Raw genomic sequence first — 72,089 nt, 5'->3', positions numbered from 1 at the left:
AATAGAGCATCGCAAAGATATATGCACATACCGAACAGGAGTGGAGGGAAATGGATACAGCATAGTAACACCATAGTTTGAGTGGCGTTATTGTATCGATACACCGACGCCAAGTATTGATCATACATAATTAATTTTGCAAATATACATTTTAATGCAGCTTTTGGTACTAGAATAATATAATCGATTCCTTTTTCGTCCACTAAATGGTGGTGAGGTTGTTTTTTTTCCTGGTGAGGTCAGCAGAGGTCTCAGTCAGCGGCATTAGGACGGAAGTTCATCAAAACAAAGATGGAGACACCTGAGAAAGTAATCAGACACACGCTGTCTGCGTTTAAATCAAACGTCTGGATTTTTTAACACGGAAGGAAAGGAGAACTTGGATATGACACATGCGATTTGCAAGCAGTGTCATGTGAATATAAAATACTCTGGGAATATTTTGACCATGAGGGCTCACCTCACACTCAACCATCCAGAGATAGCATTAGCTGCTAAGCTAACGCTAGACCTGCTCTGTTAAAGAATCAACCAACACTGGACACACTTATCTTGACAAAACTACCATCCAACTCTGACAGTCCATCACCAACTTCATGTGCAAAGATCTGCGTCCATACAGCGTTGTTGTCCAACCCAACAGTTTTTCACTGACACAGCCATACACAAGCTCTACAGTGAAGTGAAGCATAAAGCTGAGGAATCTTTGAGTACAACAGATAGCATTAACTTGTGGCGCCGGGACTTCAAGGTCAGTGGATTCATATGTGAAATGGCACGTTATCTCATAGAGAGCTGGCGACTTCTGTCTCATGTTCTCCACACTAGATCAGTGGTTCCCAACTGGTTCAGCCACAGGGTCCAGATTTCTTCTTAGTCATTAGTTCGAGGTCCACATAGTTTAATGTATTCAGCGTCATACTTGTGTTTGGCCACATCGTTGACCTAGTTTGCTGTCTCTGTCAAGTAGCTGTCCATTAGTCAATTATTCTACAGCAGGAAACAGCACTTCAAAGTAAAAGCTATGTGCCAGAAATTCTCTGTACTTCAAAATAAAGTGTGTTTTTTCCAAACTTAACATTTCGCAAGTCACTTGTGGTCCATTCAGAGTGGAGCCACGACCCACTTTTGGAACCACTGCTCCAGAGGCTTCCATCTTGACCAGCTGGCAACCAGGACGCCTCGACAAGGAGAACATTTGGTGGTGGTAAAGGTATCATGAGAAATTCTTCCCCATTTAGGTCATTTGATCACTGAGATTTTGGACAGACCAACTAACTAACCATCATAAATACCAATATATTTTAACATGTATTGACACTAAATGTGTACTGATTGAATCATCTCTTACTCTGGTATCAATATATGCATCATGAGCTCGCAGGTGAGTATCACGTGCGGAGAAATGACAGGCTGTGTGATGAATCACCAGACATCTTAATACACAAGCTGCCCCCTCCTCTGTATCTGCGTTGCCATGAAGCGTGCTCGGCCGTGTGTCAGCGGCTCTGAGCCCCATGACGCCCGGCCGAGTCCACACTCTCACTCCCTGACATGTGCCACCACTCACTAATCCTCCACTGACGCTCCTCTGCAGCATCATACTCGACAACAAAACAATAAATGACCACTGCGCTGACCTCAGAGGGCAACCGGCTCTCGCTGCTTCAGACAGGATCTAAATATTCTCCCTGTGTGGAAGGCCATATTGGTTCTCTAAACAAGTTAATACAGAGGAGCGGCTGCATGTTAGCTGATTATCTTACACAGTATACCAGGGGACACAGGGGAGGTTTCTTTTCAATATATAAATGCTGCTCCACAGAAATTAATTGTTTTCTTGAGGATTAAAACAGTTGGAGATTTGAATATCTGAAGATAATATGAAAAGAGAGGATGTGGATATCATTTTAATTATGGCTGAGCCGATTAGATAACAATATGATGCATTAGTAAAAGGCGGGAAAAAGTGTGCCAGGCGAGGCATCTGTTTGAATTAGCAACTGTAAGCTCTGCATGTTATTTGCATGACTCATATGGAGCAGCATCTGTGTTCTTTAAAGATAAATCTGACCATTATTGGTCCTGTTGGTCAGCTTAGGGGCTACTGTGTGTGACGAAACCAAGGTTTCATGTGGGCCGGTCTGAGTTCTTCATACAGTCAATTACAGTCCGGAAAGAGCTGGATTATCTGTCTGGGATCTGCAGCCTCTGAAAAGTTACAGTATCAGTATAACCTCATTTAAAGGAACTCTCAAACAAGAATTTATAGATGGGAGAAATACTTTCTTCTTTCCACTTGTTTGGGCTGAAAGCAGAACACAGACCTCACTGCTCACAGCAACAAAACCACCAACTATCCCACCAAAATTATTTGGAAGATGCTAAAATCTGATAAAATTCTTTGGCTCATAGTCATAAGTAAACATTAGGGCTACATCTTAAATACACTGCACACTTGCACAGCTGTTTTCAGTTTTCCAGCCCTGACAGGTTAACCAACTCAAGTCAAACACAATCAGTCCCTCTAATTTGTCCGTACCAAAGGTGTGTTGAGACAAGTAGTTGTCAGTGTATGGGTCTTCAGTTTTATGTTTCAATAATACCTTAGCATGTGGTTAGGTTTAGGCACAAAAACCATTTGGTTGTGGTTAGAAAGAGATCATGTTTGGGCTTATAATACCCAGTTTTGGGGGCAAAATCCCCACTGCACACACAGTGATGTCTTTTTAAAAAACAACTGCTTTTCATGCCTGGAAGAAGCCAGAAACACAACAATGGTTTGCTATCAATCACCCAAGTTAGTTTGACTAAAAAGCTGCCAAAACACAGCAACGACTCAATAAACCACAACAGGATTTGTTGCTTGTTGGTCTCAAACAGTGGTCTGCAGCTTGACAGACGTCTTGCGTTTGTGTCAAGTCATCCGCCATCACTGCCACCTCCAATCAGCTCACATACTATGTTACTTTAGAAGCAGACGTGTGACACGTCACTGCCTTTTCTTGCCTATGATATAAACAATAAATAACACAATCATCACTATATATGTATATATATATATATATATATATATATATATATATACACATATATATAAAATTATCGACGCATTCATGTGATAAATGATCGCTGGGTAGCTTGTGATTTTCCCAGCCAAGACATATTGATTTAATTATCTAGGCCTAAGTCTCTGTTGATTGTATTTATATTATCAATCTGAATCTACAAAGTATCTAAAGCTATCAAATTAATGTATCAAATAAATGTAGAGTAAAAAGTACAGTCCCTCTGAAATGGAGTAGAAGTATGAAGTAACAGAAAATGGAAATGAAATAATGGAGAATAATGTACAAATATCTCAGAACAGTACTACAGTACTTCAGTAAATGTACGTAACTCCTTTCCACCAATGCAAACACCAGAGACATACAGGGATACAGAGGTAAGTTACTGATTATATTTGGCACATATGGTATAGAATAACCCAAAGATAGTATAGTACTGAGAACATGGAGACCATTGAAGACTCACAATTAGTCTCAAAATTAGCCTGTATTAAAAGTACTGTTTTAAATACCTGTGATATTTACTCAGGCAATTGATTTCCTCACTGATTATTATCTGGATGGCAGATGGTGGGATGGTGGTAATCCCAGCTGCCCACTGGCCTGACCCTTTGCACTCCACCCACCGCCTCCCAAACCAACACGCGACACCCCCTCACCCACCCCACCCGAAACCTTAACAAACCCGCTGAGCCGTACGGCCAAAGAGCTGCTTTAAACTGGTGAGTAATGGCTGTGTCAGCAGTCAGTAGATGAGCCAGAGGGTGAGGGGGGTGGACGGGTGAGGGGATGAGGGGATGACTGGGGTATTAGAGCCCCATTAAAGCTAAGGCTCTATTGTTAAACTAAAAATATATTATATAAACTGTTACTATACATCCCCAAGATTCACAAATAAAGGCTTACCAATGTATATATTGGTCTTTTTTATGATATAACCAAAACTGTGAAGAAAAACAAACATTTTTTTATTGAAAACTAGTATTATTATTTGTTTCGATGTATGTATGAAGGAGTTGGAACCTTTAATGGTGTAAAATATAAACTTAGAACAAAAACTATTTATGTTTGTGTATGATTTTCCAGTAAAAATTAAGCAAAAATAAATAAATAGAATAAAATAAAATAAAATAAGATAAAATAAAATAAACTTCTTTTACTGGTGTTTTTCTCTATTGTAAAATTGTTTGATCATGTTAAAAAACACACACAAACAACCAAAAAACGACAAAAATTTATTAAATATTATTTATTATTTTTAAACAAAACTAAATGCTGAAATGCTTAAACTCAAATAACAAAAGTAGTATCAATGATTTATTGGACTGTTTTTTTTTTTTTTTGGATCAGTTGATAGATTTTTAAAAATTTAAAAAATAATGACGTATGCAAATCACATGCCACCAACACCTAAACTGAGGCCCTAACATTGGTTATTTTGTAAAAATAAATAAATAAATGGTTCAGTTCACATTTGAGAATTGCACTTTTCTTTGAATTTTGTAAAGTCCACTGCCCATTTGTGACATCATATGATGGCAGAGATACTGTAAGAGCCAATTACTCTTGTCTCCAGACAACAGACAACAAAAATCAATTGCATCATTTCTCAAATTTCCAAAAAATATCCCTGATAGTCCACAAGAACATGAAACACGGCCTCTCATAGTTTCTTCTCATTTTAGGTTAATTTAGATTTTTCACAAAGTTATGAAATGTCCAATAAAAAGTAGGGCGCTCATTAAAGTACAGTTCAACTGTCCATCTGTTAAAACAAAGCAGGGACACTGTATTGTTGCTCACAGAAATGTAACAATGGTTGTTTCAGTTACCTCATTTGCTTTAATCTTCTTGCTTCCTCTGCGTTTCCACACGGGCCCTAATCTAATCTAAAGTCATCTGAACTAATCCACTGCAGCAGCAGCAGCAGCAGCAGCAGTGGTCGAGGTAAATTAGGTCTTTGACTGATAGCCATCTGCCAGACGTGTGTCTAATTAGTTTGTTTTACTCAACTAATGCAAAAAAGGTGTTTAAAGACACCATTTTTATTGACTTTCTGCTGCCCTCCAAGAATTGTGAAACTAGGAAAAAGCATTTATTGAGTTATTATTAAGTTCATTAAACAAATTATCTGTAGTTCACAACTATATGTTTTACAGTAGGAGCAGTTTCAGTAGTTTTGTGCCTAACAAAAACCTGACAAATTAATGAAGTTAATGCAGATAATGAAGTAACACTTTCCAAAATTTTTTATTTTCTTAATTTTATTTCCTTAATGGATTAAATAAAACATTTTTAAAAAGTCTATGTCACATTACCTGGTTACAGTACCTGGTAAATAACAGAATACCTGGAACATTTAATCCTACTCTTTGACTACAGTTGACATTCAGAAGGATTATTCAAATCCTCTTAAGCTGATTCACCGCTGAACTGAACTGTGGACTTAAACATCCACATTGTCATAATCATAAATTGGACCTCATGATAAACCCTCATATTAAACAACAGTATAATGTTATATGTTTATCTGGAAGCCACAGATCTGAAGTTGCACAAATGAGAGTTTGTATTCTTCTTCTGGTTGTTGAGGTTGGAGTCAGTTTTCAATAAAGTGACTTTTAAAAAAAGATTTAAATTTCAGATTATTTAATTAATGTTCAGTTTGATTTCTCCAGAATCCAAAACAGTACATTTATGAGTGCTGATGTAAACATGAAGGCATGGAAGTCTAATTGAGATAATTTTGCGACTTATTTCTTAGTAGTTTTATAGAGCAACAAAGTGCATGTAAGGAGGAGGTTGGGTGGATGAATGGGTCAACAAAACATCAGACTTTTAACATGGGAAACCTGTACGTTGTATACTATTGAGAGAACTGGACCCAAAGCATGACTCAGCTGTTCAGTTTAAGTGGGTTTATTTTCAAAGTTGTCTTGAGTTGATCCAGGGCACTCAGAGAAACAGGGCAGGCAGGCTGAGCAGGGCTGGAGTGGCAGGCAAACAGGTGACAGGTGAGTGAAGATCTGAGACACAGAGAAACAAAGTTTAGACAACAAGCAGGCTGTAGTTAGTACCGCAAGGAGGACCGAACAATCCGGTGGAGACTGGACTACAGAGCCGGGGTATTTGTACTGCTGGAGTTGTTTAATGGATGGCATTCAGGTGAGCAGGCAGATTGGCAGCAGGACTGATGAGAGCCATGCCATGACACACAGACACAGACAACGACAAACAAGGACCCACAAGAAACAGCTGACACATGAGGAAGGAAGGAAAGGGGCAGACTAGTGTTTATTATTGTAACCATGACCAAGAGCGTAGGTTTCATTTCATCACTAGGGTGGATACATATCAGACGGCGGGTTTAGAGGTCCTCCACCACAACATTTCAAGCATCAAAGACCTCATTTCCTGCATTCTGGTGAATTTTCATGCACACATTTGTTTCTTTGCTGCATCAATTTATGGTGTAAATGTTTTTAATTTTGTCAAAATAAAAGTCTTCTTCTACTTTTTTGTTTTTCTTGGGGAAGACAAATGCACATGTTCTAAATATTGTAAGGTGACATGTCCCCTGTGTCCCTCCTGAAATCTCCCCCTTTTGGACTCTTATCGGACAGAAGTTACATTTTGGTTGGTATGAAAATCAGGCTGACAATATCTTAAATGCCTAATGATGTTAGAATTTCATGTTGGGTGGACGTTAACATTATGATGTTTTGCAGACGTTGGCTTTTGTTCTCTATATCTTACAACTAAATGTCATTATATACGTCAAGATGACGCTGGTATGAGACCACAGGAAGATGTTGGATTTTAGTTACTTAATCATTTAAAACCAGCAAAATATCAAGGTCATCTGTTGTCAGTATTCTGTGTCAAACTGATGTTGGCATTAGGCGTTGTTCTGACATTAAATTTCTATCCTAAATTCAACTAAATATCAATGTCTAACAACATTGGTGGCCAGCTCGGTGACAACAAAGGTCCCCTAACTTAAAAAAGTACCAAAATATGATCTTTCCCTGAACTTAAAGTGTAACCACAGTATTGTCACATCATAAAACCTATTTCTCACAGCAATTTGCAGCAGTTTTAGAGGAACTGCGAAATGATGTCGTCCTGCCAAGAGAAGTGTCAGATCAGAAAACAGTTATTGTTATTTCTTTAACCACAATTCAAGGGGAAACGGTTCATTTTTATAGAAGTTCTTTGGATGTGCCCACTTAAGCTTAACGTTAGATATCTGTGTAAATCGCACATACATGTTTAAACTTTTGTCAGTATACACATGCTAAACATCATTAGCTCGCAAGTTTAATTTGGAGGACTTGTCCGATCTGTTTCCTCCATAATTAAGGAATTACTGGAATTAACAAACGTGGTGGTTAGCACTGTCGCCTCACAGTAAGAGGGTTGTTGGTTCTGTGCAGAGTTTGCATGTTCTCCCCGTGTCAGCGTGGGTTTCCTGTGGGTACTCCAGCTTCCTCCCACAGTCCAAAGACATGCAGGTTAATTGGTGACTCTAAATTGTCCGTAGGTGTGAATGTGAGTGTGAATGGTTGTTTGTCTCTATGTGTCAGCCCTGTGATAGTCTGGCGACCTGTCCAGGGTGAACCCTGCCTATCACCCAGTGTCAGCTGGGATAGGCTCCAGCCCCCCTGTGACCCTCAAGAGGATAAGCGGTTACAGAAATGGATGGAATTAACAACCAAAAATTACACAGGAATTTTCTTTGACTACCACTGTACTGTGTATGAAAAAACAAACAAACAAAAACAGGAAATCTGTTATATTTGATATTGCACAATGTTGAAAAATGTTCTTGTATATGATTTTACCTCATTAAATATTTTCGTCCCCTGTATACCATCCTAACGAGGATTTCAAAGACATAGATTTTACCTTCAGTATTTGCACAGCGGAGGAGATTTTTTTCTCTTCTCTCTTCTCTGTTCATGTGTCAGATACTGTACGTTTGATGCTCACAGAAGAGGACACAAGGCTGCCGCTTCAGGCAGCAGGAAGGATTTTTTTGTCTATTGTATGCCTTGAACGCAAACAGTGTTAATTAAAACCAAACAAAAAACCAAAACAATGCCAGCAGCAGCAGCGGCAGCAGCAGTTGGCTGCTAAGTGTCTGTGGATCTCCTAAACAAACTGCAGGGCCCTGAGCTGCATCAAGAGGCTCAGCCAAGGTTCAATCTGACATTTATCTCTCCCAGCCATTCTGCTGATGGCAGCACGATGTCGCTTTAGGAAGCAGCTGTTTACTGTCAGAGATCTAGGTCAGGACAGAGAGAGCTGGACACACGGCCGGCCATGCTCCTGCCAACAGTTTACACACAGTCTGCACGGCCTCCAGTACATCTGGAAGGGCCCCTGAATGATCCAGGGGGCCTGGGATTGTAGATTTTTATTTTAGATATTTAGGATTCAGTGCTGTATTGCTATTTCAACATGGTTGAAATTAGCATAGGACAAGAAACCTCAGAGCAGAACTGGAGTCAAAAACCAGATGGTAGAAACATAAATGACCAAAGTCAAACAGTAAAAAGTTTATGCATAAACTTAAAATAAATAAATTGATAACTAAGATCAGCATAATCAAGGATGTCCCTTTCATAGCTGTTCTGGAGCTTTTGGTAACATCACATGATCTTAATCAGCACATCTGCTGTTTGTCAAAACAAGAACTTTAACCATCAACATCACTGGTGTTTGTCCAATACTTTGGTTTATGACCAAATACTGTAGAATGTATAAAATAATGGGCCTAGCACCACAAATTGGCTATCGTGTGTTGAAGCTTTGTGTGGAGCTGAGGAGGAGCGATGGGTAGAGCTGAAGCTCCCCTGTCACTCAAAGCAGCCATCACCCTTAATTATATGTAACTTTAAGCCTTAATAAAATGTAAATGGGTCATTTAGACTGTATAAAAAAAATCACCCCCCGTACAGTTGTCATGAAGGGTCAAATTAGCTTTAGACATCAAAACTGTCATTTGAGAAAATGCAGTTTTTGGCACTTCTGTGTTGGCTTCATTTTTCAGCAATGGAAGTTGCAGCTTGGTTCTTCTGTGCCCCAACCCGGTCTTAATCCGAAGCTGGGGAAATCTGATGCTTGGGCAGTGTCTTGCAGCGTCAGACACTGACCTAAAAAGCCGTGCTTTAATGTCAGTATGCTATGCAGCCAGTCATTGTACTTTAACAGCGAACAGCATCAGGGGAAAACACGATCATGGTGAAAGTCTCACTAGGGTGGGTGGGAGAGGTGGTGAATGGGTCTAACAAACCCCAGCTTTCACCTGGGAGAGCGGTGTTCGTGTCATGTAAGATTACGAAGCCAAACCCTGTTCTCAAACCTAACCACGTCTTTGTTGCCTCGACCTCACCATGTGCGTTAGTTGTTGGAGGAAAAAAAAAAGCATTTAATTGTACCAATGTCGTACCCTGGAAATCCAGAGTTCTCACAAGAGCACAATTTGAATTTGCTCAGCGAGTCACTCTGGCAATCAGTAATGATGCTCATTATCCATGCCCTTGGAGCCGAGCTGCACCAATCACATCGGTGTATCTGATATAGGCGGGCCAGAGGCGAGCTAAACAGATGACGACAGTGCTGCGACGACAAAGTCTGGAATCAGTCAGTAAACATTGCAAAATGGCTACGGATGAACACCAGTTGTTTGAAACGGCTTTGGCCGCTACAGTGAACGAGTTAGACTTGGCTTTTTCTCTAAAAGAGGAACAGAAGACGGTGCTCGAGCCTTTCCTTTGCAAGAAGGACGTTTTTGCTGTTTTGCCGACCAGATACGGCAAGAGTCTAATCTACCAATTAGCTCCGCTGGTAGCTAAGCGTATACGTCACCCCGTGTATTGTTCTGATTGGTCGTCGTGTTATCAAATTGCGTGCAGTGATATTTACAAATGCATGCTTGGTGCCGCCCCTCGAGTTGGGCCATTTTCATTACTCATGGCCAGACCCTAAATCTTTCTAGACTTGGGTCTGGATTTCCAGGCTACCAATGTCATGTGTTTATTCTGAAAGAGACTGTATGTAAACAGTAAATTTCCTGTGAAAACAGAAGTGTATTTTGAAAGAAGACAATGCATGTAACAGGCAGAACTTGACACAGTGTCCTAAAACGTCAACAAGGATGCACTTTACGGTTTGTGACTGAAATACAAAAGCAACATTCAGGCTGCCACATGAAAACAGCTGGAGTTAGAGCTGTTTGGTGAAGGGTGGGTTGAAGACAGTTTCAGAGTTAGCGGGGTCTGCACTGAAAATAGCTCACACTAATGTAACGTGCCAGCAGGCCTAAAGAGAAAATAGAAAAAATAACAGAAGTAGGGACCCTGTTCAGCAGATTTAACATCATATGAGAGGAAAGGTCAGGGGGTCACAGGGAGCGAATTCAGCAGGGTCCTTGAGTGCAAACAGTAGGTTTTTGGAAATCTGGCCACTAGTTTTCAAAATAATAGAGAAAATGACATCAACAAGTAATAAAAAAATGTATGTTTAGTTTATTTATCAAAACAGAAAAGTTAATAACACACCTCAGTACAGGAAACATCGACTATCCTTAAAAAACCTTTCTATGTTGACGGAGCGCCGTGAGTTCATCTGCACAGAGATGTGTGATGTGGAAGATGAAGCTCTGCTTCCAGAGCTTTCCACCTGACACACCTGACACACAGGTAAGAGGCTCAGCGGCCACAATCAGATCCCAAAGGCAGCTTTATCAAACTGTTATATAACACACACACACACACACACACACACACACACACACACACACTGATGCAGGGCTGATGGGAAGACGCAGCCACACTGCCGTCGTCAGCACTGGCCAGATCAGATTTAACAGTCCCCCCCTCCATCTCCATCTCCATCCTCCTCCTTGAGTTTCCTTCATGGTAACAGTCTCCTGCTGTGTGTGTGTTTGTGTGTGTGTGTGTGTGTGTGTGTGTGTGTGTGTATGTGTGTGTTCTTCTATCCTCTTCCATATGTGTGGCCTGCTCAGGCTGCAGAGGTTACTGAGTGTGACGGCGGTGATGTAATCGGCTGTGTTGTAAGGTGTGAGCCACAGATGTGATTAAAAAAAAACATGACCAACATGTTTAAGTAAAATCACTTTTTTAGTTGTTGTTCGGTCATCTGATTATAGAAACAAAGATTTATTATTACACCCAAAAAAATATATCAGAGTTATTGTTCAGTTAAACAAGTGCTAATACTTACAATACTTATCAATACTTCTTATTTCTGTAATGAAAGTCATGTATCTCCAGTGTTCATGATTTTGGTTTTTCAGATCAACTTGCAGATACATTTTTCTTTACAAGCTGAAAAAGTTTCCTACATAAGAAGCTACATACAAACAGTGATGTTATAGTATTAACCATAAGGAAGAAGAGAAAATGATGATCAATCATTAAATATGCAGTTTTTATAACAGAACAGACAAAACAATAGTTAATGAAACAATTTGATTAAGAATATGAAAATTGTTTCCAATTTCAGTCTAAAAAATTCTCAATTGTTTTTCCACCAAATGCCTGAAAATTTGAGTTTTTACACACAAATCCCAAAGTGATAATTCCATAACTAAAATAAAAATAAAAAGCATATATGAGTTTTTTTTTAGAAGCTGAAATCAGGAAATATTTTACTTTAACTAACAATTAATTAATTTATGAAGACTGAAGTCAGTCAGTCAGTTAGCACAACACACAAACATGTTTGTTGGTCTGATATATTTAAAAAACTTAAAAAAAACTTTGAGATTCAAAGAACATTGTATTAGATTTTGGTGTGACTGGCATCTATAATCAGTAGTTTTATAATATGCTGTATACTCTACAATGTAGTGAAGGAAGGACGTACTAATACCAAACTGTAAAAATATTGAAAGTTAGGAACATGTAGGCCTAACTGATGAATTAAAAGTACTCAATGCAGGAAAATGTCCCCTGTGACTGTTAAAATATTCTATATGATATCATTAGATTATTATTATTCATGCAGTAAAGGAACAGTGTAGATGAATTTAGTGGCATCTAGCAGTGAGGACTGCAGATTGCAACGAGCTGAAACTTCTCCCATGCGCAAAGAAACTCCCAATTAGGATTCCTTGTTCAGGAGGCTTTTAACCAGGAGCTGAATTATCCTCAGAGGTCTCTTCCTTTATTAAACAAATGGACTTGGTAAGTAAACTAATAAAATCACTGAATAGAGCAGTTTAATGTTTCCCAACACTGTTTGGCTTGCAGAGGAGTAGCTCACTACAATCAACATGAAGACACAAATGGCCCCGTCTAAAATCGGTGTTTGGTTCGTCCCTTCTAGGCTACATGATGGTGCAAAATGACAGCCTTGATAGACAAAGACCTGTTCCTATGTCCTGATTTTGACCTATTAACTAATGATTATTTTTCTGTCACAACTACCAACACCTTTACTATGTTTGTTTTATCCAACCAACAGTCCAAATCAATTACTTTCAAGGAAAAGCAACAAATATACAGAAGCTGGAACCACAAAATATTTTTAAATGAAAAAGGACTTGATCAAATTATTATAATTTTTTTTCTTGTTTTTTTTATGCGAAAGACTCTTGTCACCAAAGCTGTCACATAAATCTAGTGAAGTAAAAAGTAAAATATTAAATTGTAGTAATTGGCATGAGGTTAAAATGCTCAAGTCCAGTACAAGTACCTTAAACTTAGTACTTGAGTGAATGTACGTAGTTGCATTCCACCTGGACACATCTGTAAAATGTAAAAATTTAAATCAAAAAAATCTGGAGTCAGAAAATCAAACCTTTGACAAACATAACAAACAAAGAGAAGCTGCAGCTTTATAAGACGTAGGAGGTGGATGAGATGGAGGTTCGTGTCATCATAGACTTGTATGAAGCCCAGCACAGACTCATTTACATTATTACATAACACAGCTCCTCTAATCATTCTTTGAATCCTAATATAAGGCTGCTCCCATGCTAATCTATTTGTCTTGGCATAATCTATGGCCTGCTCATGTAAGCAAGTCTTCACCTAAAACTTGATGGTGTCACAGTGTACTGCGGCTTATTATTATTATGTAAACCGTCATAATGCCGCGATTGGCCCGGCCAGCCGGCTGCAGCCGGTCATCTCAGTGGCAGAGTCATCTTCTAAACATAGAGAGCAGATCTGATCTGCAGCTCAGCGCCAACACACACCCTGCAGCAGGTGTCACGTTTATACAACACAGGTCGCATTAATGCAGTAAACGAATGCTTGTTTGTCTGTTGTCTTGACAGATATAGTGCTCAGAGTATGCCTTTCACTTTTTATGTCTTTTATTCTTCTCCCTTGAAGGACATATCTGCTTCCTAATAACCTACAAATGTAACATGTCTGTGATTTGCAGAAATGTACAGTGCCAACATTTTTCTTGGTCTGTAAGGTCGCTGAGCCAGCTGAAGACTGATCAACACTAGAGGATGCAAACTACTCACCTGTGAAGATTTAAAAGCTGCAGAATGACAAATGTTCACAAATGTTTCATTATTCAATCATTATTATTATGTAATCATTATTATTATTTTTGTAATTTTGACTGTGGTTAATATTTGAGTTTGCAAACTTTAACCCTGACCCCTTTTTGCATATCTCACATTATTTGAGTGGATAATACATGTGATTTCAATAAATAATAAAGCAATAATGCCATCACTCATGAGGTCCTTTTGCTCATAAGATATTTAAAGGCACCACCAGCACATTATAAGTAAATTAAAGCTGCATAATGCATGAAGAAGAGATGAGTCGGACACCGGTCGATTAAGTGGTTCTGGTCTAAATGTTGTTTAACTCTTGACAAGAAGACAATATTGGTCAGAGACAGTCTGGTGGCACTGCAGTCCATTTTTATTCCACTGTGATATATTATCATCATAAGCATAGAGTTAAAACACAACCACAGGTCACTCTGGTACTTTTTTTTTTTTTTTTTACATTACAGTAAAATAAATCCTTTGAGGCCCAGACACTCCAGACAGACTTTAAAGAACTAGTGGCGACAAAGGCGTCTCGACCAAAAAGTTGCACTTAAACACACTGCAAAAACTACAGTCAACAGCTGATTAGCATTTATGTTCTGCACCCACCTGAGATGAAATAACTCTACATACCAGCGGGCGGTGGTAGTCTGTATGTCAAACATAAAGCAAAACCGGAAGATGGACAGGACTGATTCAGGACGCTAGTTAGCTAGTTAGCACGTTAACAACCCAAGCTGATGTTGAAGGAAGAAAACATACCATATGCTAACAATTAGAACAGTTACAAACCATTTCAGCTCAAGAACTCAGTGCCTAAAAAACAATCTTACCTTATTTAGCTACTTTGTTTGTATCTCACATCCTCTTGACTTCAGCCATTTGTTTACTTTCCTCACTTCATTCACTGAGGGACCGCACCATCCCTGACGCCAATTCAGTGCTCATGCTGAATGAGCTGAAAAAAAAAACTGTCAAGGGCCGACTAGGGCCAGGGGTGCAGGACACACCGCAAAAACTATGGCAACAGATGCCCATCGATGGCCCAACATTGACCAACATTTTTGATCACTGGCTTGGTGTGTCAGGGCACTTAGAAGTCCAGTTTAGTTTTCATACGACAAATAAGGTTGAAACTGAATATGGTTACTCCAGGACCTTGATAATATACATACACAAATAATATAAAAACAATATAAAAACATTGTTGTCTTGGTGCATTAAAAGATCTGTATATGGTATATACTGTACAAACTGATGCATGTTGTTAAATGTTGTGCAAGTTTTAAGCAATGTTTTGCAGCATGTTTTCATCAGTTACCTTTATGTAAATATATTCAAGAGGACACAATTACAATATCAGTGGGGCACAGGTGACTCTAATACATTGTAGTATTTCCTCAGTTTCCCAGAAACAGGAAAAAGACAGAACTCTGGAGGTAAAAAAAAAAAAAGCAGAAGAATCTCCTCGTGTTGATGTTTACAGTCAAAGAGCTGAGCAGGTATCACAGTGGACACATTATGTAGCCAATCAACAGCAAGCAATTCCACTTGTACAACACCTGTGTGTATGTTTCAGTGCAGGTGTAGCAAATCCATCTCCTCTTATGATATTATGGCATCATGTTCATGCTGCTTCCTATCTACAATGGCATTTGTGTTTCTGAAATTAATTCATCTGTCTTCTAATCTCTTAAGACAAATTCTGCAATTTACATTGTAGAATCTGTTGGCAGCCCTGTGTGAAAGACGACTGGGGGGGGGGGGGGGGGGTTGAGTTTGAACTGCTGCGCTTTAGCCAATCACAATGGAGGGGGCGTGGCTGAGACATGCAGGTGTCCCCAGGAAATGTGTACCTACAGAAACAGCAAGCTCCGCGTCCATAGCGACTGCTCCACCCAAAACACCGTCTCGTCAACGTGAAATTTCTTTTTTTTTTTTCCAGCGGATGTCTTAGTTACAACATGATTGAGCTAACTGGAGTAGTTTCATGTTGTATCCGTAAGAGATGACGTCCTGATGTTAGCTTTGCTGCTGCTGTTAGCTGTCCCTGTCAGCTGCAGCCACTGATGCTTTCTAGACATCGTGATTTCCCATAACTGAATATATACCACATATAGCAACACAAAACTGCTTTGTTAGCTCAATCATGTTGTAACTAAGATATCCGCTGGAAAAAATATTTTATTCACGGACCGTTTATTGAGTTATTACCTTATTTTTATACAGTCTATGGTTATTACAGACACCGCTAACGGCTAACGCTAACGGCTAACGTTAACAGCTAACGGTTAGCCCAGTTAATCGACGATAACCATGTTGTTAATTACAAAACGTGCACACAGAAATAGTAACGTTTGTTCAATCATTGTGTTTATAGATTTAACAAACATCAGATTAGTCTACACGGTGATATAGTGACGTGAAAACTGTGATATATAGCTAAACTCTGCTGGTTTTCTACCCTAAGTAGCCTACTTGTAAACAACACGTGATTCTCTGGGGGCACCGCCGGAAGTGAAGGGGGTGAGCGATCGTCAAGGCCCCTGCACTTCCGTTAGTCGAAAAACTCCGGGCTGTGCCTCCAGAGGTAAAGGAAGAAAAGAAAAAGTTTTTTTGTCTTTTTTTACCGATGGATTTCCAGATTGTCTGTCTTCTGATTGCCATGTTGTTGTCAGTTGCTATGGTGACAGAAAGGAGGGTGAGCTTTAAAAAGGACTCATTCTAGACTCAAACTTGGGACACTGAGATAACATACACTGCCGACCCCTCCACTCTTTTTTTATTCTTTAGTTTGTATATTGTAATAACTTTTAAAATGAAACTTTTTTTTTTAAATGTGCGTACCTTATGTATTTCCTGACTGTTTATAGAAACATGACTGACTCATATCCACATCAGTAATCAATGTGTAATTGGGTGAATCCAAGAAACACTCTGATCTCAGAGGACTAATTAATTGTTAAATCTTACAAAGGTCAACAGTGTGTTGGCCAAGGATGAAGAGAGTAGCCACCATATGGCTAAAGATGCCCACAAGAAGTGTGTCTTTGCTGCTCTTTTAATCTTTTGAGCTAATTGTGTGTCTTCCCCCCGCCTGTCTTCTGGTGCCCAGGCAGACAAAATGTGGTCAAACTCTAATCTACTTAACTGCTTTCCACTTTGTTTTTCCAATTACGGTCCAGCCTTGTTATTGCGGAGCTGGAAGTCGCTGACATCGGCATTATATTTTGCCCTCCGTGCAAATTTTCTACTCAGAGTTAAGCAGCTATGAAATGGTTCAAGACAGTTGTTTTAATTTTTTCTAATACACAGATACAAAATAGTCATTTAAGTTAATCAACATTGTGTTGTATCAGCTGCACAAATGAACATTTTTTTAAAGATAAAGGATCAGATGACTGTGCAATATGTCGCTCGCAGTCAGGATTTAACCAGGATTAAAAAAATACTGAGGTCATGAGTTCAAATCCCCCTCTGCACCACCCCACCCCTCAAAAGAAACTTTGAATAGTCAGTGAGGAAAAGTCATGAGATTTTTTAATTTTTTTTTTTTTTTTTTCAAAAATAATTTTCTTGTCAAATTGTGTTTTATATGAATGCAAATGTTTCATTTTTCTCAGTCGTGGTGGAGACGAAAATATGACTCCAAGTGAACATGAACCCTCATCAACTATTATATTCAGCACACAAGCACGACCAAATAAAGTGCCTCGGGACCCACAAATAAACCACTGTAAGAAACAACCAAAATGTTAATTTATCTATTTACAAAACTATTTGAGTTATGTAATAAATGTCATCTGAGAAATAAATAAACAGATTATTATTTTAGGATACAGTTAGTTATTTTTAAACATCATCTTACCTTAGTAGGAAGAGCAGTATTGTAGGTTGTAGTGTGTGATACTTTAATCAGGACCCATGGCAAACATGAACTCAATAATCCATCTATTGACACTAGATGTGGTGGAGGTGGGTGGATGTGGATGCTTTGGACTGGGGGCCATCGGGACCCCAATACATTGGTACAGAAGTACTTCTAAAAAGCACTAATCAGTCCCTGTGGTTCAAACCTAGAGTTTGCTTGTTCTCCCCGTGTCAGCGTGGGTTTTCTCCAGGTACTCCAACTTCCTCCCACAGTCCAAAGACATGCAGGTTAACTGGTGACTCTAAATTGTCCGTAGGTGTGAATGTGAGTGTGAATGGTTGTCTGTCTCTATGCGTCAGCCCTGTGATAGTCTGGTGACCTGTCCAGAGTGTACCCCGCCTCTCGCCCAATGTCAGCTGCAGGCTCCAGCCCCTCCATGACCGCTAACAGGATAAGCCGTTACAGAAAAAAATTAAAATTGATTCTTTCAGCATGTGTACCTGATGTGGATGCAACCGTTTCTGTCATGGTGATTTGTCTTGTCTGTTGTCAACACATTTCAGTCATTCTTTGTGTGTGTTTATGAAGGAAAAAAGTTTCTACCACAATGTTGCATTGTCCCCGCTTGTATGCAGAACAACAGGGAACTGCCTTGCTCAGTCTTTAGCTGTAAATTTTATCAATAAATGTGAGATGTTTGTGTCACACATGTCTGCATCTTTACAACCAGAAACAAGGAAGACAGTTTGGTGGCGTTATGTGGGGGGACTGCTATGATTGGTGAAACTCACAGGAAACTACGATGACTGGTCAAATTTGCGTAAAAGTTGCAGTGATTGGACAAAATTTCAAGGTCGTGTAAAATTCACGGACACTGGTTGAGTTTGCGTTAACTGTTGCATTTGGAGCATTGCAACATCCTGAGGAGGCTGACAAATTAAAACTGAGACAGAAAACAATGACATGAAGTCACTAGGGAGCAGGGCCGGCTTAAGGCATATGCGATATAGGCGGTCGCCTAGGGCGCCACATTGTCTGGTGGGTGCTGGGAAAAAAATTAAATAAAAAATAATAATAATAAAAATTCGCCAGTGGGCGCCCATCTTATTTTTTTCTGCAGGTAACAAATGAACAAATACAGAAAAAAAAATTGAAAGAGAAAGCAAGCAAGCAAGAAAGAAAGAAATACACTTTGCACCCCTGCTCCTCAAAATTTTTCATCTGCCCTGCCCCTGCACCTGTACTGTGCGCACTGAGAGTGGGGTCTGTGTCAAAATCTGGTCAAGATAGGCAGATATTTACGTTTTACCTGCATTTCATAATAAGAAAAGGTCCAAGCCTTCAGGTGCGGGAGGAGGAGGAAAAGAAAGTCTGATATAGAGGTATGTCGTCTGTCTTAGATTATCTTTAAAATGCCGATCTGTGTGTAACGTCGTTAGATGTTTCATTTGTTGCAGCTAGCTAGCTAAGTAGCAAAAAAGCTAATGCTACATAATAATGCTATGATAGCTGTTGGACTCAGAAAATGTTACAGATTGAAGCATATGAGACTGAATGGCAAGCCAATAGCTAGCTATCTGGATAACTGCTCCTTCTTGGGCTGAAATTTCGCTGACAAATATCAGTGATAATGGCTAACACGAACTTATCCACAAAAACAGATTTCTGCACTGGCTTGCACCAGAGATGTGAGTGCCACTTGGCATCATAGCACATTGTAGTAAGCTCAATTGATACTGAAATATATCAATGAATTAGGTCTACACTGGATTACTGGGTTGCAAATTGGCTAATAGCCTATTAGCAATTAGGCTAAATAAAAATGCTGTTTTACTACTATTAGTGAGTTCTGTGACATTTTATGATTTACACCTACCCTGGCAGCACTTTTTGTCTTGAAACCATTGTGGTCCCTGATGTTTGTGTCCCCAGTACTGGTGGGGTAATGTGGTTTGGGGGGGGGGGGGGGGGGGTACCAAATCTCAATCTCGCATGGGGCACCAAAATGGCTAGGGCTGGCCCTGCTAGGGAGAAACTGATAGACAAAATTACAGAAATTGGAAAGATTGAATAAAGCCCCTGTATGATATGAAGAAAGTTTACCTCTGGTGTCTGTGTGTACCCAGTCTGTAGGATGAGTGCTGTGTGTCTGCTGGATGCAGCTTTCTAAGGCGATGATTTGTCAGATGTTTCAGCTTGTTCCTCTGTGAAAACTAATGAGTGCTCATTTGTCCAATCTAAGATCAGTCATGAACACAGTTATTAGCAGGCACAAACAGTAAACAGAAAAACAAACAAACAACAGTCCAGATGCCAGCGCACAGATGTCAGAAACATGGCAGCTTGTGCCCTCGACAGATTAAGATCATTCACTTGAACCACTCAACTGTGGCAAGAAACAAATGATTAACATGTTCAGAAAGTTAAAAGATGTGAAACTGTCATTAACAAGAGAAACATTCCTGCTTTCACAGCGATCCCACAAGACTTGATTTTTTACAGTCAAGTATTTTTAATGGCTTGTTTGTCTTTGTTTTGAGGCCTTTCTTGTCCTAATCACAGCAAGTGCTTTTCATTTTGCCCCAAATTGTCTGGCACTTTCGTAAACAACAAGTCAATTACATTTATATATGATTACAAGGCTGCTTGTTTCAAACTCTCTGGTCCTTGGCAGCTCTGGTCCTCCAGTCTCCTGTTAGCTGCAGCTAAACACTGATTCTGGCTCCTTAATAATAAATGGGAGACCCTCATGAATGAGCTAAATTAGTGTCGCCTAAAACATCAGCCATTCAAAACTCTATTATTCCCTCTGTGACCTTTTTCTTCTGGCAGCCAGAGGGAAGCGGATGATCTCTAGTTTGTCAAAAAAGAGTGAAATGGGAGTTAATAGGCAGCTCCTCAGCAAACACTGGGGTCATTATGAATGGGAGGCAATCGCACAGATCAAATATACAGCAGGGGGAAATGGAGCTGGAATTCAGAGGCAAAACAAGGAGGGGAAATACAAATTGAAGAGGCTGGTAAATATAATAATGTGCACCTCATGTAATCAAATGCAGATACCGAAGAAGAGCGTTGACTGATGGATGCCCTCGTGGACAGAGGAGACACGAGGAGACGGAGCTGCATGGGAACTGGTCTAAAGTTACAGCTCTTCTCCCATCAGAGAGTTTTAGGAGTCGTCACTGTTGCTGTTTTTCGTCTGTTTTTGTTTGCAGACATGATGAAGATCTAAGCAGCACCAATGTTCGGGCAATGTGACTGATTGATCCAGTACATGAACAGTAAAGATTAAGAGGATGACAAATAAGCATGCTGCTTACACAGCGCGTGGGGCTAATCCTCCCTCTCCACCCCCCTCCTGGGCTCCTTTTTGAGGAGCTGCCACCGAGGAGCACTCACAGACAGTGACGGACCCTGACGTCCAGAGGGAGGACACGCAACCTGTTGACGTGCAACAAGTGTGAGCTCGAGCTCATGGCAGGACCCCAGCCCATCTGCAGCTCCACACAGTAGAGGCTCAAACCACCATCTGCCCACTTGGGACCACAGGAGGCCTGACAGATACATATCTCATATTCTAATTGTTTTTGGTGACAAGGAACCCAAAAGGAACTTTTTGTGTTTGGATCCTGGAAATTGTATCTTGAGATTTGACAAACTCCAGCGAAGAGGACTAAAGTTTCTTATCTCCATTCACAACACTTGGAGAAGACATTTTGTAATGGAGGATCACTTGTTGAAGATCCCCATGATGTCGTCTGCTTCCCCCAGTGAGTCCTCGGGGAGTGGCGGGACGGACGACAGTAGAGGAGGTAAGAGTTACACATGACCACCAGGAGCAACAGGTGTCCATGGAGCCTGAAAGAGGCAAACTTGACCTTTGATTAAATAAAAAAGTAGACTTATGGAGGTTTTTAAAATACAACATTTTAAGTTTTTAATTTTTCTTTTTGAGCTTTGCACATTTGATGACAAAACAGATTTTGTGCCTTTTGTCTCTTTGAATATTCAATCATCTCTTTAATTTAACTTTCTTTAACACCACACAAGCATGAAGTAAAACTGAAAGATTATGAAAATGCACAGAAATCCATTTTTAGTGTGCATTTCTTACATATAGATATACTTAATTAAAGTAGAATGAGGCCAAAATAAGCATGTATTATGCAACTATCTGAGTTTATGTATAATTAATGGGTTTATTTGGATTAATATCAGTATCCCTGCATCGTTTATGTTAGTTGTTAATCTGCCTCCAGCCATTTTATTGTTTTAATTTCAGAATCATCCACTAAATGAGATTTTCAGGCCTAAACAGCTGTTGCAGTAGACTGAGCTGACAGTACAGATGGCAGGCACATGTATGAAACAATACTAGAGCACATGAATGGCACTAACCGACGGGCCCTGTGTGACTGTGTTTTGACTCACAGCCAAGAGTCCACCCCCGGGCAAAGCTCTGAGCCCGGCTCTGGTCTGCAAAGTGTGCGGAGACACCAGCAGCGGGAAGCACTACGGCATCTACGCCTGCAACGGCTGCAGCGGGTTCTTCAAACGCAGCGTGAGGAGGAGGCTCATTTACAGGCAAGAGAAAGCTTCAACTTTGGATAAAAACTGGGGTTGAGCATCTGATTTTGTCCTTTAATTTAACTTCAGATACCATGATTACATATGTCCCCTACCCTATTAAAGTTTTTACACGAGGTGCATTATGGGAGGTTAGCATCCTTGTCAGCACTTTATCTAAAACATTCTCATGGCCATGTTTTTTAAGAGCAAAACGTACAAATGTGTATTTTTTGTCACAGAAACAGAATATACTGAAACTGAAAATATACAGTTATTTCACTATAATATCACTGAGCATATAGTATTAATGTAAATACACTTTTTAAAGTGGAGTTGAACATGAATAACTTTAATGAAAGCTTTGTTTAATGTCTTTGTATTTCAAAACCTGTGATTTATTTTGAGGTAAAAAATGAGCTACACTACCTTAGACCACAACAAGTTTTTTAAATTTAGGTTAGAATAAAAGTGTTGGTCATGGCAAACAGGTGGCTTTTATTTTCATAAGAATATGTATGAATTTCAGAAAAATTCCACCATAAATTTGTGTTTTTTTAATTGTCGCATGCAGTTAGTTTTGAGTAGACTCTCCCTTTAACATCTTGGCTGTGGGTTAACAGGTGCCAGGCTGGTACAGGCATGTGTCCAGTGGACAAAGCTCATCGCAACCAGTGCCAGGCGTGTCGGCTGAAGAAGTGTTTGCAGGCAGGCATGAATAAGGACGGTAAGTTCCGTAGTTCTTTTATTCGTTCACCTTATAAAACAAGACAAAAAACAAACACAATAACAGAAGTAAATGCGCAGGTGGGATTAAAAAAAAAGGAGGAACCCAGAGAAAATTGTCATTTAAGGCAACTGTATTTGCTAATCACCAATTTATGAACAGACAAAATATTTTTTATTTTATTTTATTATTTTATTTATTCTAATTATCTTATATATTTTATTAGTTTTAATTTAATTTAATTTAAATTATTTTATTTATTTTATTATTTTTAATATAATTTATTTTTGATTTTTATCTAAAAAAACAAAACAAAAACAATTTCCAAACAAGAAATATTACAGATTAAAAACAAAAACACACACAAAAAAACAAAGATTGCATCAGATTTTTTTTAAAAATCAAAAATGAGAAGTGACTGCAGATTCAATGTCACTGCACCTCTATGTCTAAATTGATAACTGGTTAACGCTATATTTGTGGAACTGCTTATATTAAAGGTCAACGATGATGTGATAAAAATGGATCTGGGGCCTATTAACAAAAAACAAATCCAAGAAAATGGAAGGAAATTGTTTAGAAATTGAAATACAAAAGTATCTACTGAGGTTTATTGATGTGAAATATGATAAATAACTCCACAGTTTGAAATAATGGGACAGTGTTTGCATTCCAGAGTTGGTGACCATTAAAACAATTTGGTCTTTTATTTTTAATAAAAGGGTGGAATAGAGACTAGTTTTATTTGTGCTTTTTCATACTATATCATGTTAAGTGAACTTAAAATGTAAAAAAATACATCATATAATGTTAGAAACATTCACTGTTAGAGATTCAAATGTGACACTGTGAGGTCAAAATGAAAACTACAGATGTACCTCATCATTATTTCCCTCCTCTTCCTCCCTGCAGCAGTGCAGAATGAGCGACAGCCCCGCAGTACAGCTCAGGTCCGCCTGGACTCCATCGACGTGGACCCTGAGAAGGAGCACCTGGCCACCACACGGGAGCCCACCTCCTCTTCCTCCTCCTCCTCCTCCTCCTCCTCTTCTTCCTCTTCCTCCTCCTCTGTCATCACGTGGCCCCACATCACCTCCTCCATGGCCATCACCTCCTCTGTCGCCCCCCAGCGCTGCATCAGTCCCCAGAACAACCACCGCTTCATGGCCAGCCTCATGACGGCCGAGACCTGCGCCAAGCTGGAGCCTGAGGACGGTGAGGAGGAGGAGGGTTTGAGATTTAAGATCAGATTAGACAAAGGGGTTGCTTTAATTTGATTATACCTGTGATTCAGAAAACAGAAACAGTTTTTATATTGAATATCATTTCATATAAGAAGGCTAAAATTCATCAGTGTTAGCATGAAGCACAAAGTTGGAATTTCAACATGCCTACCATAAAAATATAAACAAATTAAAAGCCTAGGACATACTTGGACATAATGTGGCCTGTGGTCCGATGGCAGCCCTCAGAAACAATTCTTGTGGCCCCTGAACATGACATGAAATGCATTCATTTGGTCCATTTCAATACTTTCACTTTCAATACCTTACATTTAATACACTACTCGACCATAACTTCAAACTGCGCCCCCTTAACAAGCATCCGCCAGGTTAGAGATGACAACCTCTAGGAAGCTACTGGTTACATGGCACATTGAGACATATCAATGCTAACACTGTCAGCTAATGTTAGCCATTGTGGTGGAGGACTCAGTCATCAAAATTTTGAGAGCCCCTGCTTTAGGATGTTTCACTGTGGGTCTTAATCACTGAATTAATGCAGGTAATAGTTGTCATTGTGTTTTAGAGTGTCTGAAGAATCCCATAAATTCATTCCAATCAATCATACAATACAATGATAAAACAATAAATACAACCAAAATATGAAATAATATGCTGGTGACGACTTATGTAGCAAGCCAATATTAGCATGTTAACAAGCTAACAGGCTAAAGCCAAAATGCTAACATAGATACATAAACCAGGTCGAGTTCTGCACAAGCCTAACCTCATCTTTTTTGTTTTCAGTTGACGAGAACATTGATGTCACGAGCAACGAGCCAGAGCGAGTGTCCTCAGAATACCACATGGCTCTATACCCGTCCAGCTCCGAAAACGTGTACGAGACCTCAGCGAGGCTGCTCTTCATGTCAGTGAAGTGGGCCAAGAACCTGCCCGTGTTTTCCAACCTGCCCTTCAGAGACCAGGTGAGATTCAACTTTGACACAGGCTACATTTTTTTACTGTCAGATTATTTATTTATTCATATTTTGTATTTTCTATGAAGTTACACAAAGCTATACAAAAAGAAACTTGAGAGAAGTTTTAATTTGGCACCTGTTTAGTTTCATTGTTCTTTGTTGTCTTTTGATGAAAACTATATTAGTTTGGATTTGATTGTGACTGATATTCAGCTGGAGACTGTAAACTGAATTGCCCTACTTTGAGACAAATAAAGTTGTTTGAATTGAATTGAACTGAGTTTTGGTCAAACTGTAGTCATTTAATTTTTCTTAATTTTACTCTAGTTCTACTCAACAAAAAATTAAAACAATTTGATAATTTATTTTAGAAATTACATATCATCATTTATCAACCAGTTATGTGTTGGCAGGAATGGTCCTCCATATACCACATTTGTAACTACTTTGACTAAACAGTGACGTTAAAGATGAATCTATTTCCTTCACAGTTTTAACTTTACGACTCTTGTCCGTGTCCCCCCAGGTGATCCTGCTGGAGGAGGCGTGGAGCGAGCTCTTCCTGCTCTGTGCCATCCAGTGGTCTCTACCTCTGGACAGCTGCCCGCTGCTCTCTCTGCCAGACCTCTGCCCCGGCATGCAGGGAAAGACCAGCTACACCAGTCTGGACCTGCGCCTCCTGCAGGAGGTCTTCAGCCGCTTCAAGGCCCTCGCCGTCGATCCCACTGAGTTCGCCTGCCTCAAGGCCATCGTGCTCTTCAAGCCAGGTGAGGCTGACTGAACTCTGACAGGCTGGCAGATTGGCTTTAGGCTCCTCAGTATTTCAGTTTCCTCCTGGCCTTTCCTCCAGCACCATTGTTTATCAGAATTTCTGTTACATTTTTTATGTTCTATGAGCTTCTTTCTAGAAGACAATTTTGCTCTCAGGCTAATTAACCATTTTGACTTCTTTAGACATAAATAATTCAGCTGTAAATATGAATGAGTGTAATTATGCACGGAGAGTGGCACCAGCTCATATTACCCAGCTACTTATTCAGTAATTTCTAAAAGTATTTGTCTGAATTTGTGTGACTCATGTTGGTGTTTCCTCTCCTCCACAGAGACTCGTGGGTTAAAAGATCCAGAACAAGTGGAGAACCTGCAGGATCAGTCTCAGGTGATGCTGGGACAACACATCCGATCACACTACCCCAGTCAACCAGCAAGGTGTGTTATCTGTCTTACAACATCAGCGCCTCATACCATATAAAAAAAATCACCTTTAAATACTTTTACACTGTTAAATCTTATTTATTTGTGGTCTTTTCTATGTTACAAGCCAAGAGTTTATTTGTTGTTGGAAATTAACTTTTAGGTTAAAGGTATACTATGCAGGATTGTTGGTTACTGTTCATGCTCACAAGTGAAAGTAAAAGCCAATCCCAGATTCACTCTCATTTGATGTTTTGCCTGGAGATATTTGTGTTTTCGATTGCCGTGTGTCTCCTGGATGCCTGCTGCTTATAGTCTGGCACCTGGTCGCTTCCTATTTTAAAAGCCTCCATCTCACCTGAGTGCTGTGGGGGCGCACACCCATAAAAGTCTCAAACACAGACGATAAGCAGAAAATGTATAGTAGGTCATAAGTGATGATTAAGAGGGATTACTTCATATGAGTCTATACTTTTTAAAAAAATCATGCATAGTATAACTTTAATGATACTCATTTATTAGCAACCTTTAAAGAGGAGCCTCTTTTGTTAGATTCATTGTCTATTTTCTTTAACTGTTAAAGTGAAACTGTATTTTGTGTTTCCTCTTCTACAAGAAATTTCTCACTTTATTATTTTTTTTTTGAAGGTCTCACTTTTTAATATGTGAGTTATTTAGTGGATTAATAAGAAAGCTCCACTGAGCAACATTTAGAATCAGACATCAGAACTGTGGGCTTGAATCAGATTTATGTCACAGATATCAGGATTTGACCTCACTAACTAGAGTGGAGACTCGAAATTAAGTGGACCAATAGTAATTACTCAACTTTGTGGAAGGCAAGCCTCACGTTGCCTCACTGTAGCTTTGATAAAGAATAGACTTGTTTGTTTGAATTTATTAGTCTCAAGTATTCTGAAAACAGCATTAAAAAATGTTTAAATTTTAAATGTTCAAATGTCATTTTAAAGGTCAGCATTAAGACCTGACGTTGACTTGTAACTTGCTTATTAAGATTTGTGTCTGAGGTTACTCTCGGATGCAGAAGTTGATTACATTTTCATTTCTTGTCTATATTCAGGTTTGGAAAGCTGCTTCTTCTTCTCCCCTCTCTGCGTTTTGTGAACTCGGAGCGGATAGAGCTGCTGTTCTTCCACAGGACCATCGGAAACACTCCCATGGAGAAACTGTTGTGTGACATGTTCAAAAACTAAAACCATTACCCATAAACCTGTGCAGTCACCTATGACCTCCAGGTGTGGAGGGGTGATGTTCGACAGATACTTGCTTTGTATTTCTGTATACATATCAGAGATTCTGCGTGCTGTTATTTTTTTAAAGGCCACTTTATTGTTTGTTTGTTGTTTCCACATCAGGTCATTCTGAGAATTAAAATGCAATCCAGTTCTTATCATCATGCTCGCTGTCTGTATCATACTTAGACTTTGATTTATGTCTGAAGTGACTCATTATCACATCTCATCCTCTAGTGTTTCATTATTTCTGTGTTTTTTGTGACATTTACCATCAGACCTTTATTTGTTTGGTGATAGATGGGCTGTATATCCATGCTGTCATACCGTGACTGTTACATTCATGTTGTCATGCCTCCATAAAGTTAAAAAACAAAAACTTGACAGTGGTTTTTGATTCTGTTTTTACCATTTCACACACTTCACTTCACTTCTTAGCCTTTAGATTTTCACTTATAAAAAGAAAAATTCCCTTGTGTGTGACGTAAAGATACAACGTTAGAAAAAAGAAAATATCTATATATTATTATATTGTATCAGCTGCAGGATGGAGATGTTTATTGAAACCTGAACCCTCCGTGACACAGAATCAATCAAGCAGCGCCCTCTTCTGTCTAGTTTAACACACACACACACACACACACACACACACACACACACACTAAACATAACCCTTAAGTATAAAATGTAGATGGGAGTTGAGTTACAGAAGATGCACTGTGAGAGCAATTTCTCCTCATGCTCATATATTCAATTACTGTGAGGGACAGACATGTTGAGTTTAAGGGCCTGTTAAGGGTTTTTCTTGGATACAAACAAGAGTCCTTTCTTTGGTAATAAACCTGCGTGGGGAGGCTCTGAGGTCATCTTGTTAAGAGATAGAGGGTTTAAGTAAGTAACGGCACTGATGTTGTTTTGTTTCCACAGACATGCTGTCATTTTAAATTCATGAATAATTTATATAAATAATAGTTGCTGGTCTGAAAATTTGGAAACAAGTGTCAGGCAGAAAACAGCATCGTTATTGAATGTAACCAAGAATGTTGAGATTGACGTCTTTGGAAACAACGTTTACCAGCTGTGACAACATACTACGACTGGTGTTACGGTCACCTTATGAGTCTGTGTGTGTTTGTAACATCATGGTACATGTGGTCCTGGTGACACCTATTGAAGCTGGAACAACCACAGAAGCTGTTTTGAGAACTTTGGCGCGTGTTTATTCGTCTGTCTGTGGATAGATTTTGTCAACATAATAGCGTTGCAAATGTGCAGGATGCAATCATGAAACATTACAGGTGTGTGGCTGAGATTACAATAAATGCAGAGGTTGAAGATGGTGTGGCCGAGCAAGAAGGGGTTGGATCCCCAGGATCCCAGTAGGTGCACTTGGCTTTGAAGCAATTTTTTGCAGAGGCCAAACGGAGTAATTAAATCCATCACATGATGCCATGTGGCACAAAATGACTTTTTGTCTCAAACCAAGCAAAATAACTTGTTTCACTGTCAGGATTTGATCAATTTGAGTCCAGAAGCGCTGCATAATTAAATCATTTTATCCCCATTCAAGTTAGTGGAGCGTTAACTGGAGGTAGCTGGCTTGGTTGGCAGAAGTCTCTTGTGCGCCCACTCTAGGGGCCCCACAGTGCAAAAGCAGTGCCAGTCATCTGGGGGCTTAGTGTTTGCTTTAAGTCTCTGATCGCTGTACCATTCCTGGAGTGATCACATCGCAAGATGGTCTCTGTTTGTTGTCTGTTAGGAGCAAAGGCAGATGTTGTTGTTGCATTACTGTTCCAGCCAACATTTGTATGTGGGGCCCATGTGGGTCATAAATGGACGTGAAAATGGGCCCTATATGTCGTCCACAGGTTCCACATTGGCCCCATGCCAGTTGCCCTCATGAGTAGGTTTACCCAAGTGGACCCCAGACAAGATGCCCATTTTGGGCCAGTACCCACTTGGTACCCAGGTAGCTGTAGCATAACCTATCTGAGGCCCACTTGATTAAACCCAACTATGTGGGAAACTGGAATGGGGCCATTATGGCACCCATGGACAATCCCATATAGGATCCATGTTTTTAGCCGATTAACTACCTACATGGGCCCCACATACAAATGTTGGCTGGGGTGATTCTATGGTTGAGTTACCAAGATGTGTGACATCAGTGTTTTTACTTACAGTCCCAAACAGAAGAAAAAAGTTTAGTTTGGAGGATTTGTAATGTGAGCAAGTAAAACATAGCTGGTATAATGTTTACCAACTACACCAACTTAGTTACACCATCTTATGTTAGCAAATGTTAGCAAACCAGCATTAATTAATTACTTATACTAATGTACAGCTGAGGCTGATGGTGATGTCATTAGTTAAAGTATTGAATTAATACTTAATACTTTAAACCAACTGACCTGCTGGTGGTGCTACAGAAAAAGTCAGAGTATTATTGAAGTCATAAGGATTTATTGTCTGGAAACCATAAATGTGTATCAAATGTCATAGCAGTCCATCCATAGTTAGATAATCAAGTCTTGACCAAAGAAGTGGACTGACCAGCAATTATTTAACCATGTTGTGTTTTGAAAACTGTGTCGTTAGCTGTAGCCGTCTCTGACGCTTGGAGCTCTGATATGTTCAGTGTGCAGTGGAGTAACAAGAATTCATCTTGTTTTTGGTTTAAAATGTTCCTCCAACCACCTAAAACTGGCCAAAATCTCTGGTGATTTAATTTTCCCTTTTTAAGAAACTTAATGTCATGTCCTGATTGTATCATTTTTGTTAGAACAGCAGAGGGCGCAATCATAGACAGACTCACAGAGACAGGCTCAGAACGAACAAGGAAATGGCGACACGTCACACCAGATTTATCATTTAATTAAGTTAATTTTTAGGAGTCATAATTTTTCTTGCTTAATATCAAGATAGATATCTTATTGTGGTATTTTTAATTCTGGTATTACTGAATTGTGAGTTTTTGGTTACATCCCTAACTAGCATGGCTAAAAAATGCTGTCGAAGAAGAGGCAAAAAGGGGACATTACATTAAAAAAGCATCATAAAGGACTGTCTGTCTGTCTGTCTGTCTGTCTCCAAAACAGGAAGTACATGCTCTTCTTCCAGAGTAAATAGAGCAAATCTTTTAGTTTCTGGTAATGAAAGACAGATTAAAAACATCTCCATTCCTCTAGCTCTTCATGGTCTCATTTCTTTGCTTGTTTCTACCACAGTTTACAGTCATTAATGTGACACTTTGTACCACATATTTTTAGACAACTGTATAGTGACAGTATTACAGTATCACCAAAATAAAGTGTTCTCCACTTTGAAATGAGATCTGAAAGCAGACGGGTGTAGTTAAAGCGAGTGTTGCTGCACCACAGCTGAATGTCAGTCTGATAACAGACGTCAGTCAGTATTACTTCACCTTCTAATTCAAACACATGACAAACATGAGAGGAGCAGAGCTGGACGCAGGGGGTGGACACATCAAATGCTTTTTTTTAAGTCTCACACTGCAAGGGAAATCGTAAAAGATGACTCCAGGCAGGAGGAGTGAATTCACAGCTTCGGTTCTAGTGCAGCCATTTATTATTGTGGGAGCTTTAAGAGCATCTAACACATGTGTCTTGACATGATTGGCTGCCTTTTGTGTTGAAATAGCAGCGGTTGAGCGTTGTGTGCGAGGCCCTTAGTCAGAAAATCCTGCTGATCAGATCAGCTGGCCCTCTGCGGCGTCTGTCATATGAGCCAGCTCACACATCCAGATTAAGAAACTTTGAACTCTCAAAGGGGATCCATTTGATTTCACAGCAAAGTGGCTGAAAATGTACCTTTAAATTTTCTTTATGACACATATAATGAACAGTAGAAGGTTTACCGGAGTCTATCTTTATGCTCCAATTTGTTGAAGTTAAACGTCTGTGATCTGATCAGTAAATCTGCTTTAATTCATTTCTTCCTTTCATGTCATGAAAATAAAACACAGGTTCAGAGTGATCCTGAGCTGACGTCCTGCCTCACGTGTAAAACAATCCACATTCTCATTTTGGCCTTTCCTAAGCTCTTTGCACACAAAGGTTGCCCCTGTTTAAATGAGAGATTTTCATGTTATTATAAGATTAGTCTCTTAAGTAACAGGCAGAGGGAGAGGGAGGCAAACAGGTTACCTGCACGTTGCAGCACAAAAATTGACATTACCTAATCTCAACAAGGAATCTCACAGAGAGCTTTTATTTCAATACACCAAACATGGGACATTAAAATGTATCAGACACCATAATATTAATTACATGAGGCAGAACATGGTGTGTGAAGGGTTGTGTTTAACTTCAGAGGAAAATGTACAAATAGGCATAGTGTGGGAGTGAGAAAGGTCAGAGGGAAGCACAAACAAAACTTTCTTTGGTGACTCCCAACCTCCAAAACCCTGGCTCTAGATGGGGCCATTCATGCTTTGTGCTGACCACCATAGTTCCCCTACATGCTTGATACACAAAAAAAGTTTCAGTTTTGCAACCTTAATGTTAGATGTCACTAAATCCTACACAGCTAACCTTAAAATTAATTATATTGAAGTTGAATGATGAAGCCAAGTTTAGAAGTATCATATTAAATAGAAACAATATCACATCAAGGAGCACCAGAGGTCACTTTAGGTCAGTTTCTTCCTCCACTTCTTCTCTTATTCTCTGTAATGTTGAACCTCTCTCTCTCCTCGTACTCCCCTCTGTGCAGTCGTTAATCCCGGTAATACTGGAATGTGTCTGGGTGTTTGGGCCAAACTGTCCTGACACGTCACTGCACCAGCAGGTCACTGAGCGAGGTTACTCGACCAGAGGAAGAGGATCCGTGAGTCCTCTGGATCTTTAATCATCCTGCTTCATCCCGTTTGACTCAACTGATCAGCTGCGATGAATCAGAGCAAAGTTGACTTTGAGCCTTTTGAATATTCCTACTATGATTATTCAGACTGGTACTCGAACAATGCAGAGCCAACCAAACCACCCAAAGAGTGAGTAGAAAAACCTTATGCAGATCATTTTGTGTGTCAAAGGTGTCAAAAGGGTCTGTTTGGAAAGAAAAATCAGATTTTCATTCCTCTTTAATTATTGATATTGTAAAGTAGTGATTCTTTTGTAGATGTGCAGTATGGGAATTTATGACTTTGTGGCAAAGGTGTTGATTTTATTGTACTTAATTTGAACATTACAGAGGTGAAATCAGTTCTGCTACTGGGAAACAATTGATTTTAAATTCAACTTGAGCATCTTAAAATATCTTGAAATAATCAAATCATATGTATCACTTATCCAACACCAATCATAGTTGTGAAAATCAAAAAACTGTGGCAAAATATTTGCAGTAGCTGTGTTTGTTTTGCAAATTTTAAAATATTTCTCTATTGTTTTACAAATATTTGCTTTTTTGTTCAAACTCTTGCCAAGTATTCCACTTTGTTTATTTGAATGTGTTTTGCCTTTTTGTCACAGAGTTATTTTACCATGTGACCCCACAGTGGACGACAAGCTCTTCCACATATGCATGCTGTCGATATCTGTAAGTATGCTCAACAAAGGAACTGTACATTTTATTGTTCAGTGTTTGGCTGCTCAAAGGCTCCAGAGGTGAGACACAACATTTTGCAATCATGTAACAAATCAAGGGTGGATGTGATGTGTAATATGTAAATTTTAATCATGATGTTAAAATATACAGTTACATGACCAGACAGGAACGTTCATTTTCGCCTAATTCAGTCGGGCAACTCAAGGTGCTTTATCACAGTGATGCAAAATATGTATAAAAATCCAATATTGCCACATAGCAATAATGCCCATGGCTGAATACCCTATAAAATTCACTTTGCAGGGAACTACTAGGTGATCAAATAGCACGCGAACACTCTCCATGGGTCCCTTTGTATTTCTGTTTGTTAATAGTAGCAGCTGACAGGAAGTAAACAGTGACCAAAGCTGATGCCCGACTGACAGACTCTCCTCCTATCTATCTGCTCTCCTCCTAAATAAAATGTGAGTGGAATACAGTGAGTGTAGGTTTTGTTCTGAAGTTTTTGTATCTTCCATCAGATTCTTTGGTGCTTTTTCCTCTGACTCTTTCGTCTGTCTTTGCTTCAGGCTGACGTTCAGTTTAATGATGTTTGCCATTGTTAAACTGAACAAAAACTCTCCATGCTGTACCCCCAGAGTGAACCAATTTCCCTGTTCAGTAAATAATGTAGAATATACTGTGACAGCTGGGTCACTGCAGCTGATCAGAAATAACAAGATGTGGTCTGAAGACTCTGCAAAATGAGGTTCTTTATGTGTTTTCTCATGATGGACGTATGCTTTATCCTGACTTCCAATTCCATCTACAGAGCTGCTTTACTTTGTTTTTCATAAAGTTGTATACTTTTAATGAGATACTGAAGTTGGCAAATGCTATGAGCAGCATTAATGTAAAAATAAAAGGAGGTGCAGTACAGTATGACTCTCTGGTAGTGATGATGACACATGGGCATTTTTCTAAAGCCATGGGGTGGCAGATCACTGGCCAGTCAACTCATGATTTGCCAGACAAAATTTGGCTGCAATAATTTAAGACCAAGCAGTAACCTCCCAGGCTGAAAAAGAAGCCAATGCGGTAGTGCCAGAAACTGCAGTTCCTGTAATGGCCACTTGAGGCTGGCTCTAAAATTGAGTCATGTTAAAATTCCCAACTTTACAGCAGAAATAAACATGTTTACAGCCTGGTCTCTAAAGCTAGTTTCCTCCTTCATGACAAGTGTATGCGGTGTGAATTTTTAAGTAACTCATCTGTTTAAAATGTATGAAAGCTTTAAATCACACACAATTAAGTTGGTGGAGGAGTGCTTTGAGTGACAGGCTCTCTGCGATGTGTCACCGTAGTTTCTGAGTCAGATCCACCCCACACTCCTCCACAGCTCCACTCTCTCCTCCAAATTTGGTCACTTATGGCTCCAAAAACCGCTCAGAAACAAAATACCAAACCTGAGGCTTCAAAATGAAAATTCGCAAACCAATGGGTGATGTCATAGTGGTTACATTTATTATTTTAACAGCACAAGAAAGAGGCTATCATGTATTTCAGCTAAGCATGTTTTACTGTAACATCCTCGTTTAAATAGAGATAAATATATTCATTGTGCTATACACATAAAAAGTGCCATGACAACATTTTCAAGTCAAATTTTCCACCTAACGCCATGAGTAAGGGCGTAGATTTTGTCAACACTGGGGGGACACATATGAAACGAGGGATTTGGCAGTCCTTCATCAGAAAATTTTGAGCATCAAACACTTAATTGTACTTAATTCAGGAGGATTTCTATGCCCCCATTTGTGCTTTTTTTGCATCATTTGTGGTGTCATTCATTCATTCATTCATTCATTCATTCATTCATTCATACATTTTCTGTAACTGCTTATCCTCTTTGGGGGTCGTGGGGGGTTGGAGCCTGTCCCAGCTGACACTGGGTGAGAGGTACACCCTGGACAATTTAGTCACCAGTTAACCTGCATGTCTTTGGACTGTGGGAAGAAGCCGGAGTACCCGGAGAAAACCCGCGCTGACATGGGGAGAACATGCAAACTCCATACAGAGGGCTTTGAACCCCCCATCCTGAGTTCGAACCAAAAACCCTCTTACTGTGAGGCAACAATCCTAACCACTGCTCCACCGTGCTGCCATTTTAGGGTGTAAATGTCTTTAATTTTGTCAAAGTAAACCCCCTCTGCTGTTTTAATGTTTATAGTAGGTGTGACAAATGCACATGTTGTGAATAATAAGGGGGATGTGTCCCCTGTGTCCCTCCCAAAATCTACAGCTATGATAATATCAGTATCATTTGACAAAATGTAACATTTAACCCAAGGTCTGCTTACTAACTTTTGACCCCACAGCTTATAACCCCATGATAAGGTCTATCCTTGTTATGATGCAAGCAACATCTTCAGGCAGCAGCTGAGACTGACATGGGAGAAAACAGTGATATGATTTAGCCGATGATTCAGTTCACATATTGTGCAAGCATACACCGTCATAACCCTGATGTGGAACAGTTGCTCTGTAAGTGAAGTGACAGCTGTATGAGGTGTAACAGAGTGTCATCTCTCCCTGTAGCTGGTGATGATGTTAATCCTGGCAGCTCTCACCAGGAAAAACAAGCTCTGCCAAGGATTTACGAGAGGATCTTCCAGTATCTTCAGGTGAATTTGGGAGGTCCAGATATAAATGAGAGACTTTAGACTGCAGGTTTGTCTCATGTTATGAAAATGTTCCTGTTCATGATCTCACAGTCCAGCCAACTTCCTGGACCAGACTCAGAAAAAGGGCATCGTCATGGCGGTTTTTGGGCTGGTGTTCAGCAAGCTGGCCATGCTGGTGATTGCCCTAGACCCTCTGCCTTTCTCCAAAGATACTCCAGCGGACATTAAAGGTGGACATTTTTATATTTCACTTTAGAGGTGCATCTTTACAGCTAGATATGCTGTTGAGATTTTATGTGGTAAGATAACAGTCATGATGCTAACAGGAGCACAGGTGATAAAAAACAAACATATCCAGTCAAATGTTTTATTTTGAATAATTAGAATTAATCAACATTTTGTGTAATCACAGATGAATGATGAGCACATAAGAATTCACACAGTTGCTTTAATTTAAGCGTAGGGAATCTGAATAAATGTAAATCAGAGTTTGATGAAAACCCTTTGAGAAAATAGGTCATGTTACAAAGGCTGGTAGAAGAAGATGCTGGCAGGGAAATAGGGCAGGACTTCAGCTCCCTCTTTTTCCTCAGTCCATATTGATTTTCCTGTGGGAGGTCACACATCAGAGGATGATACGCTCTTTTCTTTTATCCCTTGTTTTTCAGAGTACATGAAGATAATTGCCATCTTCTACTACCCTGTCCTGTATTATCCTCTGTTGGTCTGTTGCACTCTGCAGCACAAAGCAGGTTATGTGTTCGGGGGGCTCCTCTCCTTCAGTCACTTCGGGATCCTGGTGTGGCAGAAGTTTGACTGCCCAAAGACTCCAGAGGTGAGACGCCAACGACATGTTGATGCTCCATATGAGGGGTGGATGATATATAATGTGTAATATGTAACTGTCAGTCACAGTATTGAAATATATAGTTATATAACCAGACAGGTGTGTGTGCCATCGTCTGAACTTAACCACAGCTGTTGGTAGCGACCAATGGTGATAACAGAGTAAGCTGTAAACACAACATTAAAGTTTTTATGACAAACATTTGCATTGAATGTTTCTGCAAACCATGTATATGTAACATTTATATGTTACTATGTAGTGGCAGGGGTGTAAATATAGACAATGCAAGCAGTGCAATTGCACTGGGGCTCCTGGGATGGAGGGGCCCGTAGAAAGAGCAATGCTGAGTTTCACATCACGTACTTCTGTACTTACACTTAATATTTTAAGTGCATAAGTGCGCTCATACTGGGAAGTATGGAAAAATGCAGTGCACTGGAACTATGGACACTTCTCGCCCTCAATGGTCGCCATGTTGGCTACGTAGCGGAAGAGGAGGGACCACTTTTCGAAATGGAAATAGCGGCTGAGGACTGTGCGACCGTGAACGTCGCTGCATTGTAAAAATACATGTGTTTTTTGCACTAAGCACCATTATACTGTTGTCGGGTATAAGCCAGCGGTATGTTTGTTGGGTTAATTTAGCAGTCTGTAATGATTTGGTAAAGCGAATGATAACGTGAATGCTAGTTTGCTAACTAGCCCATTTGCAGCTCATTTGCTCATTGGTTTGAGACAACACTACCCTATAAGTACTACGCCAGTAAGTACATAGTGCACATAGTATACTACATGGAAGTGTACTGAGGGAAGTATGTGATTTGAGACATAGCACAAGCCTTTGCAAGTGATTTACCACCTGGGAAATACTGTATACCTGTGTTCAAAGATAAATGATTAAAAAAAAAAATAATATTCGTAATTTAAAAACCATATGTCCTCAAAAAGGCAAAACCATCTCTGTCATGGTTTTCTTTTATTTTTTTCAGATAGACAGTAGCTTTCTAAAACAAACAAGCTATAAGATATAAAAATATGCCATTAAAATGATTCAGTTAAATGAATAATTTCTTACTTTCTATGATATTTTTGACAGATATGCAGTGATGATAGCTGGGTAATATCTATGTTGACGCTGTCCAATGTCTAGTCTCTATTTGTGTCAAGACAATACATGCCTGTCTAAATACATGTTCACTGTTAAATGTAGAATAAAGGGGGGCAATTACTAGATGCTTTGGTTGCTATGATACAGAATATCTGTGAGAGTAAAAATGTCAGCACACGGTAGAGTACTTTGGATGAAGGGAAGGTGGAAACACATAGGGAGAGAGGACAGATTCACTGGTCTGTGTGGGCTCATTTTAAATTTCTTCTCTGTTGTTGTTGTCATTGTTGTTGTGTAGCACACCTGCTGTGACTGTTGGTCTTTGTGGTATTTGTCCCATTCCTCTCCCACTGTTAGTGGATGGCTGGATAAAAAGTGACAGTGATTAGCGGCTGCAGAGTTTTACAAAAAGCTGAATATTTTAAACTCAGTGACCGGAAAAAAACAGCAGGTAGCGCTTAGTGCCGATGAGACATTCAGTGCCTCGTCATGCTGCTGGCATTGGTAACAGAATGTAAATACATGGTGCTCCCATGAAATAATGAGGACACAGCGATCTTGAGTTTATCACATTATCACCTTTGTTATTATTATTGTTATTTAACTTTTTAGCACCTAAAAATTCCATTCACTTCAACTGAGGCACATGAAACCACTTGTCTCAAGACATGGTTAAAAGAACATTTCTGGTGAATTGATTCATTAAAACATTAACTTTTTTTCCATTTTCTTCCTCACAGATCTACAAGTACTACGCTCTGCTTGCAAGTCTGCCTCAGTTGGCCTGCCTTGCATATCTCTGTGTCCAGTTTATTTTGCTGTTTGCTAAAGGACCAAAGACTGAAGAGGTGAGAAAAATTCAGCCAATAGGCTACAAAAGTACCAGTTGTCCTCTATGATAAACGTGTGAGTAGCAACATGCAAACTAATCTCTGGTGTATCTGAAGAAGGAAACGTGAATTTCAACTATGTAAAACATAACCATGATTACTGTAAGCAGCTTGTACGGAACAGAGTGGGTTTAACTCAGCGTCCTTGAGCAGATTATGACAAAGGAGGTGATATTTTTATCCCTTCCAAATATATTAATACAACAGAGTTTTTGTTTTAACAGCAGGTTTAATCTGTCGAAAGTTTTCACTAATGATTTAGAGGAGAACAAATAAACAGGAAAACCAGCACTTATTTTATCTTAACGTCAGATTTTCTTGTATTTTTATATATTCTTGTTATTGCTCATCCATTGAGATGGGTGGTTCTCTTTTCATGTCATTATGTCTTCAATCAATTGAAGCTGACAGGAGTGTAAAGTATCAAGACCCTAAATTACACATAATGGAGAATAACATCTGTCACCTTGCAATGATGCTGAACCCCACTTAGAGTCACTCTGGCAAAGTTTTCTATTAGACATTGCTCAGGAAATTACCATCCTCTCATGTGGTGACTCATCATAGATCATGATTTGATGTGAATACAGATTTCTTTTTGCTTACAGGACCTTGACAGCAGCTACTACACCAACTATGTGAAGCTACTTCTCAAGAAAAAGTCCCAAGCTGCCAGGTGAATAAAGACACAGTGATGAAAACATGTTTTAGTCCCTCCCAGCTTTATTTAGACCACATGCCACACAGAAAGCAACAACCACAACCTGACATTCATTTCATCATTGGAATAGAAAATAAAATGTACAGTAGTATTATTACACATTGAGCTGAATTAAGATGTGAAATATCAACAAAGAAAAAGCAGAAAGGGACAAAGGACAAATAAAATAATAAGCAGATAGATAAAAACATTTGAAAAGATAAATGGCAAAATACGGTACAGACGTCATCTTGCTTAAAATTTAAATGATTATTCATACTACAAGCCAAATCACCAGAAAAAATATTGGCATTGTTCGTTTCTGCAAACCACAGATGGATAACATTTTTACGTTGTTCTATAGTGGATATGTTTCAACATATATGATATGCTTCAACAATTCTGTGGTTAATGTGTTGTTGGGTTTAGGCACAAAAAACACTTGGTTATGGTTAGGGAAAGACCATGTTTGGGCTTAAAATACCAAGTTTTGGGGGCATAATCCTGACAGGAAAAGCAGTGATGTCTCTGTTAAAAAAACCCCCACCAATGTCTGGAGTCTAAAAAGCTGCTGGAAAAACACAGACAGGTTGCTACAAAAACACACATGCTTGGAGGCTAAAAAGGCGCTGGCAAAACCTTTATAGGTTGCTACAAAAACAACAACAACAACAACAACTGGAGCATTAAAAGCTGCTGGAAAAACACAGATGGGTAGTTAGAAAACACCCACATTTGGAGCCTAAAAATCTCCTGGAAACACACTGATGGGTCACTAAAAATCACCCACGTTTGGAGGCTGAAAAGCTGCTGGAAAAACACTAATGGGTCATTACAAATTACCCAAGTTTGGAGCCTAAAAAGCTGCTGGAAACACATCGATGAGTCGTTACAAAACACCCAAGTCTGGAGGCTAATAAGCTGCTGGAAAAACACTAATGGTTTGTTATGAAACAATAACAATTGGAGCCTTTAAAGCTGCTGGAAAAATGCTGACAGGTTGCTACAAAACATCCACATTTGGAAGCTAAAAAGTCTGTCAACTTATATCTTATGTCACTTCAGAAACACTGATATGATACTAATAGAATATACAAGTGTAACATATTTTGGGTTTTCAGAAATGTACAATGCCAACATTTTCTTCCGGTGATAAGCTGCATGCTGTCTGCAGTTAACATAATTTGTTCTCTGTTTATACTGCAGCTCATCAACTACAGATAAACCAACGCTGGTAGAAAGAATCCTGGAGGTGCCCAAGAGTTATGTTTATATTCCAGAAAAAGGTGTGTGCATTGAGAGATGCAGAGATGTTTTTAAATTACCCACTTTGTATTAATGTCACACTCAGTGGAAAACTGACATCAGCTTATCTAAACATGTTAGTCTCTAAAGATTTGATGTGATGCAGTGATGGTAAGTCCTAAATGGCTGTGACTAAAATCTACTGTGACTGTGCTGTTTTGTCTTTCAGTGTTTCGTTTTCCACTGAAACTGGCTGTATCAGCATTTGTTGCCCTTGTGGCAATATATCATGTAAGTCGTCCATGGACCGTCGTCATGACCTTTCACCTCTTAAATCTGATAAATTATAGTTTTGCCTTTGTGGAGCATAAATCATCATGTGAATGTGAATATGTTTGCCTTTCAGACAGCGTTGTTGTTAGTTGTCCTGGTGGTCCCGACTCTCCATATTGTCCGTGCTGGTATTGATGAAAACATCGCCTTCCTGTTACTGGGCTTTGGGATCATCTTGTCAGATGACAGAATGGAGGTTGTCAGGATCGTGACCTTCTATACTTGGTTGCTGGAAGGTATGTGGGGCGACTGTTACGCTTTTAACAAAAATCTTGGAGGGTATCGTTATAAGAAAGGTGACTAACTTTGTTATTTTTCCCACCACATTGTTTGTCAGTGTGCTACCTCTGTGCAATGACCCTGTCTTGTTTGGTCAGCCTCGTCATGCTCATGAGGTCCATGGTACTTCACAGGTAAGTCCAGTATTATCATAAACTATAACTGGCTATCTTCCTGGTTGAGGGCTTAACCTTTGTTTGAACTGTTTGACATGTAAACGGAACTGAAGTTTATGGGTACAATTCAGTCTTAAGCCTGAGAGGCAGCATAAGCATTAACATTGTATGGCCTAGACAGAATAAGGGTCGGTGTCCTGTCATAAGAGTGAACTACCACTGGCAAATATGTGTTCACTCCCACTAAGTGCAAGCGAAGGGGCGAATAAAATATTTGCTTCTATTAGCAAAGCAAAGTCACATCCATACATCACCTGGAGTTTAACTTTGGTAAACTTTGACCGGCAAAGTTGCAGCCTCAACCAATAGCAAAGAAGTATTTGTAGAGAAGACACTGACTGTCACCATGTATGTACTAATAACATCATATTTCATGGTATTTACCAGCAAGCTAACGTTCTGTGGCTGTCACATCAGGCACTGCCGACATTCAGCACAAATATTGCCTTGCAGGTGATGGTCACTCACCTGCATTCACACATGTGTGACCGTGCGCTTAGAGTTTGATGTAGAAATTTGATGTTGTGCACGATTTTATCAATAATTTTTTTTTCCACGCAGGCTTTTTTAATTTAATTTTTTTGGTACTTTATACGGTGGCTGTAATTTGAGTGTGCATTGTTTTCTTTAGTGTAGCCTACGTTTTAAAAAGGTACAGTTTCTATTTGAAGATGAAAATGCCTAGTATTTAGGATTTAGTGGCATCTAGCAGTGAGGTTGCAGATTGCAACCAACTAAAACTTCTCCTATATTCAAAGCGTGTCGGAGAACTACAGTGGCTAACGTGAAAACGTGAATGGCCCTATCTAGAACCAGTGTTTGATTTGTCCATTTTGGGCTACTGTAGAAACAACAGACTCCGTGTTCAGTACGTAGATACAAACAGCACAGTTCTTAGTTATAGGTGATTATAAACTCTAAGCTAGGATGCTTTATATCACATGTGTATGGTGCCACTCTGTTGTGTTGTGATTGGTAGGTCTGTTAACTTTATGCCACTCCTGCATAAGTCAGTGCCTCACCTTGGCCACTTCAACAGTTAACACATCCTCAGTTAACACATCCTCTGAACACAGAATAACATTAGCATTCATTTGGAGGCATGTCCCCAGTCTTTTAGCTCTGGTTTGGTCTCAACCATCTGTTCCAAGAGTTTCATGTCCATCAAAGTGTTCAGTCACTTCACATTTTCTACCATTTTCTATAACCCTGTTGACTCTTCTTTGTTGGTTTGTTATGCTTTTGATGGCTTTTGGATTTCCAGGCATTCCTGTCAAAACCTCATGTTTTACTGGTTATAATTTGTTCCAGGTCAAACCTGAAAGGATTGTATAAAGGAGACATTTACAACATTTATAACAGCCAGAAAACCATCCGTCCATCTAAGCCTGGTATTGTCTGTTGGATGGGATTGACAGGATACCAAGCTGCGATCATCTGCCTGGGTAAAGCTCTAATACTATGAATAATCACCACTGACTTTGACTTGATTTAGAGGAAAATGCTGGCAAGTTTCTATATTTTTCTTATTGTCAACAAGAGAGGAACACCAACAATGAATCAATCCTGCTAGCAAGTGGTGCACTGCATTCAGGAAGTATTCAGACCCCTTCATTTTTTTTCAGCATTTTTCCCTCATCGATCTACCCTCAAAACCCCAAAGTAACAAACAAAGCAGCATCAAAGCTTTCTCTTTTGCTGAGACCTTATAAAGACAGATGTGTGTGCCTCTCCAAATCATGTCCAATCAGTTGAAATTGTCCTCAGGTGGACTATAATCAAGCTGTGGAAACATGTCAAAGATGATTAAGGGAAATGGGAGGCACCTGAGTGGAATTTCAAGTGTCAGATCAAAGTTTCTGGATACTTTCTAAATGAAACTGAAGAATGAAAGCTTAGTTTTATGTGCCACACACTTCTATTGTTGTCCAAAAACTATTAAAACACATCAATGAGCCACACTGTTGCACTGGGTGACATGTTCACAAACACTGCATTCATTTTGACTCAATGTCAGGAAGACAGACTTTGGTCTTTTCATGGGATTTGTTGACAAAATACACCAAAAAGGCAGAGGAATGCCAGCCTTATCTTTTAATTAATGCAAATCTAAATTCATATGCTACTGATAATTCAGAGTTTTAATGAATTGTTTTATTAAAGAAAGCTTTGAAGAAAAATTATAATGCCTCTTAAGAATGTGTTAAAAATAAGCTGTGTCTGTGTTGTGTTGGCAGGAATGGCGATTCAGACTATCGTGTTTTTCATCTGCTTCTTGTTCCTGGTGTTTTTGATCATTATTCCTGTGTTTCACGGCCGTAATCTCGTCGTTTTTGAAATAGCGGGGAAGGCATGGTGAGTCAGTGTGTACAGTAGCTCTTTTTAAATTGTGTCATTAGTGATCATAATGGAGATTACATTTAATTTAAATTATTTTTCCCATCTTTGTGATGTTTCAGGCCAGGCTGGGTCACACTGATCCTGGTTACAGTGCTACAACATGTTACTGCTAAATTTGCTTTCATCAAGAAAGAGGGTGGTACAAGAGACTTGGACAACAGGTGTGTGAAGCTCATTAATGTTTGTATAGTGTGCTGTTTGTTATTTTTTTCTGAAATATTTTATGTTGATTTCCAGAGAGAGTCTGTTCCTCCTGACGTACCTGCTCTTCCTGATCAACACTGTGGTGGGACTGATAGTTGGAATATGGAGAATGGTGATAACAGCTTTGTACAACATCGTCCATCTCGGCCGTATTGACATCAGTCTGCTGCACCGCACCGCAGAGTCCTACGACCCAGGTATAATTTATCACAGTCTATGGGCAACAATAGAATCTTATGCCCTAAATAACTTAATTACCATCATCAACATTACTCATTAAATATGACATAAAAGCTACATTATTAAAGAAAATAAAGGGAGAGACTTGAAGATATTTTATGGCCATGCTCTCATTCCCACTTTACCTTTGACCCCACCCAGCCTACCGATACTACGCCCACTCCCTGAAGGTGGAGGTCAGCCAGTCACACCCGGTGATGAAGGCTTTCTGTGGGCTGCTGCTGGACATGATGGTCGAGGGCGGCAGAGCCGGGCAGAAAATAAGAGACGCAGAGGAAGGTAGACTCTGAACTACAAACACACATAAAATACATATCCTTACATACATGCAGCAGAGCTTTACATCTGACCTGTGCTTTGTTGATTTCATTTAAAATCTACTGAATTCCAGGACTGAATATTAACAGGGCCAGAAATCTAAGGCCACTGTAATGCACCAGTGAGGCTGTAATGCTCGTTAAGAAACTATTAGAAAGACAGTAATAAAAATTTGGACTTGATGATGGCACTCGCTGAAAAGTCCACCAAAGTTTACAAAAACCATGCACCAAATGTCATGGCAATCCATCCAAGAGTCATCAAGACATTTATCTCCAAACATCAAGTGTGAACTCGTCTGTACCAAAAAATCCAGGGAGGCTGTGACATACGGTGGCCGATGTGAAAATATGAAAACATTAAAACATGAAAACACGAAAATGTGAATGGTCCTATCTAGAGCCAGTGGTTCTGCAATTTGGGCTACTGTAGAAACATGAAGAGGGTTTTATGGATTCAAGGAGGTCGTAAAATTCCTTGAAGGACTCTTTCAGTTGTTGAAACACAGAGATCACTATGACTGAAGTGAGGTTTCCAAATCAAAACATAGTGTACATACACAGCGTCATGCAGTACATTCATTCATCCCTCAGTTTGGTGTCTCATTCTGCCCTGACAGCCTGCTCCTCCATGCTTTCAGGGATTCAGGAAAACAGGCCAAACAAGGCGACCAGCAGGAGGAGGATTTGCTGCCGCTGGCTGCTATTGTACACGCTGGTCAACAACCCATCTCTGCTGGGCTCCAGGAAGCACTTCCAGACACTGCAGACCTCGGAGAGCATCCTGAACGGCACACCTAGCCACAGCTCTAAGAAAGGCAGCAAGAAGGAGGCTGACAAGCCAGCTGACGAGCCGGTCGAGCCCACTGAGACCCCGACAAACCAAGATAAAACTGAATAAGATCCTTAATCTGTATGGTGTGGTTGACCGTTTACTCCAAACAAAACTGTATTTAGCATGTATCTAGTTATTCTCACATAAAAAAGACTTGGCCTGCAACCAATCACATTTTTATTCTTTTATTCTTTGGTAATGGCAGGGTTAGGCAACCGAAACATCTGTTTAAGGTTAGGGACAGCTTGTGATGCTGGGCTCAGTGATCAGCGCTGGTTTTGGTGCAGCCCTGCCATTTCATTTTGAGTGTGAACACGTCCAATGTGATCTTGTTTGGAGTAAACTGTGATGATGCTAGATTTTTACAAGGTCCAGATGAGGACACAAGAATAAAACAATAAAGTCAGTCAGGGTTTATCCAAAGAGTCTCTAATGAAGGTCAATTCAGGAACATGGTGACAAACTCAAAGCCAACAGCACCTTTGTTGTTCCTATGATACACATGTTATGGTTGAAATGTGCTCCAGTAACATCCCAATACACATCTAATACTGGTGTGTTTGTCCTTCATTACAGATTGCTTGGATAAACCCTGCAAAGACCCACAAGGCAGGTGGGCTAGATGCCTTCTGGGCTCTGACTAGAGGTTTTCATGGGACTACCTGGACTCCAGAAACCCGTACGAGTTAGGGTTCATGTTTTATCATGGTCTGTTCAGTTTGACTCAGGTCCCATTCTAATATCACAGGAGTGGGGGTCTGTTTATCATATGTGTAATAACTGAGTGGATCTGAGAAGCATGTGATTAACAAGAAAAACAAATAAGCACTGTGCGTGTAACTTGAGTGATGATCAGGCTGATTTAGGATCAGAGTTGGATTTCTGAATGACATAAGGTTCCCCAAGTAATACTAGTCCTGTGCAAATAGGGCTTAAGATGGGTAAGAACAGCATGTTGTATCTGACTTTTAGTAGCAATTTTAATTTCAGGGTATGTTGGGTCCATAAAATAGACCAAAGTCTTGGGTCTCTCTTCTATCGGATATGCAGTGGGTTGGGTCTGTAATATCCTGGGCTAAAACGTGTCAGGTATATATAGTTTTAAAAGTTATTAGGCCCAATTGGCTGTCAGAACAAATTTCTTGGGTCTTTTCAGGTTTGGTTTCATCATTTCAGACCCGTGAAGTCCTCTACTCCCAACCCAATTGTCAGAAAAAATACAGGCATTGTACGTTTCTGTAAACCATGAACATTTGCACATCATTATGTAGCGGATATGTTGAAAATTTCAACACATTCTCACTCCGACCTCGTGGGATACCGTGTCAAGTTCTGCCTGTGCATTGTCTGATTTCAAAATATGCTTCAGTTTTCACAGGAAATTTACAGTTTATATACAGTCTCTTTCAAAATAAACGCACTACGTCAGTAGAACACCCAGAATTGATGTTTTTTTTCCTTCAACAACAAACGCACATCGTTGGGTTTAGGCAACAGAAACATGTTGGGTTTTGGAAAAAAAGAACAGGGTTTGGCTTTCTAATCTTATGGGACGCGAACACTTCTCTCCTGGTTGAAAGCTGGTGTTTGTTGGACCCATCCGACACCACTCATACCCGACTTCTGCTGCCTTAACTTTTGCTCTTGTCCCGTTGAGTTTTTCCCTGATGCCACCGAGAGCTGTTAAGCTAACTAATTAACTAACAGCGACTGGCTGCGTATCATGCCAGAGTTAAAGGATGGCTTTTTTTGTCACTGTCTAACATCACAAATCACTGCCCAAGCGCCAGATATCGATGATTTTAGAGTGAGAGACTGGTATGAAACTTCAGCAGCACTGTGGTTAATGTCTGGTTAGATTTAGGCCCAAAGAACACTTGGTTATGGTTAAGAAAACATTATGACCCAAAATACCACTATTCTGGCTGGAAAAGCAGTGATGTCTTGGTGAAAAACTGTCACTTTTCGTGCCTAAAACGCCGCTGGAAATGTAATGTATTCGTGGTCTGCAGAAAAGTAAAATACTAACATTTTCTTCTGGTGGCTGGGCTGCTACCTCTGACCCTCAAGGGCCCCAAGAACAATATTTCACATGTAAATAAAAGACCTACACACTAACGGGGGTAATATTCTAAAAACAAGCATTGCCTCTAAACAAAATGTGTCTACTGTTATGAGATCTTTGTTCCAACAACCTCACTCTATATAAAATTAAACTTTCATTGTGCTCTGCTGGTGCAGCACTGTCGAGGCCATTTAGTAATTATATATTGACATGCACAATGTTCAGTGGCAGTGCTGATCAATGGCAGCAGCAGAACCGGGTTAGGGAGTCAGTAAGAGTTCATGGTCCAATTTTGCATCAGCTTTATGCAGTTATGTCGACAAGTGCAGGTTCTCGGTGTGTTCTCAGTTCAGCATGCCGTACACTTTGTTCTGAGTCAGGTGAGAAAATTTATAACCAACTTACACAATCTCCCAAAAAATGTAATAATTATATTTTAATATTATTTGTTTTAACTTTGTTTGTGCTAAGGTTTATATTTCAGCTTCTTAAATAATGATGAGATACTGAGTGTAATCATATTGCATATTTTTACACAGACACATTATTAAGTGTATGTACATCTGCATTTCTAACATTTCAAAGCACAGGGTTGATGTTTAATATGATAATAAGATAAAATGTATGAATGCATGAAAATGTTTTACTCTATTTTTGAACAGTGTGAAGTGTGTTTGTGTCCCATGATTCACTTTCACTTGATTTATTATCACATCCAATAAAAAAATGGATTGATTGAACCACCTGAAAGGTTTTTCTTTAAGTCCTTTTGCCTACTTGAGTGCCGTGATCATGTGATTCTGTATGACGTGTGACATTGTACCTTACTTTCACAACATACTGTTTAAAGCTAAGTAAATGCAATGTTGCTTTAAATTGTTGGTACATCTGTGTCTGCATATACTGCTGCTCTGATGTCAGATATGTGTTGTAATAAACTAATATATTCAAGTAAGGACAACTTTTCCACATCATTAAAAACGTATTATTTTGAATGTAAAGCTGTCGAGACAAAAACAGAGATGAACAGACGAGCAACAAGTCAGCATCCCTTTGTCAAAACTTTATTGAGGCACATAGGATGAGGAGAGTTAGTGAGGATATTTAAACACTTTGGTAAAGCCCTACTACTTCCTTTATTACAGGGGTATAAAACAGAAAAAACATAGACTCAGATTTACTCTTGAATCCAGAATATTTACACCAGACACAGCATATTGTGACTCACAATAACAGGCAGCATGCAGGTCCTCTAACACAGTACTCTGGGAAACACGACAGGATGGACACGAGACCCAGATACAACGAGGCAGTAACTTCACACACACGCTCTGAAGTGCTTGTGCTGTTATACACAGTCTGCAGTAGATTCTGTGGATATTGAACTAACGTGTCCACATTTTACCAGCATGACAGAGAGCTTATTGAAAACACCCAGTTTTTATTTAACATGAAAACAGTTATTGTAATTTAAATGTTCACAGAGTAACTGGACAAAGAGCTCATAGCTGTGTGACATTACGTTTTTGCTTTTGAAACAACACAGTTTTTCTAAACATTTAAACTCCCGTTAAGTATCTGTATTTTAAAGCTACTGCACCCCTAATACGACAGCACAGGTTCACTGTTAAAGCAGAATATTGTTATCTTGTAGTTAGTTAGCCCATTCACTACTGCCTACTGCCTAGTTAACATTTTTCCTAGTAATTTTGCAATGCATGTTACACGTGACACAAGCTTTGATTCATTTAATTTAACACTCGCTTTTTTTGTGTCAAACCTTGATCGTCATCATCTCGATACTAGTTTGCAGAAATCAGGAGAAAATTATTGTGTGCTCTTCTTTTCACTCATTTGCTGTTTACTGAGAGCAAGTTTTTAACAATGATGCTTTTAAAAATAGACAGAGGCAAAAATCAAGATTATTTTCTGGCAGAAACTTTGTTTGAAAAAAATAATTTAATAAATATTTTAAATTTAAAGAATTTATTGTTAATTTCATGGTTTAATTTTTGTCTCTAAGAACATTTTGACAATTCATTGATGCCAGCCAAACAAACTAATGTTGGTACAAAATTTTATAGCTGTAAAATATATGAAATATCTCACTGTTACAAATTACACTAAAGGCACAAATGAACAAATAAGACTTCATGTTTATAACCCTGCCGCAGAGGTTATATTTCTCCTTTTTACAATGTTTATATCATTCACGTGAGAAATTTCTCACCAGATTTTATTGAAATTTTGTGAGTTCTGGACCAAAGAATGTGGCCAGATCCAGTATTTTTTTTTACTGTATTTCTTAATGTAAAAAGAAAAGGTGTTGAACAACATATTTAAAAAAAAATACAGTGAAGATATCTGTTTCATGCATCCCATGATTGTCTATCACTATGTGTGTTCTCAGCCCAGTCATCAGAATAAAATGTTTACATTCCTGCAAAACACAGATAAGTTATATTTGTACGTTTGATAAGTATAATGTAGTTCAGATTACATGTACATGAGTTGAGTCTCTCAGGAGGACGGGGTGGTGGATGGCCTGACACCTGCTGAGCACAGGACAGCAGCAGACCACTGTACACATTCAAGACCAACAACATTTAACAGGAGGTTAGGACATTTTCAGCCATGTTTGTAGCCAAAACATCTATTTTAAGCCAAAACATGATCTGTTCCGAAATCTAACCAAGTAGCCTAACCACACCTTAACCAAATTTTAGTTTTAACATATCCGCTACATATGAAACATACATGTGTAATATATCTGTGATTTTTCAGAAACGTACAATGCCAACATTTATTCCAGCGATGGACTGTTTTTTTTGGATCAAGATGCACTTTTAAAAGTTCTTTGCATTTTCTATTTAAAAAAAGACAACTGTGCCGCCGTGGAGAAAGTGGCACTTACTGTGTTTTTTGGCAAGCCAACTAAACCTGTTAGTGAGCCAGCTGTTTACCCCTGTTTCCAGTCTTTGTGCTATGCTAAGCTAACCGTCTCCTTGCTGCAGCGGCATATCTACTGGACAGCTACAGGCCCCCGGGAAGGGTGCTGGACTTTGAAGCCAATTTGGTGTAGTGGCCAAACTGTGTAACTACAACATCCAGGTCTGTCGTGATGCCATTGGGCCCAAAAAACATTTTCCAATAGACTTACAATGTGAAAGTGATGTCTGTAAATCAATGGATAAATGTTTCTGAGCATCAGAGACTGTCAAAATGATCCATTTCACTGTTGGGTTTGATCAGTTTGGTCAGATAATATCTAAAGAGTTGAGAAGTGCTGTACAATTACATCATTTCATCTACATCCAAGTTAGCGGAGTGCTAAACTATTAGCTAGCTGCTTGGCTGGCGAAGTCTGTAGTGCGCTTGCTCTATCCTCCTGAGACCCTGTGTCCTCATATGAGGACATCACATTTTGGGTTTACTTGATCTTATACTTCATTCTGCTTAACTCAGGCCTGTTGTCCTTGTTTGTGGATGTTTTTTGTGCCATCTAGTGGTAGTAAGAGCACAATACACTAATCCATGTAAAAACAAGATGGCAGCCATCTCTGCCAAGTCAGTCTGCAGCCAATCACGACACAAGAGTGGACAAGGTCCAAAACCTGATCAAATTTTATGGTTGAAACTTGTTTATTTATGATTAATAATGTTTGTTATTTGATATGGCGACAAATTTGACTAATTTTAGCCTACGAAACTGTTAATTAGGAAATAACCATTTGAAGACATTGGGACTATCATCTTATTTGAGGACACTGGGACTTCATTGTTGTCTCGTTTGAGGACACTGGGACTTAATTATCACTGACAATGTTAAGTTTTTCATACTTATCAGGTCCTACTGATCCAAAATAGCTAGGAGAAATTAAAAATGCATACCAAACAAAAGTTCGGGTCTCAGAAGGATATGAGCCCACTGACACAGACGATATGGGTACCAGTGAAGTCAAAGTTTTTTGGCTTCATGCACCACTGAGCAATTTTCATAGCAATTTATGGGGGCCCGCCTCCACTTCTCTTTATACATCTATGGAGATACATGAGAGTGGGTTTGATATTCTCATCTAACTCTCTGCAAGATAAGCAAATAAATGCATTTCCCTTAATACCAAACTATTATCTTAAACACTACTCATGCTCTGAGGAAGGCCTCTGGCGCAGACTTCTTAATAAATTCTTATTAAAAGTATAATCTCAATCTTAATAAAAATATGAGGCTGGACAGACACTGACTGCTCTGATGGAGCGCTGCCTTTCTCTACCTTCATAATTGATTTAAAATTTTGAGGTTGAGCACCCAGTTTCTCTCTCTAGAACACACGCTGGTTGTATTTTTGCTCTAACGTTGTTTATGGAGCTCATTTTTCAAAAGTGTACATGAATGCATCACAGAAAATTGCCTATTTTGAAAGGAGGAAAACAAGCTGTGATATTTCCAGTCACAAAAAACTAACAAGGTTTTCATTTCCAGGCCTAGTTCAGATTTCCCTAAAATGTTTGTCTGGAAAACATCCTCTGACAATCACAGCCTGGCAGCATGTAGCCTGTCTAGTGACTGAACGATTCAGCTCTGTAAATAAATGTATTTTATGTCTTGTCAGATCTCTGTGGAATAAAGCAATATTTCAGGGCTGCCTTTGCACAACTAAAGGAAGCCTAAACCATTGGCACAAACTGAAACAAAATCCTGTTTTATCCTTTGACCACATGCAAATGTAAACTGCTTTTTGTTATTTGTAGTTGCTTGTAATATTCACTGCCTCAGCCCCCAAAGGTAACCTGTCACTGTACTCAGAGCCGACCTCACAGTTGTCTAAATTCCTGCACTGAGACAAAGAAAAGGATTCAGTCATTACACTTTCTTCTGTATCTGCTTCTCTCTCACCGTCCCCACTCTCCGTCTCCCCCTCCTCCTCGTCCAGCTGGCTGCCGTTAATCTTCCTCTGGGACTCGGTGTGAGGTGCACGGATGTTAAAGTTGGCGGTGAGGTTCCTCTCCATGTGGTACTGGTCTTTGGCCTTCAGGATGAGCTTGTAGGTCTTGCTGCGGTATTTGTACACCAAGTGGAAGCACGTCGCACCCAGGAGGGGTACAGTGGACACGGTAAGGAGGCAGATGCTGACGGAAATGATGATGAGCAGGTTAGGCGTCCTCCTCTTCGTTGTGAACAGCACCTGAACCTCACAGTCCTCCCCTCTGTAGGTCAGACACAGGGAGTAGTTGGTGCCGGGGCGTAAACCGCTGAACAGATACGTGTTGACGCCCTCTTTGATCCGCGACCACTGCACAGCTGAGTGTTTGCGGTCGGCAGTGACGCACAGGTACAAGCCATTTGAGATGACTTTTTCGGAGGAGTCAGCCAGGTCATCGTGTTCTTCACTGTCAGCGTGGAGGCTCTCAGATGTGGTGGCAGCGGCGTTGGCACCCCGTTTGGCGCTGTGGTCTCTGGGTATGAGAAGAGGGTTGAGTCGCACTGTTACCTCTGTTTCTGACACCCCTAATGCGATGACGCCAAAGTCAAATGTGTACTGCTTGATATCATCCATGCTCCCGTTAAAGATGTGGCTGGAAATGTATCTCGTGTTAGCTGTCAAGCCGCATTTACTAGCACGTGATGGATATGTTGCTGCCTTCTCGGAGGGCTTGATCTCTGCAGTGGGCGGAAAACTGGGTGCAGTGTTCATGATGTCTTTTCTCTTTAAATCAGGGAGACGCACAGAATCAAAAACAGATGTTTTGTCTGTTGTTTGGTGTACAGATGGGTGCATTTTAACAAAGGCAGGTGTTGTGGTGATTCGTTTTTTGAGTGTTGGCTTTGGTAACGCCACCACTTCCACTGACACTGAATCCTCGGCTCTTCCAAACTCATTTGTGGCCGAGCAGCTGTAGTTACCGCCGTCTTCCTTCCTGAGGTATGAAATTATGAGAGTCCCATTATTAAAGACTTTGACTGGATTATAGGACAGTAACGAGTCTTCATTTGATTCTGCCGAGTCATCCTCAGTGAAGGACAATGCCAGCTCTAGCTTCTGGCTTTTGCTGCGAATGTCCCACAACACCAGAGGCTTTGGGTTTCCTGTGAATACACAAGTCAACACCAGCGTACTGCCCTCGAAGAAAGTCGTGTTGTGAGTATTTGGCTCGGCTTGTATTGTCACACTTGCGCCTGTGCACTTTGACTCAGGCAATTTTCCGATAATTTCCCCTCTGAGCTTCTGTGGCGTTGCACAAATGATCAAATTCTGCTCCGGGACTGTGATGGTGGTTTTTGAAATCCAGTCTCTGAGCCAGTCGAGGGAGCAGGTGCATGCAAAAGGGTTTTTATAAATCTGCAAGTGGGACAACGACACCAAACCATCAAACGTCCCTTCAGCGATGGTTGTGAATTTGTTATTGTTGAGTCGGAGGGACCTCAGGTCTTTGAGGTTGTCAAAGGCATCACTCGGCAGGTGCACCATCTCATTGTGGTTCATCTTCAACAGCAGCAGGCTCGTGAGATTCTGCAGATCCTCCCAGGGAAAGTCTACAAGTCTGTTGTGGCTGATGTCAAAGTTACGCAGATGACCTAAAGGCGTGAGGGTCCCCGGTTCAATAGATACGATCTCATTGTGGGCCATCCACAGCGACGTCACCCTGGTGACGTTGTCGAAGCTCCCCAATGATATCACACTGATCTTGTTGGCGGTGAGACTCACAGTTGTAACATTAAGAGGCAAACCATCTGGGACTGCGACCAAGTCTTTGTAGGAGCATTCAGCAAAATGGCGGCCATATTTATCTGAGCAGGTGCAGAGCTCAGGGCATCCGAGTCCGGTGGTGAGGACTGTGGCGATCCACAAAGTGAAGTAGAAGATGTCTGCGGCTGCCATTTTCTGCTCCTGTAAAACAGTGTCAGTCCATCTATCAGTCAGTGGATTAAGGTAGATTTATGCAGATTTAATGCAAAATGAGTGCAGCAGTAGAATAAAAGGACAGGAATTCAACAGACAAAAATCATACAGGTTTAAGCATAAAGAAAATGAAGCACCAGAACAAAATAAAAGGCATTTCAGCTCAACTTTAGCCTCTTGTTTGCAGATGAAAGAGTGGAAAATTGAGCCTGCCGATAGACTTTACTTAGAGAATCTAAGGTCCAGGTCATGGTCTAGGTTTAAGAATTGAAAGGGTGGGTCCAGCCACATCACATTGTTATTGTCTCACTTCTGTTATTAGTCACACAGATAGTCTTAGTTTCGATAGATAAGGTCGTAAAAAACTGGTTCTAACTGAAATTCAAAGCTGATGTTCAAGTTTACTCTAATCAAAGTAAGCCAGGAACACCACTGTCTCCAACTCACTGGTTCCCAACTGGTCCAGCCATGGGGTCCAAATTTCTCCTTAGTCATTGGTTCAAGGTCCACATGATTTAATATGTTAAGTATCATACACAGGTTTGGCCATGCTGTCGAGCTAGTTTAGCTGTCCATTAGTCACTCAATCTGCAGTGGGAAACAACACTTCAAAATAAAAGCTCTGTGCCAGAAATTCACTGTGCTTAAAAATAAAGTGTGTTTCTACAAACTTGACATGTTTGCGAGTCGTTTTTTGGACTTTTGGACTGTGACTCATCAGTTGGGAGCCACTGCTCCAACCCCTTAGAAGTGCTTTTGGTTTCTTACTCAAATTTATTCACATAAATCAATGGAGACTAACTCCAGGCAGATTTCGTCACCACCACTTCTGACATTTTTGCCTCTGACCTTCATCCAGTTATTTTAAATACTGTGAATAAAGACTGCTGACTGTGTGGTCTGTGGACTGTCCACAGTAACTGGGACATTGTTTCTCAGAAGAAATTTTACTGCTGAATCTTTTAATTTAATTCTCCACTTCTTTGAGCCTAGAGTCCTTTCATCTTCAGTGTACTGAGTGTACTGAGAAATGTCAGTCACGGATGGATAAATGAAACCAAAACTATCTGAATGGTTAGAGGTAATTGAGGAAATATGTTTTTTAAATCACTTTTGTCTATTTGATCTTTTCTCTGCCTGATAACATTGGCCTGTTTACAGGAGGAGAGAGGAAGAGCAGCTACTTCTGTCAATATAAAGAAGGCAGACACCCTGCTGGGGCACAGACCTGGAGCACCTCTGTACAGCAGCTGAACTTTATAGCTTTTTGTCTGTTTGGTGGCACCTGGGAGTTGCTGGACGTCCTCAGATCCATAGTCTTCATATATGTTTGCACTGATCTACATAAAATTGTCATCCTGGTTTTCCACATTCGAAGTTTGCCATTCTGGTCGGTCAGTTTTCTGGAAAGTTATCCCCTCTTCGGTATTCTTTCTATTTTTTTGAGCATCTAAGGAAAGTGTAATAAGCTGTACAGGTATCGTGAAGCTCTTTGGGGCAAATCTGTGACATTGGGCAGGGGTGAATATAAGATTTCAGGTTGTTGAGGGCTTGACATCTGGGGGGATCCTCCTCCAGAAAATTAGTACAGTTTTATGCACTCTAGCACCTTATTTACACTCAAAACACATGTCTTACTCGCTGAAAAATGAAGACTAGAGTCTGAAAAAAGTATAAATATGTTTATGTTTACTGTGGTAGAATGTAACTAAGTACATTTACTCAAGTACTGTACTTAGGTACAATTTTAAAGCACTTGTGTTTGAGTATTTCCATTTTCTGCTACTTGTACTCCTTTAAATCTCAGAGGTAAATACTGTATTTTTTACTTGTCTGCTTCAGTTACCTTTCAGATTATCAATAGAAAATATAATGAATAAATTAATTAATCAATAATTTTTCATTTTGGTTATTTCACACAGATTTTCTCACAGTCAATAACCAAAAAAAGGAATAGGGTGAAACCACAGGCTTATTTTTGCCTGTCCTATATCAACCAAAGGATAACCCAGAATATCAACTACGCCAAAGGAAATAAATGAATTAATAATTAAATACATTATATTTTAAATTATAATCCTCAGTTATTTCACGTTGAAAAACGAGTCATTTTTTTTAAAAACTCAGCAGAGAGCAACACAGTTTCAAATCGGCACTGAGTCCATTTTATAATTTGAGTCCCTGTTTCTCACTTTACGCTTCATGAATAAACAACCCTCTTAAATTATAATGATTATAATCAACTATAAATTATGATATAGACCATTATTATGGATAAAACTACCCAGCAGTACATAAAGAAAGTAAAATGAGCTCCACCTTTACCAGCTGCAACATTAAGGTGATGAAAACATTAATGCATCAGTGATTATAATCCAATAAAATAATGGGCCATTCTGCATAATGAGTACTTTCTGTGCTTTAGTATTTGATGCCTCTGTTGATAGACAGCTGTGTACACTGTCAGTTAACACGTATCTCTGTCTGACTTCAGTCGGAACATACCCTGTGGTGTCTGTGAGAACAGCAAACTGGTGCACAATCAATCTCACAGCTCATCCTAATGGAGATTTCTGCTCTGAAGCTGTGATGCACTGGGTTGATAAACTGAGTCCATGTTAAATGCACAGATGAAACAGCTGTGTGTTGTGTCATTGGAAGAAGCTTCTGTTTCAAACTACGCAGCAGCCTCCGGTGCTCTGTCCTTGGTGCTGAAAGGCAGCCGCATGTCTGCTGTTTGTTTACAGCAGTCTGATCTGCTGCATGACATGCACACTGCTGGAAATCACTCTTTTGATCTATGTATGAAACACAACATCATAAGTGTCAGCGTGATCCTGCCGAGACCAAAGTTCATCCCTGCAAAAAGACCTCGACACAGGATCGCACATGAATTATTGATGTTGGGAGGAAAGAGGATCCCTCACCTCCTCCGCGTCAGGAGACTAAAACTGGGTGTCAACGTGCTTACCTGTTTTTATTTTTGTCTCTGCAGAGAAATCCGAATGACGTCAGCCGGTGTTTCCAGTCAGAGCAGCGCAGGATGCATGCTGGTGTTAAGTTTGAGGATGAATAGGAGTCCGCGTGTGTGTCATTCCGCCTCTACATGGTGAACCCGTGTGTGCGTGCGCGCTGCGGGGTTTCTCCTGCCTGTGCATATATGTCAGCTATCTCGCCCTACTCTCCTCCTCCCATCCTACCCTCCTCACAGCTCTGGACACAGCAGCAGCGACGTTCCCAAATTTTTAAAGGGGAAACGACCCTCAAAATGACGGACAGCGTTTGTAGGAGATGACGACTACTGTGAGAGCTGATGGGCGCTTCATATAGTAACAAAAATAGGCTGCTAATAAGATATTATTAAGACTTATGTCCTTCTCAAATAAAAACAATGATACAGTTAATGTACTAACTAATATAAAACTTAAAGGGGAACTTTACCAATTTTACACATCACAATGTGTTTACAGATCCTTGAGAGTACTACTTTACATGTGAACAAAGTTGTGTAAATCCTTTTGTGTCTCCAGATGGAGCTGTGTGAAGTCTGATGCCTCAAGTGATGTCACTTGAGTCAGTGTTGGTTGAGTCTTAAGACTAGAAGTTTAAGGTGCCATGTACACATGCCGTGTTTTTTGCATGCTCAAATTCATTGTTTTCAGTGAGTACGCACAGCAGGTGTGCTCAAATGCCAGAGCGAAGCCGTTGTGGTGCACATGCATTCCTGAGCGCCTATTTTTCAGGGTGTATTGGCTGCGCCCTGAGATAAACCAAGTTAAACTTTTGGAACACAGCAGCACACACTGCATGTATTGTAACGAGGAACCACCAATCACAGCCCGCAGATATCCTCCTCTCTATTTCTGGTAAATAGGCTATGATACAGTACTTGCTTAGCAACCTCAGATGCAACTTACTGCCGCGCTCTTGAAAGCTAGCTCAAAAAAGGCACAAAAGTAGCGCCCAGTGCTCGACCTTGCATTTTCCAGGCGGTTAAAGACCCAGCATGTGTATGGCTCCTAAAATGGAAAACATGCATATGATATGCTTAATAATGATTATGCAGGGCTTTTTGTGTTGTATTACACTGTGCACGTGTTCATGTATTGACCCCTTGCTGAGTCCCGCCCCCAAACGCAGACCAGCCAATCATCACGTAGCATCAGGCCGGCTCAGACCAGGGTCCGACAACAACACAGCTGTGCTCCATTGACTCTAATGCAGTCGTTTCAGATTTCCTTCATTTTCAGGCTGGTTTTGTGGATTTGGAGCTAAATGTTGTGCCTGGGGCACGTCATGTATTAATGATACTTGTTACCTGGAGAGGTTGGAAAAAGATGTATGTTTTTTCCCTGTTCCAAAACCAAAATCAAACCCTGAAATGTTAGCCAGCTATCTACTGAAGATAGAGCCTACTGAATCTATACACATGCTGTGTTTGCTTTTTAATGATTATAACAGTGGAAAAAAGACCGACCCTGCTGTACAGGAACCAGACAGCATTGGGGGGGGATGCAGTGAGACAAAAACAAAAGTTAAGGCAGCAGAAGTACAAGTAGGTGTGCAGGAGTGGTGGTGGATGGGTCAAACAGCCACCAACTTTCACCTGGAGACCAGTGTTCACTTCCCCTAAGATTGTAGAGCCAAACCCTGTTCTTTTACCTAAACCCCACTACCTGTGTGTTGGCAAAAAGAATGTACATTTGTTACTGAAGGAGAATAAAACATTAATTTGCGGTATTGTACCGACGTAGTGCATTTATTTTGAATATTTTTTCCTGTACAACTGAAGTATATTTTGAAAGAAGACAAGACATGTAACAGGCAGAAGTTGACATGGTGTCACAGAACGTCAACAACCAACGCACCCAGGGTACCTTTCACGTCATATCTCGACTTTGAAAGTCCATGACCAATTGTCGATATGTGATGAGGTCGGAGTGAGAAAGTGTTGAAATGCAGACTCTGCCTTCTTGTGTAATGCACTTTTCGGGAGTATCACACATGACTTTTGTTTTTCCTATGGGGGAGAGCAATGTTCTAGTCCTTCGTCATTTTGTGCTTGAGTTTTTGGTCTGAATTTGATAAATGTTAGTCACATTGTGCATTTTGGTTTGAAGTGTCTGTTAGGTAACTGGAGTTTTCTCCCATTAGGTTTGGTAACAATCTCTTAGCAGTGAGGTTGTTGCAGCTTGATCTCTTAAAGTGGCAGTGGCTCTGTGGGGGTAACTGCATAGCAGAGACTTTCTGGACCCACTGGTGTCCAGTGAATAAGTCACCCCATCAGTAGCTGCCTGAAGACTAGGGATGAGCTCATATAGTGAGCTGTAGGCTTCGTCAGTTGGCTTAGCTTGGGAGACTCCAGATTGTTTATGTGGACTACCTTTTGGTTTTGTTAATGCAATTGGGATTCAACTTTTTAGATTTATGCATAGTATCAGGCTTGTTTAATGTCAAAAGTCAGTGTTTTTTTGGCCCTTTCAGCACCACAAGCAGAGCGCCATTTAGTTCCATTATAGTCGAGAGAAGACAAACATCTCTAGAGTTGAACTCAGCATCTCACACCAAAACAATTTAGATTGATAAACAGGTATGATAACATGTATTTTTGATTTTTAGGTGAACTGTCCCTTTAATTTTCTGCACACTGACAAAAGATGAAACAGGTTTATCAAAGTGTGAGAGCTCTGCAGGGCAACACAAGGCGTCGAGCCAGCAGAGAAAAACAGAAAGAAACCCATTTTGAGGTGTGTGTGTGTGTGTGTGTGTGTGTGTGTGTGTGTATGTGTGTTTGGCATGCAATAGTACAGCTGATTAGATGTGGGAGCAGAGAACAGAGGGCAGAATGAATCCTCCGAAGAAATCTTGATTCATTTAGTTCACATCTAATCTCGTCTTCATCATCCTGCCTGAAATACTTCTGCATCATTACAACATGGAGACCTGGGTTTCTCCTGTTCTGCATTTCTCCTTTTATCACTTAAAGACACAGACATGGATTTCTTTCGAGCTGCACAGTGAAACCATTGATGTTACTTTAACCCAGTGGATGCAACCTCCCAGTGCAAATATAAGTAAAAATGAGAGCTCATAAAAACACTAACAAACTAAATAGTAAAAAGTAAAACACTAAACAATTTCGCCTCCATATTTTCCACAGTCAAGCCTTTATGAATTCATTATGTGCAGTTATTGCTTTTCAATGTCCTTATCCCTGATTGAACTGTCCTGTATCTCCTGCCCGAGGGCAGCAGTTCAAACAGGTGGTGTGTTGGGTACAATGGGTCCTTCAGAATGTTTTGGGCCTTTTTGGAGGCAGCGGGAACTGCACGGCTCTTCCATAGAGGGAGAGGACAGCTGATAATTTTCTGGAGCGCTTCTCTGTCTGCTACTGAGCAGCTGGCATACCACACACACATACGTCAGCACACTCTCTGTGGAGCAGTGATAGAAGGACACAAGCAGTTTCGGGGTGAGCTGGCTCTTACTGAGAAGTCTCAAGAATATTTTTTATAAAAAAACAAACAAAAAACTGGATACTGATTGCATTAATGTTGATGTACATTCTTGTCTGGATTCAATAAAAATATTTAAAAAGAATATTTTTTACATTTTAATTTGCTGTCGGCAAGCTCATAAAAGCTATGGCTTTATTGTAACGGATTCTGGAAAGCAAGGAAAGAATGAAGACGCAACTGATGCCCAAAACACACATTTCAGTCTAACTGAGAAACAGCTATAACTGTCAACATTTATCATGTGCAGCATGTACAGCAGCTCTGTGTCCTCTAGGGGGCAGCAACTGTTCAGTAGAGAGAGCTGTGAAACAGAATAGAAGAAGGCAACTTAGTGTTATAAACACTTTGATCCATCATGCTGAGGCTACAGTACAGTCTGTAACATGAGGAGTGAAGTTTTATAATGTGCAGGTGGGACCTCTCATTATCTGAGCAGAGGTCTGGTGATATGGCATCTGAAATCAAAGAGGAGGCATGTTTTCAATCAGCAGGGTGATCAGAAGGATCATCAGACCCCTATCTCCAGCTCACAGCTCACTTCTCACTTCTACCAGGCCCATGCATTAGTGGGAACTCTCCATTTACCAGAAACCCTCTGACTCCTCCACCTGTCCCTCTCTCATCCACATCTTGTCATGTTGTAACTCATTTTCATATTTGTTTTACAGTTCAGACTGCCATCCTGATGATGATAATGCCAAAATGTTAATCTGTTCCTGACCACTGCCTCAGAAAATTTCAGTTCATCCTACCTGCTTGCCTGCTGTGTATTTGTCTGTGTTTGAGTCCTCCCTCTGTTTTTCTCCAGAGAGACAAGGATGGTACAACTATTTAACTTTAATGTGAAAATTAATATAATTACAGGTGTTATGCACACACTTATTTAATTAGAATCTGTTTGCACTTGGCTGCACTTTGACCGTTTGATTTCATAAAACAGCTTTACTGTTGTAAAATCACAGAATACGGTGAGAAAGCAAGATTGTGATTTTTTGGACACAGTCAGTCTCCAGTTGGCAGAAATCCCGAAAAAAAGGATAAATGCATCAATGAAAGGTAAGATCTTTAAGTTTTTTTGCAACAGTACCACAACTTTATCGTCTGCATAACCCACATGCATTTCCTTTTCTTTTGTGATATGATGCCTTAAACTGATGTCTGAGGTTTAAAGGGAAATTTCGGTTTATTTCAACCTGTCTCCTATCGTCCTAAATTTGTTTCAAGTGACTAGTGACATAAAAATAATAATTAGCATGTTAGCCGTTAGCCTAGATACAGCCGGGGTGCATAGTAGCGTCAGACCTGTTAAAACGTAAGTGAACGGGCATACTTCAAGTGCAAAGTTAGTCCACTAAAAAAGCTTTTTTTCCCACAAAGACCGCCTCATATTGTTAGGATAAATGTCAGAGAACATATAGAAAACAACATGTAAACGTGTTGTCTTACCTTACCGGTGTGCTGCCATGTTTGTTTACCATTTAGCTCTGCTTTCCAAAGTGCGGCCAAAATATTGCGAGAACAAGCAGCGATCTCATACCGTGCCTGAAATCTAGCGAGCTCTAGACAAAGCCCAGCTGGATACTACTCCAGGTGGAGGTGTCTCGTCCTCAGTCACATCCAGACCTTGAAAATAAGGCTGCAACCGGTCCCATTCCTTGCAACAGAGGCATTCCTCTTCTGTGGGCACTGGGGCACAGCATTCACAGGTACACCACCAATCTCCAGAGCTACGCAGCCTTGCAGCAGCCATTCCTCCTCTCTCGTCCTCTACCTGTTGTGCCTCTCTCTCTCTCCTCCTCTGTTCTTCAATTTCACAAAGCTCTTCGTCAGTGTATTCTTGCTCAAATAAATAAGGGCGGCCATCAAACTCTGCAAAATCAAATTCCTCCTCCACAAAGTCGAAGTCTGGCAAAAAGTCAGCCATTATTCTATAAATCTTTCATAAAGTAAATGAATGAACTTTTCAGGCTACTGTCCAGTTCTGCCTTCCAGCTGTTGCTGCTTGTTCTCACGATATTTCGGCCGCACTTTGGAAAGCAGAGCTAAATGGTAAACAAACATGGCAGCACACCGGTAAGGTAAGACAACACGTTTACATGTCGTTTTCTATATGTTCTCTGACATTTATCCTAACGATATGAGGCGGTCTTTGTGGAAAAAAAACTTGTTTAGTGGACTAACTTTGCACTTGAAGGTTGCCCGTTCACTTACGTTTTAACAGGTTTGACGCTACTATGCGCCACGGCTGTATCTGGGCTAACGGCTAACATGCTAACTATTATTTTTATGTCACTAGTCACTTGAAACAAATTTAGGACGATAGCAGACAGGTTGAAATAAACCGAAATTTCCCTTTAAGTTCAGTAGATCAATATTGCTGAACTGCTCTCATGATTTTTTCATCATTCCTTGTCCATCTATTGTCATCGATGATTTTCAAATAAAACTTGTGCATGGCATATTCAAAATTGACTTGAGTTTGAATCACACTTGCCCCAGGTACCAGAGAACCTTGTGTCAGCCAGACCACTTCTCCTCAAAGCTTCAACATGTTATAGAGCTGGGTATTGGTACTTGTTATCTTTAAGGTTTCAAATAAAATAACCTAGTACAGTAAAGTGCCAAGTAGTATTAAAATGTCTCCAGTCAAACAATATCTGCATTCAATCCTTTCTGCGCTGATGGTCTGATCCTGAACCGTCCTGCCTCCCTGTAGGATCAGCAAACTTTCTGTTGCTGCCATCTCTGGAGCCACTCTCCTCCCAGATAAGAGTCAGTGCAACATCTGCATTGTTAGCATGAGCTGACACAGTAACAGCGGCTGGCATTCAACCCCAAGTTGTTAAACAGTCCCAACAAACGTACACTGATGCTGGATTGTGGCTATACTACACGCCACTCCACTTACATTATGGGTAAAGAATGAAGTACTCTATAGGTGTAAGTATCATTTTAAGGATATTGGAACTGATGTGGTACTTTTTTAAATGATAGCCAGCCCTAGTTATCATGGCATGTTTAATAGATTCTATTTCCATGTCATGCCAAACATTTGACCCAAGGCACAAGGCACAGATATTTATCAAACACCAAAAGATATAACAATCATCTTCAAGTAACACGTGTACAAAATCAAATGAAAATGGTGATGCATATGCATGTAGATCTAAAAAGTCTGCACCTCACCACCACATAACAATAAAACACCTTTAACAAAAATTAAAACTGACTGTAGGTGAGATAACTGTTAGGTTGTAGGACTGTGAGGCACCAGTCGTATTTATCACTGCTTTCAACCTGGAGTGTTGGCCAGAGCTCTACTCAAGGCCAGGATGAACTTTCTGCAATAATATCACAGGCACGGACTTCACACAGGAAATGAGAACCAGAGGCAGGACTGAAGTATGGTTCAACATGCTTGTATTCAGGAGGTATGTAGGTGGGTGTGTGGTTTTCTGTCAGTAAACAATAACGAAAGCAACAAGAACAATACAAGTACAAGCATAAATCGAATCAACCAAGTGAAATCAAACTGATTACAGATTTAGTTGTTGTTTAGTTAAGTTGTATTGTGGTATATGTACTATGGTATTTGTAGTATAGTGTGTGGATTGTGTCTTTTATTGTGCCTTCCATGTTTATAGTGTATTGTGGTTGTATGATGTTTTAAACTGTATATTTTTAATAACAGTTTAGGTCTACACGTAAAAGCCCAACTAGGGACAACACATCAGTCCCATACTCTGCATTGGAACTATGTGAAATTGATTAGTCCTTATCAAATGAAAAATAAAATCAAATACTACTGTTCAATGTTATGTCGCATAGCCTATACAATTCATTATACAACAGTTCTCTCATTATCTAAACAGGAATATCCAGCCTAACATACACAGCAAATAGAAACAGAAATATAACTTAACATATCCAGCATGAAACACACCTGGTAACTATAAATAAAAGCTCTTTGGCTGGCTTAGTATAAGGCAATGTGTATTCATAGCACTAAGGTTATGTATAATAACCACTATCATCAACTCTCTGAAATGGCATTTCACTGCCCATGGAAACTTAATTAACTTTTGTACACTGACGTTCAGTCAGTGGTGGATTATATAGTCTCAAGTCACTGATAGTTGGTTAATGGACTAGTATGAATGTAAATCAATGGCTGCCCCAAAGGATGGAAACAAAATGGCATGCTTTAGAGATGGCTTGCAGTGTAGCAAACAAGATTTAGGTGACATGAAATATCCCTGGCATGGTCCTTTACACTCACATCATATGCAGCTTCTGTAGGGAACCCCAGTCTCCAGCAGATGGCGGTATAAGCCAAAAAGAAATCTGACGAACGTTTCAGTTCAGAAGCACCACTGTTAAAGATCATCTGATCAATACAGTAAGTGATACAAGAGGACCATTTAAAGGGACACTTTAACATCACTATTTAGAATATAAAAGCATTATAACGAGGTGCTGATCACTGGCAGTGGACACTCTGGCTCCAGATGCATTTCTTTTACTTTGACGACGTTTTGGACTTTGGGTCTTCTTCAAGATCAGCAAACATAGTGACACACAGGTATACTGATCTTTTATACAGGGCACACCTTTGTCACACAGCTGATGATGATCAGGTGATCATGCTACACCATTAGGTTGAGCAGGTCACAGTCACACACAGAGTCACACAGCTGACAGTGGTTAGATAATCGTGCTACAGCATTAGGTTGAGCAAAAAAACAATTTTGTGGCCCTCAACAAATCAAGACCTTTAAACCAAAATGTTGTCAGGAGCTACAGCAAATCACATGTCATAAAACACATCCAACTTACCGCCTATTGGAGGGAGGGTTACCTTCCCAATCCCAGTGTATCTTAAATAGTACTGTACACCAATGCAACTTGGCTGGACAGCCACAAAAAAGGTTCACAGGCTGAGATCAATGCAAAAAATGTCAATTTATTTAGGACATCCGTGCACAAAAAGAAGCGTGCTCCAAGTGCAAAAAATAATAAAAAGTGAATAAAAACAGCAGCAAATGTTTCAGTCCTTGACTATCATCGGTGGTACTGAGCACTGTATCACCTTTCTCGGTTGTCCATTATTCCAACACACCCAAAATAAACTTTTTTATTACCCTAAGTAGACAAAGTTTCACAGCAGGCTTAAGTCACTGCCCAAGCGCCGAATTTCAATGACTTCTGAGTGAGACCAGGTTGGTTTCTACAATCCACTTAGACTTAGAGAGTCTTAGACTTAGACTTGCTTTATTGTCATTCAACAAATACACCATTGGTGCACATATTAAACGAGATTTCGTTACTTTGGCTCATGAGTAGACGCATAGATTGTGTAACTTACAATAAAATAAAATATAAAACACTGGTATGACTTAAAAAAAGTTAAAATTTAACTTTAACATCGCTAACAATAACCTTTTAGTTTAGCACCTCTTCTTGTTTCCATGGTGTGCTGATATGCTTTCTTACACCACAGATTGCAACAAAAAACTCATCAAAAGAAGGAAACTGAAGTAATGAGAGACATATCTAACAGTGGAAAAAAAATGTTTTGTATTTCTAGAGAGAAGTTGGGACTTTTGAATACAGTTAGATGTTTCTGTAGCCAGCATCCGTGGTGGTAGGAACTGCAGCTTAAAGCACTTTGCGTTGACATCAGCTTGATGACAGTGGTGACCGCATGGGATTAAAAGTTTAGGTGACCAAAGCAGAATGAGAGGGATCACACCATTTCCTGTCAAATGTGGCATCATTCTGTTGTTGTAGCTCTTGTGTTGTGCACAGTGTATAGTTGACTTCAACAACCTCAGTGACCCACCAGGGGTCAGTCTCTGCAAGCTCATGTTGTGTCGACGAGTCTTGTTCCAGTCCGCAGAATGTTATTTGTAAATCAAGCCGAAATCTCAAAGCTTCCCATAACAAATATGTCAGGGTCACCTTATAAAGTTTAGATAATGAACATGTTAGCAAACACTTGCATACCCTAACTTTCTCCACTAACGCCTGAGGAATACATCTGGCTCTTTAGCTGTTAATGCTCCACTATGTTCATCAGTTAGCAGCTAACTTTTTCTGCTGGTTAGTGCAACAAGATGTCTTTTCATGGTCTTTTATTTACTTCTAGGAGTAAATTAAGTCCTCGGTTGGGACAGTCTCTGCCTCCCTTAGCTGGCAGCCGTTGGCAGCCGTGCATTCATATATCCAGTCTGACACTCCGCACTAAAATGAGAGTAGAGTTGTTCGAACAAATGGAGCGTTCTATTTCCATTTGAATTAACAAATGGTTAAGTTAAAGTGCTCTGCTGCTCTGTCTCCTCAGACAGAGTGCCCAAAGTAAGAGTGTGGTGCTCTGAATGACTTAACGGTATATTCCAACAGATCTCAGAATTTATGAACAGTTTGCTCTAGCGCTCAGAGTGACAATGAATGAACATAGCCATAGTTTGAATGCTGTCATATATGTACTCACAGCATTTATAGCTGAGGTTAAACTGCCACACACTACAGACCTCTCTGTGACTACCTTAACATGAACATTGATATTCCACTGTTATTTCAAATCTGAAAATATGTCATAGGTCATGTAAACAGCATATTCCATATAAGGCCTTTTTTCAAATGTGGCATCTTCAAATTAAGGGTGCTTTCACACCTGCCCTGTTTGGTTCGGTTCAAACAAATTGAACTCAAGTTCGTTTGCCCCCTCAGTGCAGTTCATTTGGGCAGGTGTGAACACAGCAATCACACTCAGGTGTGCACCAAAACAACCAGCCCGAGACTCACTTGAAGAGGTGGTCTCAGTCCGGGTACAAATGAACTCTAGTGCGGTTCGTTTGTGGTGAGAAGGTGTTCCGACCTGGATTTGATCCAACTGCAGTCACATGACACATTTTTTGGGTTAAACATGAGCATGTTACAGTCCTGGAGGATTATTAATGTGCACCTCCTCCTGTACTGCCTTAATATGCACATTCAGCACATCCAATGCATCAAAACATTGTTTTCTAGTTGGAGCCGCGCCTCGTTTTCAAACTGTATGGTTTGACTAAAATGAACAATGACAGCAATATAGTCCACGATGAGCAGTGCTAAAATCAACCTGCGTAGCTGTCCCTCCATTGTGACATTAGAAAGTGTCACATTTGTCTTGCAAGTGTACTCTTCTTCAACGTTTTGTTTACTTCCTGGATTTTTCCTGCATGGAAATTCTGACCAATCAGGAGCAGCTTTCTCACACAAGGCATTTTATCTGGTCCACGTGTAATTGCTGCCGTGAGAACACGAACCAACTCTAGGCAATAATACAACATATAACGAAATTAGTCCCTGATTCGGAACAAAGCAAGACAACTCTAGGTCTGAAAGCACCCTAAAACATGCAGGATATGCCCATATTATTTGGGTTTTAGGAGCATTCTTTGGACATACAGCACGTTCAGAAATAGAATCTCATTTGGGGTATTTACGAAGTTTGCGACAAATAGTCTCTTGCCTGTTGACCGTCAGCGATGCGCGCTGTCATGGATGCATTGAACACAAACCAATTGTATGCAAAGCTGGGGTAGAGATGCATGTCCAAAAGAAAAGCCCACATTTCTGGTCAGAAGGAGCAACACACCTACTTTTAAACATTATAAAAGATTGTATATGAACAGTTTTTTAGATATGTACAATTTTTTCAACATTGACCTTTTCAAGAAGGTGGTTGAAGGAATAAAAGACCGAGGCTGGGTTCACACGGTCCAACAAGTCTGCCATCAATGGAAAACTTTAAAAATCCTTTTTTGACACAAAGATGCAAAATGGCTCGAGCAGCTTCAGCCGTTTCACTTTTGATGTGATAAACGACATGTTAGTGCATGTTAATCAGAGTATGCACAGCTGCATGTAAACAGGAATGTTAGTGTTCATGTTCATTAGCCATGTAAACAACTTCGTAGGAATATTCTTTTTTGGAATAAGGGCAAAAACTGGAATATGTTGTGCATGTAAACGAAGTTTGCATTTTAATGTAAATACAAAGGTTCTTATTAAACTCCATGGGGTTGGTGTATCAATGAACACTAATAGTTGGGATCTGTATCTGCTTTATTGTCTGGTTTAGTGAGCTCGGTTTCTATCGTTATCATGCGATATTCTATCAGTTATTGGGCACATTAGTCAGGATATGAAAATGCACCTGCTGATATCCTGATTATTAATTTTTGTATAAACCAAGTCTCTCTTTTACCTCCCTCTTACATTTCCTTTAGATTTATTTAAGCGAACCCCCACCCTTTAAGTTCAAACTGTGCCTATATGTATGTCTTCCTTTAACACACTTGAACTGACAAATGCAACAGACATGGGTTCACAGCCACTCAGTGTGCTCTGCTTTGCATCAGAATCCAGCCGAGGCAGAATTTAATCAAGTCATCTTCCATATTTCACACAGCCAGAAAATTAAAAAGAGATCACATGTGTCAAAGCAAATTGTAGAGAGGCTGAGCCTCACCTCCACCCCCCCTCACCTCCACCTCTCCCCCCTGTGTGCTCCATCCATTTCCCCGGTAACTTACACCCCTCAGTAACAATGTGATTTAGACAGTAATGTGTTTCTATTGCTCTTCCTGTGATACCCTGCGGTATCGCTGCACCGCCGTATGGAGAGCTTGGAGGGCTTTGGAGAGCCTCATTTACCTCCATAATCTTTCACAGTCATCGACGTGCTAGCATGGTGTAATGCACTCATGCACACACAATAGAGAGACAGAATAAGTCTAAACACAAAAAAGAGTCCTTGTATATGGCTGAGTTGAGGGAGAATTAACATAGTGAAGACGCTGCATTATGCAAATGTGTTATGGTTCCTCTCTGACAGCGCTGGTAAATTGGATGATGTTTTATGATGATGTAAGAGTGAGTTAAGGCACGACGGATCGGTGCGTTTAATACCTCTTTGATATGTGTCTTCCTCCTCGAGCAAGCCCCTCCTCAACTCGTCCGGCTCCGAGATGCCGAATTCGTCAGCTTGCCTTCGTGATGCTTCCCACAAGCTGTTATGATTCTTGGCGTTCAGGCTCAGAGAGTCACAAAAGACAATAAAACAGTGTTGGATTAGTCTGTGGATGAACAGGGGACGAGGCCTACTGCAGGAGCTGAGAGTGTTAAACCTTACTAAAGGGATAAAAGGATTGGAAATGTGTTTTGGCTGCTGAGTGGCTCGCCCGGCAGTCGTTTTATTTAGTTAAAAATAAAAAAGACGTGACTTTTTTTGGTGAGGTTTGCAGTCATGAGGAGAAGTGCGGATAAAGGGATCATCAAGAAGGTCAGACGCTTGGAAATAAACAAGAATTAATCCTGTTACAGCGGCTAAGGTTGAGTGAAATAAGGGAGCCTGAGAATTGCGGTAATACACACACACATACAGCAACACACACAGGACGGCGGCCTTGGCTTTGTTCTGAAGCTCTTAGCCGTTTGTCTAGTGTTACACAGGCTCCATTTACTCCTGATTGCCTGTGACTGGTGACCTCTGAACCCAATCCACACAGGTGCTGCAGGACGAACCATCAATACTGGCAGCAGGTTGTTTTTGCCTCTGGGCTGCTGGATAAATGATGCCCTTGGTGAACACACACACACACACACAAAGAGGAACACAATTACACACACTCCTACAAAGACAAAAAGACTATCCTGTGCCAGTGGTGGTGCATGTTTTAGTGAATTTACAGCAAATCAGATTTTAATGACTACACAACTATAGATGTGGCAAATCACACTTTTGTTTAAGAAATCTGGATCTATTTTAATTTCAGGCATCATTTACATGTGGTATAAAAATGTCTTAGTAGCTACAGAATTCATTGCAGTGAACATGAAGTCTGATTAATTTGTTTTTGTTGTCAGTGTTACACTTTTGTTACAAGGTAGTGTTGCTGTCAAGACCACCTGAATCCAGATGAAGTCATGACCAAGACCTAGACAAGATCAAGGCTTTGAGGGTTTGAGACTGAGTCAAGACCAGACAAGGACGAGTCCCACACTGCAGGACCCACCTAGGATAAAATGTGCAACATGCAAATCATACAATCTGAAAAATCCACATTCCCATTAAAACATTAACAGAAAATAGATGAAAAAGTGTCTTTATTCATCTCATTTATTGCCATACACATGTGCGTGTGTACAAGAATACCATGAGAAATGTGACTGCCAACAAAATTTTGATATCGTCCTGAGACCTGAACTTTTGTTTGGTATGCATTTTTAATTTTTCCTAGCTATTAGGGATCAGTAGGACCTAATAAGTATAAAAAACTTAACATTGTCAATGTCCTCAAATGAGACAGTAACAAAACCCTAATGTCTTCAAATAAGTACTTCCTAATTAACAGCGTCTTATCTTGCTACTGTTGCTAAAATTGGTCAAATTTGTTGCCGTATCAAGCTACAAACACTATTAATCATAAATAAACAAGTTTCAACTATAAGATGTAATCAGGATTTGGACCTTGTTGACTTTTGTGTCGTGATCAGCTACAGACTGACTTGGCTTGGAGATGGCTGCCATCTTGTTTTTACATGGATAAGTGCTCGGAGTAGAGCTGCTGCTCCTTGGTGCCGAAAGGGGTCAGTTGAGGTGGTTCGGGCATCTGACTAGGATGCCTCCTGGGCGCCTCCCGCTGAAGGTGTCCCAGGCACGTCCCACTGGTAGGAGGCCCCGGGGCAGACCCATTACACGCTGGAGGGGTTACATATCTCATCTGGCCTGGGAACACCTTGGGGTCTCTGGGGTGCTCTGGTCGGCCTGCTGCCCCCACGACCTGGCCCCGAATAAGCGGATGAAAATGGATGGATGGATGGAAGTGTACTGTACTACCACTAGATGGCACAAAAAGTGTCCATGAGCGAAGACAACAGATCTAAGTTAAGTAGAAAGAAGTCATGAAAGACCATCAGACCAGGGACCAGGCTGGAGGAGGAGCCGCTGCTGTTGGGCGTGTAGCTCTCCACCTCCAGCTGGATCTCCGACTGCAGGTTGAAGGCGGTAGTGGAGTCTGATCTGAGTCTGTCTGCAGCAGGCTACGCTGCTAATAATCAAATATAGAAGCATCTGTATTAAAGTAAGACTGACTCATAACTGGTGCAAAACTCCTTGTGTTAGCATTAAATATTAGTCCGTTGTTGTGTGTTTGTTCAGTTGTTGCTCACATCTGATGTTTACTGAACCAGACTACACATGAACCCAGTTAGTGCCCAACTAGTGCCCACTCAACTACCATTACACTACTGAGGAGTGTATGTGGAGAGACAGAAATGAATAAAAATAAGGAAAAACAACAAATCTGTGTTGACT

General features: G+C 40.1%; 2 protein-coding genes and 1 pseudogene across 3 annotated transcripts; 2 read left to right on the top strand and 1 right to left on the bottom strand.

The window, feature by feature from the left end:
- Positions 1–20,908: 20,908 nt before the first annotated feature.
- On the top strand, positions 20,909–27,787 carry LOC117258253 (photoreceptor-specific nuclear receptor-like). Its single transcript, XM_033628969.2, has 8 exons — positions 20,909–21,306; positions 21,928–22,078; positions 22,684–22,787; positions 23,700–24,002; positions 24,818–24,996; positions 25,517–25,757; positions 26,094–26,199; positions 27,266–27,787. The coding sequence occupies exons 1-8, from the start codon at positions 21,216–21,218 to the stop codon at positions 27,396–27,398; spliced, it is 1,308 nt and encodes a 435-aa protein (XP_033484860.1). The 5' UTR covers positions 20,909–21,215; the 3' UTR covers positions 27,399–27,787.
- Positions 27,788–32,226: 4,439 nt separating this feature from the next.
- Positions 32,227–48,040, top strand: LOC117251492 (receptor for retinol uptake stra6-like). Its single transcript, XM_033617826.2, has 17 exons — positions 32,227–32,448; positions 32,927–32,993; positions 35,580–35,665; positions 35,756–35,895; positions 36,334–36,500; positions 38,361–38,468; positions 39,119–39,186; positions 40,417–40,496; positions 40,685–40,746; positions 40,862–41,024; positions 41,126–41,201; positions 42,555–42,688; positions 43,481–43,598; positions 43,703–43,804; positions 43,881–44,044; positions 44,229–44,366; positions 45,046–48,040. The coding sequence occupies exons 1-17, from the start codon at positions 32,348–32,350 to the stop codon at positions 45,303–45,305; spliced, it is 2,034 nt and encodes a 677-aa protein (XP_033473717.2). The 5' UTR covers positions 32,227–32,347; the 3' UTR covers positions 45,306–48,040.
- Positions 48,041–48,352: 312 nt separating this feature from the next.
- On the bottom strand, positions 48,353–57,431 carry LOC117251994 (immunoglobulin superfamily containing leucine-rich repeat protein 2 pseudogene; annotated as a pseudogene). The gene is made up of 2 exons (XR_013493133.1): positions 57,178–57,431; positions 48,353–54,194 (listed from the first exon to the last, which is right to left on the bottom strand). The product of XR_013493133.1 is annotated as an immunoglobulin superfamily containing leucine-rich repeat protein 2 pseudogene (transcript).
- Between the last annotated feature and the right edge of the window lie 14,658 nt (positions 57,432–72,089).

This window comes from Epinephelus lanceolatus, chromosome 2 (genome assembly GCF_041903045.1).
Source record: "Epinephelus lanceolatus isolate andai-2023 chromosome 2, ASM4190304v1, whole genome shotgun sequence".
Taxonomy (NCBI): domain Eukaryota; kingdom Metazoa; phylum Chordata; class Actinopteri; order Perciformes; family Serranidae; genus Epinephelus; species Epinephelus lanceolatus.
Note: the sequence above shows the minus strand (reverse complement) of the source record. Positions and strands in the feature narration are given on the sequence as shown.

What these genes read in the sequence shown, in the direction of transcription:
- LOC117258253 (XM_033628969.2), top strand. Translation starts at nt 21,216, where the DNA reads ATGGAGGATCACTTGTTGAAGATCCCCATGATGTCGTCTGCTTCCCCC. An exon ending in ACCTGCCCTTCAGAGACCAG is followed by an intron (nt 24,997 to 25,516) that starts GTGAGATTCAAC and finishes GTGTCCCCCCAG; the next exon opens with GTGATCCTGCTGGAGGAGGC. An exon ending in CATCGTGCTCTTCAAGCCAG is followed by an intron (nt 25,758 to 26,093) that starts GTGAGGCTGACT and finishes TCTCCTCCACAG; the next exon opens with AGACTCGTGGGTTAAAAGAT.
- LOC117251492 (XM_033617826.2), top strand. Translation starts at nt 32,348, where the DNA reads ATGAATCAGAGCAAAGTTGACTTTGAGCCTTTTGAATATTCCTACTAT. An exon ending in CCAACCAAACCACCCAAAGA is followed by an intron (nt 32,449 to 32,926) that starts GTGAGTAGAAAA and finishes TTTTTGTCACAG; the next exon opens with AGTTATTTTACCATGTGACC. An exon ending in AAGGACCAAAGACTGAAGAG is followed by an intron (nt 38,469 to 39,118) that starts GTGAGAAAAATT and finishes TTTTGCTTACAG; the next exon opens with GACCTTGACAGCAGCTACTA.